We start from the raw sequence: 62,843 nt of genomic DNA, 5'->3' as shown, positions 1-62,843 counted from the left end.
GGGGCTAAGGAAATCATACGATCCATGAATGAACAAGAAAGCTTGAATTAGCCAGATCATCCCTAAAAATCAGGAAAAGCAAATGTCTTTCAAATCTAGATAGAATTTGATAGACTTTAATTAGTGAGAATAATGAATTATTTGAAAGAGCTTAAGGTTAACACAATTGTTGTGAGCTGTCACCCCATGTATGTTCATAAAAGACCACCTTTTCAAAAACTCCACGATGGATGAATATAAAGTACATTAGTTTAATTTAGCAAACCAGCATTGATTTCCAAGGGGACATGGGTGGTTGTAATATCCAGTTATGCCAATAGATGTCGCTGGATGCATCCTCCCTTAAAGTAAACCGCAGCTCAAGTGTACAGAAGAAAATGACGTACACAGTGAACGATGAATAGAAGACGTGAGGAAGTTATAGCCAACCTCTCATCTTGAAATGGGGACATAATCCAGCTCTCTGCACATTCTACTACAAGTGGATAGAGATCTAAGTAGTATGACCACTCGAAAAATAAAATGAATTTAAAAATGTGTATCAGTGCCTCAGGGCGGCATGGGCCAGTGTATCCTTGAGCCGGTCCCAACCCCAGATAAATGCAGAGGGTTGCATCAGGAAGGGCACCCGGCATAAAACTTTTGCCAATCTCATACCGGTTTGGTCGGGGCCCAGGTTAACAACGACCACCATTGGTACCGATGACCTACAGGGTACCAGTGGAAATTGGGCTACTGTGGGTCAAAGAAGGAGGGGGGGCAGGTGTGTTCAGAAGCAGAGAGAGAAGAGGAAAGGCAAGAGTCTGGAACTGAGAGAGTGGGACTATGACAGGAAAAGGTAGAGAGTTGGTCAACATGATGCAGAGAAGGAAGGTTGATATACTGTGTGTCAGCACAGCATAGGTGACAGCATAGGGTGGTGGCTGGAGGATGACTCTGGTCACAAGGAAGATCAAGAGTGCAAAGGCAGAGCAGAGGACAAAGTGGTGGAAGCTGAAAAGGGATGGGTGTTGTATGGTTTTCAGGTAGGAGTTGATAAAGGCTCTGGGTGGTCAGGGAGAGCTTCCAGATGACTGGACAACTACAGCTAATGTTATCAGAGAGACAGGTAGGAGATAATGTGTGTATCATCTGGAAGGAAAGTAGATAAGGAGATTTGGTGGTGGAATGAGGAAGTTCAGGAGTATATACAGAGAAAGCAGTTAGCAAAGAAGAGGTTGGATTCTGAGGGGACTGAAGAGAACAGACAGGAGACTTGTATGAGGAAATCTGGAGTGGCAGCGCAGTCTGTTAGACTGGTGCAGGACATGTATGCTAGCTTGGAGACATTTGTGCGGTGTGCTGTAGGGGTAACAGAGAAGTTCAAGGGGGAAGTCGGACTCCATCAGGGATCAGCTCTGAGCCCCATCTGGCTTGCAGTGGTGATGAACAAGCTGAAAGATGAGGTTAGACTGGAGTCCCCATGGACCATGATGTTTGCAGATTACATTGTGTTCTGTAGTGAGAGCAGGGAACAAGTTGAGGAAAATCTCGAGAGGTGGAGGTATCACTGGAAAGGAGAGGAATGAAGCTAGTCTAATGCTAGCTAGACTAATGAAGGAAGACAGAGTATATGTGTGTGAATGAGAGGAACCCAGGTGGAATGGTGAGGCTACGGGAGTGGAGATAAAGAAGTTGGATGATTTCAGGTACTTGGGGTCAACAGTCCAGAGCAGCGTAGAGTGTGGAAAAAAGTCAGGGTCCTGGCAGGAGATGGGTTCACAAAGGTTGGAATGGGTGGTGAAAAGGGATACTATGTAATAGAAGACTATCAGCCAGAATGAAAGGAAAGGTGTACAAGACAGTGGTGAGACAAACGATCCTATATGGCCAGTACAGACGAGGATACTGATTATAGTCGGATAATGGTAGACGGATTCTGGAATTGGAGCTGCCAGGCAGGAGGTCAAGAGGAAGACCAAAGAGAAGATTTATGGACGTAGTGAGAGAGTATATGAAGGTAGTTGGAGAAGGTTGATCCGCTATGGTGACCACTGAAGGGAAAACCCGAAAGAAGAGGAAGAGTTACCCAAAAATAGACACATTATTAATATATAGTTTTTGATTCTCTACACAGATCGATCACTTTTCAAGAAATTTGAATAAATGAAATATATGAAACAATTGTACATGGAGCTTAATTCTACCCATCTCCAATATTTATTTTAACTGGCCGAGGAAAACAAACTTGTCATTAATAATCCACTTCGGATGGTCCTGTATTTAACGTGTATCTTTTATGTGAAACCAGCATTCTTTTGATAGATTTAAAAATATTAAGAATTACTATGAAAACTACACTATATGTATTTATAGTCGGACCAAATTCTTATCCACAAATTATGTTGTGGAGATCCTTAACACTTTCTCTAGCCCTTTAAGGGATGACGTACATCTTAGTTTGGATTGTTGTAAGTTATATTTTACCAATGAAGAAGCAACTTTAAGCCACGTGAGGTACATATAGTCCAATAGGAGCTAAGGACTACATTCCGCCATATCCGGCCCGGCTCCTCCCTTGGTAAAGGCTACCGATCAACCAACCTCAAAAGGGCGGTAGTTTCGTTTCTGTATTTTAAAATTAAGGGAGACGTTTACTGAAATTAGAGCTACCTTTACTGTCCGTGTTCTTTGTGTTTTGTCTTCGTAACTTTACCCTGCTCCATAACTTAGTTGCTAGACTGCTTTGCGAATTTAATCCAGTAAGAGGCGCTAGTTAGCCGCTTGAAAAAAAAACAAACGCGCGCCCCGCATGTTTTACTGGATATTTTTTACCCACGGTTTAAGCTAGCTCACCTCACCCAGGCGACATTAACTGTCCCTCGTCGACACGCAGACATGCCGGAGTACCTGGAAGACCCGTCTCAGCTCACCAAGGATAAGCTTAAGAGCGAGCTAGTGGCCCACAACGTGGAGCTGCCAAGCGGCAACCCCACCAAGGATGTTTACGTGCAGCTTTACCTGAAGAACCTGACCGTGCAGAACAAGAAGCTGGCCACAACGCTGGACGCCTTTTCCAGCGACGAGGAGCTGCCGCCTCCCGTGATCTCAAACAGAAGCCGCTCCTCCGGCAGGGTAAGCGTCCATTAACCCGTCCCCCCGGTGTAGGCCTGTAAGTTAGCGGGCAAGGTTAACCTGCTTTTATAGTGGTTTCATGCGTGTCTAGTTGGACCTTTGCGAGTCTGTGATTTACTGTTGTGCATTAACGGTCAAACCATGAAATTTAGCCCACAAAACCCCAGCAGCTGTCCTAACCCCCCAAAACAGGGTTGGGCCTGGTAAATTTGTTTTACGCTTATCTTGTTTTTTCCCCAACAGTAAAGTTCTTTGATCTTGGTCTCCCTCTCCCTTTTTTAATATAAAGTTGGGGACCCCACCCCCACAAAAACGTCTGTACCACAGCTGTGCAATCCTAACATCAGCTCTCAACGCCACATTTTCTCTCCGGTACATTGCTTTCATATATTACCATTTGTTATGATTTGTCAGGAAATGCCTTTTTGTCTGCCTTATTGAAAATTCAAGTTCCACTTTTGGTTATCATTCTGTGGGCAAACTAAGTGAAGCTCACTCGCACTCTCTCAGCTTTCACTTCCCTCATAAAGTTTCCCGCTCTCCTTGAGCTCTGTCATGTGTCTTTAACAAGCTTCTCCAGTTTGCTATGCTTTGCTATCCAAACAGACCGTAGCGTGTTGCTCCTCAATGCTGTCCCAGTCGGGTTTCACACCATTTCACACCTTCTGCCAGTTTATCAGCGACCCCTTGGTAGGATAATTTAATCACTGTCTTCATGAGCATTTCATTCCTGCTTTGATGAAAAAAGAAATGCCCACTCACCCCGAGGGCACAGATAAGGACTTCTTAAGTTGTTTGTAATTCATGAACCCCAAGATTAAAGGTCAATGTAGACCTGTGGAAGACCTGAAGCAACGTGGCTCCACATTTCTAAGCATTCTCAGTATGCACAGACCAAGCCTCCAGTCGACATTCTTTGCGCAGCAAGTGGGAGCTGATCAGATTTTTTTTTCTTGTAAACATGACCTCTCAAGGCATCTGACCTGACTGGCATAAGCATGGCTTAAAATGCAAAGTCTTTTGCTCACAGGATATTGTACATTTACTTCTCATTCACTTTGATTCATTTTGCAAGGAAAGTGTAATAACAGAGGGGGAACACGAAGAAGTAAATTGATGAATTAGAGATCCAGAAATACTGCTCCTGGAACAAGTGCCAATCAAAGATTGGTCAGGGGAAATATTGGAGCTGAATGTTTCTCAATTAATAAATAAATCCTTCAGAATTAACTTACACCAGTTCTTGGATCAGCCAAAGTTCGGTCCTGTATCAAGGTGTTTGATAAAAGCCTGAATAAACGTGTCAAATTAATTACTGTCACATACGATTTGTAAAGGGGCGACTTGGTGCAGGGGGTTAGAGTGGTTATCCTTTTTAACCAAACATTCCTGGTTCAAGTCCTGGTTCCTCTTAGACTGTAGAAGGGTTGTTGAGCAAGACACTGAACCCCTGGCGCTGTTCCTTAGCTGTCTTCTGCTCATGGTTCATCCATGACGAGTCAAATGAAGTGGTGAAAATTCACTGATGTTGTGCTCTATCTATAATCAAATCTTTATCACTATTAGTGATTTTATTGTCACTGAATGTGACAATAAAGGTATTTTTTTTATTTAGAGCTTAGCAATCAATCAAATATTTATCAAAAGCAACATTAACTGATGTGAGTCATTAAAACGATAATCTTGTTTGTGACAATTGGAAATCTTGAATTAATTGCAAAAAGAGTTACTCTCCTAAGTGTTGGGGGGGCCTGATATCTGTTGTATACAGCCAGTGTTGACAAAGACCACACTGCAAGCTTTTAAAGTGCAGAAGTCAAATCAACAAATTATAATCAAGGCAAATTGGTTTAAGATCAAAAAAGAACAAAAAAAAAACAGTCTTGTGATATTAGGTATTCCCAGAGCCTGTTGTTGAATGTTGTTCAAGGAAAATACTTAGTCACCAAAGCTGATGTTCTGCTGCATATTACATTTTTTATAGCATATGCACTTTTAGCTGAATTTTGCATAATATATTATGATAAATAAGATATTTCTGATTCTCATAACTCCCCAAAACACAAAATAAGACCCCATTATTGGTCACCACCAATAATCCAACAATTCCTCTTACAGATTACAAGTAATTCTATTCTATTGTTTCTATTGTTTTTCTATTACTCTTATTAGCTTCATGTGGGGTAGGTGCATTCTTTCCCCTCTGGTGATTTGTTATGTTCTGTTGACTTGAACCCTAACAAGTGTTAAGCAGGATGAGTCTGACTGTGTGTGGGGGTGGGGGGGTGGGGGAATTAATGAAAGGCTGTGAGCAAAGTAAAGTTAATGAAAGATAAATGACATGTAAAACATGGCTGCTTGTATGCAGAAGGGGTGTGTGTTTGTTTTGCTCGTCCATTCAGTGCTGTCACACATTGTCTAACTGCATATTTTGTCCATGTGAGAGGGATAACAAATAGGGTTCCCTGTTGCTGAGCCGTCCATTCAGTTGGGAATTTAGTATAAGCTCTGTGGAGTCAGGTAAAGGTCAGCTGACTGTTTGGCCCTGCTGGTCTGCAGGTCTTGTGTGTTAGGAGGGGATGGCAATGAGGGAGCCTTGTAGTATGTTTGATTAAAAATAAATTCTAATAGTCTAATGGGTCTAACTAGCTGTATTATTTGTGTTTATACATTCATTGAGACAACTTTGAGTGTTTGAGTCCACTAAAATTTGAAAAGGTATTCACATTTGCTGCTGTTTTACATGTAATTTTAGAGATAATCGAGTGAAGCAAACACTAGTTGCTTCTGTAAGGGATCATCTGAATTTGCATCCACAAGCTGCTTAAAACCTGCAGAGAATCCTATTCCCTTATTCGTACATGACATCCCCCTTGAAGCCTGAGATGCAAAGTTGATGGATCTTCATATATGATATGAATATATCATATATGAAGAACTTCAATCTTCGATCTTTGTAGTTACAGTTAACAGTTAAGACAATTCATATTTCATTTTATTCTTATTCTTCCTCCTTTTTACTATTATCTATTACTGTTGTGTTTTTTACTTGAAACTCTGGCACAACAATTTCCTTCGGGATAAATAAAGTTGTTCTCATCTCTCATTTCTCTCTCTCATATTCCTGTGACATTGAACAGTCCCCATTTTTACCACCATCCCTTTTTGGTGCTGGCAGGTCAGCATAAAATCTGCAATATTCTATTGCAATAGAATGATCCTCTTATCCTCCTGACATTTGAAGTCCCATTTAGAAAACTAAATGGGACTTCATTTGAAGGAGAAACATCTACACTTCTTCTTTCCCAACCGCTTTCTCTCTATATACTCCTGCACTTCCTCATTCCACCACCAAGTCTCCTCATCCACTTTTCTTTTCTCTACACACCTGGTCATTTGGAAGGACACCTGGACATTTCTACCTGGTCTCCTGGACACACAGTAAATCCACTTTCCTTCTCTGCATCATGTCGACCAACTCTCTACCTTTTCCTGTCATCGTCCCAATATCCAAAGTCCCTACTCTCAGTCCCAGACTCTTGCCTTTCCTCTTCTCTCTCTGCTTCCAAACAGGTCTTCCTCCTCTCCGTCTTTGACCCACAGTAGCCCAGTGTTCATTTGTTTCCTGTAGGTTATTGGTACCACACGCAGTTGTTGTTAACCCGGGCCTCAACCGATCCGGTATGATCTGGTTACTATGATAGATTCGCATGTTTGATGAGTGTGCATAGCATATTTAGTAAATTCCAGTGCAGAGGAAAGGTGCAACATGGATGTCATTAGCCATTTACAAGGTGCTATGAGTTGGTGTGTATCATGTGTAATGTCATATTCCAATGTCTGGCTGACAGGGGCTGTAAAAGGGAGACGTGGCCTCTGAGCACAAAAATGCATTCCGTCAAACTCTTGAAACTCAGAAAGTTTGAAGACTGTTGTTATGGATAAAGGGTTCGGTCAAAGTCAAGCAGGGGCTTTGCATACATACTCTAAAGAGGCCGAAGGTGGAGTGTCCCAGGAGGAATACAGAATTTAGTTTTCATGAAATTCTAACAAATGAGTTACAAAATGTCAGCTTTTGTTTAACAATATTTTTGTTATTGTTATCACATATAACGTTTAGAGGATATTAAATGTGTTTCCTTGTCCAAGTCCTTTTTTTTTCCTTTGGTAGGCCTGGTTCGAAAATATGTCAGTATGTGCCAAAAAACTTAATGAAGTTACTTCCATGACTATCCTACATTTATTGTACAACCAATAAGTAAGTATATTGTATATTTTGTAAAGTGAAAAACATTGCATCCTCATTCTTTAATAAAAGACAGTAGAGTAATTTGATGGTGCATGATGATCAGGCTATAAGTCACAAAGTAAATAATTGAAAAATGAAAACAGTGTTCTTTGGAAAGAAAACAAACTGGTGTGTGTGTGCATATGTATGCAATATCAGACAACCATATCATAATCAAATCTGCATTGTAGAAAACCTTTAATTTATCCCGCTGTGACCTTTGGAAGGTCAAGCTTTTCCGCAAGCACACCTTGCATTCAACGTGAGTGTGCAGAATCCTCTAGCAGTATATTCTGCATTTATACTTCACTCAGGTGTTAAACGCGAAATCAGGGACTAGTTTAATGTGAATGTTTTTGGTAGGACTAAAATTTGTCAGTAAGGCCCAGTTCCACGTCATATTAGTTAGCCAATCAAATGGAAAAAGTGAAGAGAAAGTAGTTACATCATGCACCCAGAGGTTCTGACTTTTCTTGCTTGAAACCACCTCTGTTTGTAGTGAGGAGGAGCTCAGGAAAGTGTAGTCACAGTGAAACCAACTGTGAGCTCAGAGTTTAGTTACTCCTTTCCAGGCTGGGGTGTGGTCTTACCCCCTCCCTTCTCTTGGGCCGCTGGAATTATGAAACAGCCTGGATCACATCCAGATCGACCCTGATAAGGGCCCAGTGAGAGCCAAACTCACAGTGGGCTGGCCTTTTTTTGTCTGAACTCTTTTTACACATTCTAGAGCAGGGCAGCGCCTCTCTACTGAGTTTGACTTTATCTGGTCTTGCATTCCTCACATTTTCTGTCTGTATGCCGCAGCCTGAATACAATTCTTTTCCCCCAGATGTTCATTAAAATCACAATGGGTGTTTGTTGTCTCATCAGGCAAGAAATAGCAACAACTTCAGTTTCTGATAAGGCTGGGTGATCTTGTTGGTAGGCTGGATTTCATTTTTACTGTTTCCAGTTTTGCAGGTTATCTTTCCCACCAACTGGCACTGTTTGAATACAATGTTTTGTTTTTTTTTAAATACTTTTTTTTCTTTTTCTTTGGAGAATTACAGTAGAAACAAGGTATAGATATGGCGGGGGACATGTGCAACAAGTTGCTTAGTTAAAATACCAGCAACCTTGGTCGTATGTGTTCAGTTTTTGTTTATTTTTTTTTTCTTTCCTCATCTCTAAACAGTTATAAAAAGCATGATGTAGCAAATGCATATTGTATTTAGAGTTTGCCATTTACAATTTCCAGCAACCTTCTTGAAATTATTTTTTTAAGTCTTTGAAAATGTCTGTTATAAATACCTCTTTAATGCACAGTATTTTTCATTTTGCTTTAAAAGTGCTCTGTCAAGTTCCTTTTCCCCCTATTTTCTGATGTTGTTTGCGGGACATTTAATGGCTCTATATCAGGGGTGTCAAACTCAATTGCACAGGGGCCTAAGATTCAAAACACTCTTTAGGCTGCGGGCCGAACAGGATAAAGATTTATTGATAACACAAAAACTAAATGTTTTATAATATATATAGAAATATTATTATGGAATAAACTTAAACTTAAATAACTTGTATTTAATATTTTAATCTATAAAAGTATATTTTGTTAAATTATACAAGTGAGACGTATAAACAACTAAACATCAAAATAACATTCAATTTCCTTTGCTTTTATGTCAATGTATATGAAAAATAAACTTTTAAATACCACAAAAGATTTTGCTCTCAAAAATATCTCATATCAAAATAATACAAGTTAGAAATATGAACACTTTGACATACCTTTTCAAAAATGTCTTTTCCAGTCGTTGTCCCGTGCATCAATTTACTTTCCATTATTTCCTCTGAAATGCGCAAATTGGAGTCCACTGCATGGATGAACATGGCCATTATGCAGTATCAGTCATGCCAGTACTTTCATCCACAGCAAGAGAGTAGGCAATAAAGTCTTTGCTTCTTTCACTCACTGTGTTCTTAAATCATTTGCCGTCTCGCAAATTTGATCAGCAACCGAATTTCTACTAAGGCTTATATTCCCAAGCGTCTCCTTTTTGTCACGACATAAGACGTTGAACACTTTGATCGTGCAGGCTTCGGAAATTCTCTCTCGGTAAATGGCCGGGCTGATTTGGCGATCTCCTCTGCTATGATAAAACTTGTTTTCACAGCAGCTTCACTTTGTGATCTTGCACAGGTAAAAAACATTTGCTGAAATGTCAGATTTTTCTTTAACTCTCCTGCTTTCTGTATCTTCTGCTCTGCATCCAGGTCTTTCAGTTTATCCTTATGTTTTGTCTCATAGTGCCGTCCAAGATTAAATTTTTTGATTACAGCCACATTAGCTCCATAAATGAGACACACGGGTTTACCAGCAAGGTCAGTAAACATATACTCAGCCTCCCATCGGTTTTTAAAGGCTCTGTCTTCGGAATCAACTTTTCTCTTCAGCATCGTGAGGGGCTATCTTCGCAATAACTTACAGCGACAGAAGCTAGACTTGATTGACGCGGGAAAAGCGCAGCAAGGCCGCTGAAGCGTTGCAGTATGAGATTTGTAGTATTGTGCTATCACAGTTCATATCGATGGGCCATTATTAACAATAGTGTAAAATGATCTCGCGGGCCAACAATAATTACACTGCGGGCCAAATTTGGCCCGCGGGCCTGAATTTGACACATGTCCTCTATTCCATTGCTTCTTTAATAGTGGGATGATGCTTGGGGGGGCTGCGTGTGAACATACTTATGGTGTAGTTTTAGCTCTATGGTGTAGGTTTTTGTTCCACCGAGCATGTGCACACACATTACAGAGCAGGAAATATGAAGTGCAATGAACAAACCCTCAAGAGAAACCATGGAAAATATTTAACAGGGATGATAAGATGGGCACCTAGATATGGAGATAATGAGACAAATGAAAGTCACCTGAAAGCTAAGAAGAGGAAATATGATGAAGCATATAGCGCTTGGCTTCACTGTGACTACGGTGGAAGACGAGAACAGACCAGTGTGTTTACTGTGTTTAAAAATGTTGGCAAAGAACCACTGCTCTATACTTTAATTTTAGTCAATGCTACCTTGTTTCTTTCTCTGGCTTTAAATCCAACTTGGCCACTAGACAGCATGTTTGCTTTGAAAAGTCAGCTGTCAACCATACCTGGTGGTTATTGTAGTCTCACCTTGTAAATTGCAGTTTCCTGTGTTCTTAACAAGATTCCTATCTCACCGGGTTAATGCTCCAGTCTCATAACAGGTATGTTTAACAACCACAAGCAGATTTTAAGCAAGCCAAGGTAGAAAACCATACAAATTAATTAGTCAACATCAGGTGAAAGTCACAAAGACTGTGCAGTCAGTTAGTTCAAGAGATGATTTTCAATTTAGACCAAACTTTTCCACTTAACCAGTGGTTGTTAATAGCCTGAGAATATTTTTGACAGCTGATTAAATGCTCTATGGCTTATATGCGCTAATACGCGAGTCTACTTGTGGTGCATGTTCAAATACGAAGGAGAAACATGACATCATTTTGTAAATATTTGCATCTACCTGCCAATTATTCATGGGTTGTTGATACCTATTCTGTTCTTAGGAGTAGTTTATTTACCAGTCCAAATTTGTCCCGACCTGGATAGTGGGAGCACAACACAAAGTGTTCACACAAATACTTTAATCATAAGAAGTCAAAGAGAAGTAAGCCTCGTTATTACATTCAACATAATGCTAGCAGTCTCAGTACTGTTGAGACTAGATGGTGAAGCAGTTTATGCCTTAAATTTGTCATATATTATGACATATTGAACTCTGTGGTCTGGACGATCATGGAATTTGAAGTGGTGTCAGGTGTTGACCAAAATTTTATTGTATCATCTCTGGGAGATTGCTGTCTGCCACTATTAAAGGATAAGGTTGGCTATTTCCCCATTACTAGCAACAGAAGAGACCTCAATTTAAGTCTTTTGGTATAAAAAGTAAATGTAACAGTTTTTTTTATTATTCCGTAGTCAAAAGTCCTACAAACATTCCAAAACATTAAGTCATGAACAGATATATTTAGCGAAAGAAAGTTGTTTGCTGTACAGAGTGCCGTTTGATTAGAGGGGAAAACATGTTTTTAGATAGTGTCTGGTTTATGTTAAAATTCCCTGTCCCTTAGGGAGCTGACTTATTGGATTACCACAATTAGATACAAGAAAGCAGTTGTCCTTCTCTACTCTGAAAACTGTACACAAACTCTACTAGCTACTGCTGTCCACTTAATCTCATCAACCTGCTAGTTATCGATATCCATTTCAATTCAGTTGCCTAAGAGTTGTTAGACAACTGTTAGACAGCAGTGGTGGGTCACAGTTCACCCAATGCTAGTAACAGCAACTACATAGTTTGAATAGCATCCATGACATTCCACCTAGTGCAAATATCAATGTGAGGCCACATTCTGAAGGAAATGAAGCACATATTTTTCTGTCTTATTAAAACTTTAAGCCAACTAAAGCTTTGTATCAAAAATGTGAGCAGCAGATTAAGTGATGTTGCACATGACAGTTTTCCTGCTTAAATCGAATGATTTTTCAAAAGCTGTGTTGTGTTTCATTAAATAATTTCAAAACTATTCGTTTGACAGTACTGGTCTTGAAAACCATTGCCGTTATACTTACACTAATGTTCTTAAGTCTTATTACTTTAAGGCAGTCCTTCTCAAATAGTGGAGCGATGCTGGGGGGGGGTGGGTGGGGGGGGGGGGCATGTGACCCTGTGGAACAAGTTTTTTTTTGCCGTACTAGAATGAAGTGTAAGAGCTCTCATTGTCAGATTGTGCGCAAGGAGTATTAGCTCTATGGTGTAGGGTTTTTTGCACCGATACGAAGTGCAGTAAATAAACCCCAAAGAGACAACATGAACATTTTTGTAACAGGGATGAAAAGAAAGGCGGAGAGAGACGAAGATAATGAGACAAAAGAAAGTCACCCGAAAGCTAAATCGAGGAAATATGACAAAGCGTATGTAGCGCTTTGCTTCACTGTGACTACAGTGGGAGACAAGGGAACGTAACACTTGAAATCTTTTCTGTTACAGACTAAAAACAATGTTAATTAAGTTATTCTTTGTTGTAAGTTGAACTATACTTCTTTCTTTTTTGTTTTCTTGAATGTCAATGAGGATATAATTTTATGCAGAGGTGTACTTATAACAGTTTTATAGACAAATGATATTATTTATATTTGCAGCAGAGAGTAGGGGGGCGCGAATTGTTTATTTTAGGGGGGGCGTAACAGAAAATAGAGAAGCACTGCTTTATGGTGTCCTGCGAAACACTCATTTGTTCCTGTGTATCTCCACATGGATTTATCTGAATGAAACCTAATTTCCTCATAGTAAAAGCCGTTCAGCAAAGACAGACATTCACACACACTGAATCAAAGAGGCAGGTCTCCTCATAGCCTGGAGGTTGTTGTTGAGCTCTGCATATAATTGACTCTTCAGGATTTCTTGTGTTTCTGTTACACTGCCACAAAATAAAAATGTTCAACAAGTGTGCAGTGATTTCTCCACTTGAGGCATCATATCTGACTTCACATCCTCTTGCCAAACCAAAAGTGTCTGCCAGCTGTTGGATGATAGACATTCGTGCACTGTAGTCGCTTTGGATAAAACCGTCTGCCAAATGACTGTAATGTAAAAAAGTTTTCCTTAGAGTGGACAAGTCTGCTCTAATTGAATAAAAGCTGTCATGCGGCTGCAGAGCAAGCAAACACGTCTGCCAGGGAGAGCGCCATTTGTATAAAATCAACTTCACATTAACGTTAAACTTATAAACTATTCTGTTTTCTTATCGGAAAAAAACAGTGTCCATCATACCACATGGCTTTAGACAAGTAGGCTTGTGCCACACAGAATCACCTGTCAATCATTGCTTTCTTGAGAAGTAAAATAATGGAGTTGTTGCATAGCAGCCATGACACTGAATACATGGATCCGCTAGTACCAAGCAAGTCAAATCCAGACCCAACAAAGTTGTTGCAGTTATGGAAGAATATGTATAAATGGGATTTACGTTAACGAGTTGCAACCCACCGGGTGGAGAAATTAGCCAATGTTGGCATGCAGCCTGCAGGTCTTCTTTGCCATTTCAGGACAAAACATGCATGTCATGCTGGTAAGCCACCTGAGTTTTTTTAACTGGAAACTCTCTGAATTCAGTGCATCTCAAGACACAATGGGAAAAGCCAAACCTCTGGAGGCTGCTGATGCTGTGTCTTTGCTTGTAGCTAAAGCAGAGAAAACTGTCAACGATATGTGAAGACCTGCTCCTTCCTGTTAGACTTTTGATGGATGCGACCATGATGGCTAAAAACACAGGAGAGAAATTCCAGGACTGTGACTTTGCCAAATGACACAGTTTGTGGCAGAGTAGATAAAATGGGAAAAGACATTATCAAGTAAGTTGTGGAAAAACTCTCCTGCTGGGTGCCCCTCACATTTGTGATGGGCAGCACGAGAGGATTCAAAATGCACATTGAAGATGAAACCCAGGGTGAATTGCACTCACTGTGTCAAACACAGGGAGGCATCGACATCAAATAAAACGAGTTCCGTGTTACATTATGTCTTGATTGACAGAAGTTAAGTAATCAACTTCAAAAAGTCAAGGCAAGTTAATAGCGAGGGTATACTTGGCTGAAAATGTATTTCACATAGGGTACATCATTGACAGCAGGATAAGTATCATAGAACTAGATTGGTTCTAGACAATGTATTCTTCTTCATTATAGCTCTTCCAATTAAGCAGTCACTGCTGGAGTGCTTTTTTCCATCGTGACACCAGTTCCTGACACTCATTTTCATGTGCAATTCACTAATGAATTAAAAGGATAACATTGTTAGTGGTTCTCTGACCTCCTTGTCTTGGTAGCTTTGCCACACTTGTTTATCCTATTCTATTACCCGCTATTTATTCTACTGAGTTCCATCAATACAGTTTCAGTAGAGGGAGGTTACCACGCATTATTTTTTTCTTTTCCTGTCAAAATTCTTTGTAATTTTGTGAAAATGTATCCTAAGGACAAGATGATCGTTACATAAAAAGGCTCGGCCTGGCCACATCGCCCCAGAAAAATGTGACTGTAAATGGATATATTTTGGACAGGATATATTTTGGTCAGCTGAACATTGTAAAGAAGGTCACTGGAACCATTGTAAAAGCATTTTGCACAGCGGGTTTACTTTTTATATGTGCAGATTTTAGCAGTATCCAACATTAAAAATAAAGATCCATGAATTTCACAAAAGATGTACCTTAATATTTAAAAAAACATAAAAGTTCCTCTTTCAAACAGGTTTAACAGGTGTCTGTAGCTGTCCGGAGATTCCATGAACACACCGTAGATCTTGGTCTCTAAGCTTTCTAAAGTTCAGCTACCTCTTAATCCTCAGGATCTTTTTTCTTTTCTTTCTTTTTTTTGTGGATTCCTTTTTCTAGATTTTGCTTTGGTTCCCAAATCGTCTATTACCAATCTCTCGTCACTTTTCAGTCACCATTTTAACATTTCCTGCGACAACACTGAGAGGGGTTGCTCTTGAGTGATTGCCACATCTGACTCTGAATCTAATCATATGTACTAACTACTTAATAAGGCACATCAACCTCTATTAACTATCACAAACCTTATTTCTATGCTCTGTCACCAGAAAGCCACCAGGAAAACAGACAAGGTTCGGCCTGATGAGGTGGATGTGACAACGCTGACAGACGAGGGCCTTAGAGACCAGCTGGTCCAGCTGGGAATAGATGCTGGACCCATTGTGGGTGAGTTTCCCAGCCAGCATAATGATATCAATAAGTAGAATAAACACCTGCTCTCAGTGCACATATACACTGTACACATTAAGGGTGTTAATGTAAATGAATGGATGAAATATTGTCTAAAAGAAGAATTCCCCAAATTCTTCTTCTTCTCCTTTCGGCTTTTCCCTTCAGGGGTCGCTGAAGCGAATCAACACTCCATCTAGCCCTATTCTCTGTATCCTCCTCTCTCACACCAACTACCTTCATATCCTCTCTCACTACGTCCATAAATCTTCTCTTTTGTCTTCCTCGAGACCTCCTGTCTGGCAGCTCCAATTCCAGCATCCGTCTACCAATATATTCACTATCCCTCCTCTGTACATGACCAAACCATCACAGTCCGGCTTCTCTGACCTTCTCTCCAAAACATCTAACATGAGCTGTTCCTCTGATAGACTCATTCCTGATCTTATCCATCCTGGTCACCCCCAAAGAGAATCTCAACATCTTCATCTCTGCAACCTCTAGCTCTGCCTCCTGTCTTTTCGTCATTGTAACTGTTTCTAGGCCATACAGTATCACTGGTTTCACCACTGTCTTGTACACTTTTCCTTTCATTCTGACTGATAGTCTTTTCATCTATGAAATGAATAACATACAAGAAATAAGCTGACAAATGACAAAGTTCATATGTTTTCAATTACTAAAAATATAAGCTTTGATATCTGATTTTTCAACTCCCAAGTAGATGTGATTTGTAATGACAAATTTGCATATTGTAGTCCTAGTTTTGCCTCTCTCTGTTGTATTGAGTTGTTAACCACAATGGATTTGAAATTTAACAGTCACTTTTTGAATTAATTAACAATTCAAACCCCGTTTTTAGTAATTGGAAAATTACTTTCCCATCACTCCAAAAGAATTGAAAACTGTATTACAAAAATTGGTATGTTGTCCAAATATTGGGATTCTTGTCTGGACGTAGGGGTAAGATCTTTAACTATGTTACAAATTTCCAACTTGCCACTATCAGGTGAACAACTAGTGAGTTGGCAAATAGTATAAATTTACATGAAATCACAAAGAAGGAAAAAAATTGCTAGCGTGTTGCAGTCTAATTGGTTTCGTATTCGCATTGGTATTCGTATTCTTATTTGGCTGTTGGCCAGTCACCAGTAACAAAGTCCGTATGTGTCATTCCCACCAGCATCGACCCGTAAATTATATGAGAAGAAGCTGCAGAAGCTGTTGGATGATGACCTCACAAAGCCACCAACACCACCTCTTGTTGTCACAGAGATTCAAGGGAACCACAATGGAAACTCTGAGTCTGACCTCTACAGTGACAAGGAGGATGGTAAGAGCATATCTTTCATACTCATTATCCACACAGGACTGACCTACAGCCACAACTTAACACATCAGCATGTCTAGATTTACTATAGATATTCATCAACTCTAACACAGTGGACATTTAATGTCTTCTTACCAGGACTGAATTCCATTAGTGATCAGCACCTTCACTCAATCCTGAGGATTTCCTCATCTCAGAGCCTGACCCCGAACATTGATTAACTTGTACAAAAGATGAGACACCACCAGGTACCAGGCTCAGCCTCAGACAAGTGATCATCACAGAACATGAACGTATTTTTAGTTTTTAATTCAGTTACATTTTCACACCTTTTTTCTACAAGGGATGTGATTTTTCTTTGAAGAAAGTATTGTTTTGTCTGTGTGCCTCCGATTTTTGTATTTCAATTTATTGTATTTTATTTATTAATATTTATTTTTCAGTTAATGGATTTATTTTTCAGTTAATTGACTAATTGCAGATAGGAGCCATCAGAAAGAATACAACTGATTTGATTTATTTATTTTCTCATTTTACTATTTGAAAGCAGTAATTGATATGATTATAGGCCAGCATGATATTGCATTTTCAGTATATAACACATGCAATTTCGTTTATGCATTTAGGTTTTGGTTCAATAGGCTATGTTCAGTTAGTTCAATATGTTTTAATAAACCTGAATTATTCCGGCCCTCGGCTTGTTACAAATTTGTTTTTTTTTGGCCCTCCGTGTATTTGATTTTGACATCCCTGCTATAGAGGAATAAAGTTGACAAAACCATACAGTGATATTATGGGACAGAGTAGTGGAAACTACACTGTGAGCAGAAGTCAGCATTTGTGAACAGCAGTATGGCTTCATGCCTAGAAAGAGTACTACAGATGCAGTATTTGCATTGAGAATCCTAATCGAGAAATACAGAGAAGGCCAGAGGGAGCTGCATTGAGCTTTTGTGAAGTGGAGATGAAAGCTGGATGATTTTAAGTACTTAGGGTCAACAGTCCAGAGCAACGGAGAGTGTGGAATAGAGGGAATGAAATGGGTTCAAGCAGGTTGGAATGGGTGGAGTTTAAGTGTCAGGAGTACTATGCAATAGAAGATGGTCAGCCAGAATTTAAGGAAAGGTGTACAAGACAATGGTGAGACCAGCTATATGATCTAGAAACAGCGACAATGACAAAAAAGTGTGTGTGTGTGTGTGTGTGTGTGTGTGTGTGTGTGTGTGTGTGTGTGTGTGTGTGTGTGTGTGTGTGTGTGTGTGTGTGTGTGTGTGTGTGTGTGTGTGTGTGTGTGTGTGTGTGTGTGTGACATTACTTTTTTCACTTAAACAATGCGGCTAATTTATGGATTTTTAACGTTTATCCTTGTCACATCAGACCAATGGAATGACCGGGAAATTCTGACTCCGTTCAGCTTTGACACCGTAGAAGACGACTGACGGTTTTAGTGCGCAGGAGGAAGCCCAAGATATTGATCGGCTAGCCAGTGCGGCTTATATTGAGCTGCGCTCAATAGTCCGGAAATTACCATATATATATGTATATATATATATATATATATATATATATATTCTAAGGAGGAAGCTACTTCAGCCACATCTACTACAAGAACAAGATTCATGGCGAGATTTTTTTCTGAATTGCAGAAGCCTTTCTAAAGGAAAATGTTCCATACTAGACATGTTGGGAAATGAGCACAGGCAATGCATGTTTCCCATTTAGAAAAGTACATGTGAGTGTGTACACATCCACACCTTTATTAGATGTTTAACACAGTGCAGTATGTGACGCCTTGAGAATTTTCATCAGCACAGGCAAGGCAGGGAAACTCCCAAGTATCATAAATTTTACACACAACTTGGCAAATCCGATGAGAATCTGCATATTAGCTACAAATAAGTTAATAATTTTCCACAATTCTTTCTACATCCTGTGGTACTAGTCATTTACAGTGGGGCAAAAAGTATTTAGTCAGCCACCAGTTGTGCAAATTCTCCCACTTAAAAAGATGAGAGAAGCCTATAATTTTCATCATAGGTACACTTCAACTACGAGAGACAGAATGAGGAAAAAAAAATCCAGAAAATCCCATTGTCTGATTTTTAAAGAATTTATTTGCAAATTATGATGGAAAATAAGTATTTGGTCAATAACAAAAGTTAATCTCAATACTTTGTTATATACCTTTTGTTCGCAATGACCAAGGTAACTTGTTTTCTGTAAGCCTCCACAAGGTTTTCACACACTCATGCTGGTGTTGGCCCATTTCTCCATGTAGATCTCCTCTAGGGCAGTGATGCTTTGGTTCTGTCACTGGGCAACTCAGACTTTCAATTCCCTCCAAAGATTTTCTATGAAGTTGAGATCTGGTGACCGGCTAGGCTACTCTAGGACCTTGAAATACTTCTTACGAAGCCACTGCTTCATTGCCCGGGTGGTGTGTTTGGGATCAGCGTCATGCTGAAAGACCCAGCCATGTTACATCTTCAATGCTCTTGCTGATGGAAGGAGGTTTTCACTCAAAATCCAATTATACATGGCCCAATTCATTCTTTCCTTTACATGGATCAATCGTCCTGGTCCCTTTGGAGAAGAACAGCCCTAAAGCGTGATGTTTCCACCCCCATGCTTCAAAGTAGGTGTGGTGTTATCTGGATGCAACTCAGCATTCTTTCTCCTCCAAACACACCAAGTTGAGTTTTAACCAAAGAGTTCATCTTGGTTTCATCTGACCATAGGACATTCACCCAATCCTCTTCTGGATCATCCAAATGCTCTCAAGGAAACTTCAGAAGGGCATGGATATGTACTGGCTTCAGCAGGAGTACATGTTTGGCACTGCAGGACTTGAGTCCCTGGCGGCGTAGTGTGTTACTGATGGTAGCCTTTGTTACTTTAGTCCCAGCTATCTGCAGGTCATTCACTAGGTCCCCTCATGTGGTTCTGGGATTTTTGCTCACTGTTCTTGTGATCATTTTGACCCAACAGGGTGAGATCTTGTGTGGAGCACCAGATCGAGGGAGTATATCTGTGGTCTTCCCCTCCCACCGTTGATTTCTTCACACCAAGCTTCTTACCTATTTCAGATTCTGTCTTCCAGGCCTGGTGCAGTTGTACAATTTTGTTTCTGATGTCCTTTGACAGCTCTTTGGTCTTGGCCATAGTGGTGTTTGGAGTGTGACTGTTTGAGGTTGTGGGCAGGTGTCTTTTATACTGATAACCAGTTCAAACAAGTGACATTAATACAGGTAACATTGGGAGGACAGAAGAAGAAGAAGTTAAAGAAGCTCTGTGAGAGAGAAATCTTGCTTGTTTGTAGGTTAACAAATACATATTTTACAGAGGAATTTACCAGTTAATTTTAAATCCTACAATGTGATTTCCTGGATTCTTTCCCCCCATTCTGTATTAATCTGTGTACCTATGATGAAAATCACAGGCCTCTGTCAGCTTTTTATGAGGGAGAACTTGCACAATTGGTGGCTGACTAAATACTTGTTTGCCCCACTGTAATTGACTAGTACCACAGGACATAGAAAAGTATTTTGAATTTTAGGAATAATCAGGTGTAATGAATATAAACTTTATTAATCCCTCATGGGGAAATTTGTTCTCTGAAATTAACCCATCATGGATGAACCATGAGGAGTAGGCCACTGTCCACCAGCACTAGGGAAGCAGTTTAAGGTTTAGTGTCTTTCTCAACAACACTTCAACACACTAGGAGGAGCCAGGAATCAAACCAGAAATGTTTGGTTCCAAAGAAGAAGCTCTACATCCTGCACTACGCCGCCCCTAATCACTGCAAAGCAAAAGTTGTTTTAAATTATCCTGATCTAGAATATAGAAAGCCACCTTATATTGTACCACCTACATTGATTTGTAATCCTTACCATAAACACCTCAAATTCTAATGACCACAATGATCCAGATCAAGTTGGTTAAAGAGCAATACTTCAACTCACATCAAGGTCTTAAAGCATCACTGTATTCTTGTGGCCTCTCACCAGAAGTGACAACAGAACCAGAACCAGAACCAGTGCCGGTGCCAGAGCCAGAGCCAGAATTAGAACCAATTCCAGTGCTGGAGAAGCCAGCAAGGAGCAGAGGGAAGACCCCTGTCACTACCCGCACCCGCAGCAGCCAGCACAAGACTGTAAGAAACTCCTGAAGTTTTTTTTTTTTTGTCCACATTCACTGTCAAGTCAGGTTTATTCAGTGTATGTTGGCACTATACAGTACATGAGCTGGGCAAATGCTACTTTTTCCTCTATTGGAGGGCATTTAGTAAGATAAATGACATACCCATTTGGAAGTGCTTATTCCAAAGTTTGTCTTATTTATTAACTGTAACACAGATGAGTGATGGAGCTTTATTTTTCCTGGTATATTTTTCGACTTAATTATAAGTTGCAGTGCTTTCTCTGTGCTTTAATTTAATTTTGTAGCTTTAATTTAGCCATTGAAGGTTTTGTTGCAATACTCTGAGATTTGTCTCTCAGTCAATGGTCGTCAGGTTCTTTCCAAAACTTTAGACATCTAAAGTGACAAGTCATCGCAATCAACTGCTCAATGAGTTGACCTAGTTTGGTTCAGAGAAACTCAAATGTGCTTGTTTAGTGGTCCATTTAGTGTCTGTGTGTGTGTTTGCATGCGTGCGCGCGCATGTCATCTTGCTTAACTTTACAGGTTCCTTTTGAACATTCAGCCTTTCAGCCGTTGAACACCAGCCTTTTGATTGGGGCGGAAAAAAAAGGGTGTAAGTGCTCAGTTTAGCTTGATCATGAGCAGCACAGAAGAGAAACAGAGAGAAAATAATAAGGTACTAATTCTTATTTTTCTCACTCATCCTCCCTTTAGGGGTCGTCACAGCGAATCATCTTCCTTAATCTAACCTCTATGTCCTCTTCTGTCACACCAGCTAATCTCATGTCCTCTTTCACTCTATCCATAAATGTCTTCAGTCTTCCTCTTGACCTCCTGCATACTCTTACAACTCTCCAAAGGTACCATATCATGCTCCATTTTGGTTTTTTTTTTGTTTTGGTTTTTTTGAGGTCCCTGACACTCTAATAACAATGATTACTTGAAATCTCATTTACAGTTTTCTAATTCAACATTGGCCCTATACCCTTGTTTGACTTTAAAGCCAAATAGGCTGCTGCATTGCACATCTGCATGAGAAGTTAACGGTCAGCCATACCTCCCTTTAGTTTTCATAATTCAATGCTCCATGTACCACAGGGCTTTCTGCTCTGTGAAGATAATTCACATTTCACAGGTATAAATCCCCAGTCATAGCGACCATTTGGCTGAGTGTCATATGACTGGTATGATTATAAACCACAAGCACACATTGACTCCAAGCTGATAGAGACGAATGAATTGGTCAAATATCAAGTGAAAGTGATGTGGAATGTGCAGTCAGTTACCTCTAGATACTGCAAAGATTATTTTTGAATGGGACCGCATATCCACAGCAGATGGCTAAAAACATAGATTAAAAGGGGGTGTATGTCAAAATGAGTTCCCAGTATAAATAGAAGATGAGCTACAACTATTTTGAACTGGCTGTCTGTGGAGTATATCTAAGGTCAAGATCATGTGAACAACCTTTAAAACAAACTAGCTTAACAGAAGGGTATGTGTAAGAGTTAAGTGATTAGGTTGTCACCCTCTACTTATGTTAGCGGCAATAGCAGAAGGCCAGATTTTACTATGTAGACCATGCAAAAGTGATTTTAGCATTGTATGGAACTAGTTCCTTTTCTGTTAGACTAAAATCCTGCCCTTCAGGCTCCAACAACATTCCCCACCAGCAACCTAACCAGAGGATAAGTCTGTTCATTATGATCGAAACCCTTCATAATGTTGAAGGGGCTGGAGAATCATTTGTCAGCTGATCAGCCAGACACTGAATCCCTGTGTTTTCACTGCACAAGTCCACTGTATTGCAGTTTCTCTTATTAGTCACACACAGACTCTTAAATTTGTTAAACACAGCACACCTCAACGAAATATTCATGCAAATATAGCAATTTGTCTTAAAGGGCCAATTTATTATTTTGACACCAAAAAATAGCTTGGATATTGGGCTTTTCATTTACTCATCACAATAATGCTGTGAATAGTCTGATGAGAAGCTGCACAGGAATACCTGGTAATTTCAGAACATTACAATTCTAAGACCCGGTGGCTGTTTCATAAATGTATGATTAAACCAAATGTCAGCAGTGAAACAACCTTGTTATCATAGCTGGTTGTATAGATCTTTTGAACTCACAACATATTTTACAAAAATAGTTAATATGTGAAGTTTTCATGTCAAGATATTTTACAAAAATATTTAATGTGTGAAGTTTTCAAGTCAGCCAGCATTTATACTTAACAGATCTATTTGAAAATGGATCATATGACCTGATGTCAGTCACAAGAGTTTTCTTCTGCGAGGGCTGATCATTTGAGATGGAATCCCTCAAACAGCCAGGGGATGCTATTTTGTATCTACACAAGACATAACACACTAGTCGTTGAGAGTCAAATATTAGCAGATATCTGATTGGATTGTTATTTTGATACATTGATGATGAGCATTCAAGCCAAGGAGAGGGCTGGGACCTAGATGAAAACGGATTTTGTGGAAAGCTGTAATACAGAACAGTTGGAGTAAGTAAACCTATCATAGAAAGTCTTGATTCTACTAAGCAATGTTCTGTTGTGAGGCAGAGAAAGGAATTGACACAATATAGCATGTCAATAAAATATGGACTATGTGTGCATTTGTCCCATCTATCCAGTCAAATTAGCTTAACTTATATTGATTTGCATTTGGCAAAACCTTGCTGGAAAAATAAAAATTCAATCTTTTCTAGACTGAAGCTGAGCAGTGTGTGTTTGTGAGATTGCGCTGGCATGATGAGAATCTGCGCATCTGGCTTTGCTTAAATGATTTCCTTTGGCGCTGGATGTGATTTTTCTTTTTTATCAAGGGTCAGTCACACCCAGATCAGCCTGTAGGTTCAGCCTGGGTGCCCCTCACTCACTGATGGAGTCAAAGCACATGCTTTGGATTAGCCGCTACCCTGCCCCTGTCAACACTTTTTGAAACTTCCTAATGTTTTTGTCCTGGTTTGGTTTCCCATATTTTTTTTCCACCCTGATTTTAATCAATTATACGTCAATGTAGTTATTGTGATAATTTAAGCAAAATGATGTAGTATGATAAATCCCACTCCATTTTCTATAGCATTAAGTTAAGTTCCTTAGTTCTGTCCCAGTGCTAAGAGTAATTCACCACTCTGTGAATTTGACTGAGCAGTGCCCCCTACTGCTCAGTGTAATTCATCACTGTGTGAATTTGACCGAGCAGTGCCTCCTACTGCTCAGGCAGTCTGTGAACACCTGTTGGGCAGACCTATGAGAGGCACGTGGAAAATTGTGCATGACCAAAAAAAAATCTACCCTTTTGGGTGCACTTGCAGTAATCTATACAGGTGGTTCTCTTCATTTGCCATTTCAGAAACTCTTCCCTCCGTGTATTTTCTCAATGTAAAATTTTATTGTATTATTTCGGTCAGAAGTTCTGCTGAATTAATTTGGGGTGCTACCTTCAGCATGGGAATTAATTAGGCTGCCAAACCCTGCTGCTAAAAGTCTTAAATGAAGTTTTCTCTTTTCATCGAAAATGCCATGTCAGTCTGACATTTTGAAATGTTTTCACTACCAATTTTGGCAGTTTGCTTCAAGTTCCATTTAAGATTACCAGGTAATTAATTTGTGAGGGGGCTTAAATGTAACATTTTGAGGTAAGTCCTGACATTAAAATCAAACCGGTATACATGGTGATGAACAGTGACAACATCATTGTTAGGAGCAGTCAGTCAAAGTTTGGAGTGTGGAGCCCTTAAGCACGGCATTAATAAACTACTGGTAATTCATATCAGATTATTCAAGTCTGCTCTGGCTTTAAACTTGTAAGCTCTGCCGCCACCTCTTGTTTGCTCAAGGAGCAAAAAACAAAAAAGGGAACAGATAATTACTGTTAAACAGATAATTACTGTTTCCTGGATTGTTATATACTATTCAATATGTTGTTTCTTAGAAACTATATGGATAACTGTGTTGTGTATTCAAACTTAATGAACAAGTCGGGATGAATGTGACTATATTTTGCATGTTCATTGTCTCTTAATATGTCATACCATGTGTGTAGAAAAACCCATTAACGGATGCGGGGGAAGAGGATGAAGATCCCATCCTCATAGTTAGGCGCAGATCCAAGAGGTTGTCCTGCAGGCTGGTAAATACTCAGCAACGTGACTGAAAATGCTTTGTAAAATGAAAATATACTATGTAGGGTGATAGAAAGCAAATGACACTTACCAAAATTTCTTTGATAAAATCTGCTGTAAGGATCCCCGATTCATTGAATTAATTACCATCATTAACCCCCAATAATTTATGTATGATGGAGTAAAGAAAGTATCTCACCCTTCATTTGATTGAGGGAACTATATTTGATTTTTGCATTCGGCAAGGTATTCTTTCTTTATGTAACTCCGTAACTCACTTGTTGGAAATCTCTAGTCATGGGCTGGCTCTAAGCTACCTATTATGAGATCAAGAACCTGCACATGAATTGTTGGAGTTTCCACCATAACGTCACACACTTACGTTTCATGTGCCCTTGTGTCTGTTTCTGAGTCCCGCAGGATTGTGAAGGTTCATTATTATTTACCACCCATAAACCATCTGGCTTCCCCCTGGTCCACCTTGACTAATCGAACTGATGGTAGCACCTTGAAACAACTTTGGTTCCACCAGAAGTGCTACAGCATGTTCAAGCACAAATCATGCATTGAATAATGAGAATAATAGCGGGCATGAAGACCGATATCGAGCCAGAGGACTAGCATAACTTTCATGGTGGCTTTTCCACACAGAAGTATTACTCAATATAAGCACCTTCACACACCTGGCAGATCACTACTTAGGGAATGCGATTGTTTTTTGTTTTTTACAAAAATAAATCCTTTTTGAGCCACGGCCATGATTCTGCCTGTAGAATACAGTTTGATGGATTATTTGGACTTTAAGGAAGAGTTTATTTTTGAATGAACCAATACTTTTAATATGTTGATGCACAGTTGGTACCAGAGTGGGAGCTGGATGATTTACCAAATATATGTTTGAAAACTGTAGCTCCATGAAGAAGAAGCAAGTCTCTACACATCTAGAAAGGGAGCTCCAGAACAGCCAGCAGCTCTTCTGGACATAGCTCTCCTGGAGGTCAGCTTTGTGTCGACTATGCACATAGCATTTGCACATCGACAACAATGTTGTAATTGGACCCTTTACTCAGCATCCCACTCACACCGTCACACAACTCAGTCTTCCAACAACTTCGGGGGAGGCATTATGGGAAGTAGCAAATAATCATATCTCGGTTTCCAGTCGAGGACAACCTTGGAAATGTCCCGGAAGGGCTTAAATTGTCTTGAAGTTATGCATGTCTGTGTCTGTCGTAACATGGTCCTCAATGGGTAACATTAAGACACAGCGTTTCTCTGCTTATAGCTGACGCAGCGCCCATGTGACATTACCAGTCAATCAAATTTGCATGTCCCCTGCGACACAGTCCTGCCACCCAGTGTTTTCATTTGACTTTTTACCAAATTTAGCAACTTCTCCGTTGCCAGTAAGGTATTCATAAGTTCTTTGTTGTAGTATTTAATAATTTGTGAACACAGTTGCCGAAAACTATTCAATGACAATTAATTTATTTGCAGCAGAAGTAACACTACACCTTTGTGCAATTAAAAGCATATCCTAAATAACCAAGTATGCCCAGGATGAATAAGCACTAGCCTTCAACTGTGTTGATAGCGCAAGCAGCAGACTTTGTTGTGACACTGATATTAACCCCATTTTACCGATCATGTGTCACCTGTAACAAACTGTTTCTGATCCCCAATAAGACAAATAACAGCAGGAAACTCATCATGTTCTTCTTGACCCAGCCACCCACTTACTAACAGTTGGCAGCCAGCACTGTCAGCACCCATCACAATGATGTCCAAAAACTGCAGCACGCTTGCTTAAGTTTTTTTCAGCCATGAGAGATGAAAAAAAATTGAATACAGTTTTGTAAATAGCATGTCAAACTGACCTTTATGAATGTCATGTTTTATTTTCCCCTATCAGACAGTTAAGAGAGCAATGCAGGGTTTTAACAGAAACTCTTAAAACTCAACATCAGCTACACTATGTTGTGGGGCCGACACAATAAAGCAGGACATTAAAAATTCTCATATGATTATGTACTGGATCTGTTGATACACAATGAACACTCATCTAACACCATAATTCATCATAATAATCACAACTGATTATCAACTGTTGATTTTTGTCTAACAGGGTACCTCCTGCGAATGTATTTAATATACCTTTTTTTTTTCTCTCTGACAAAATATTTATTTGAAACGTTTTCAGTGAAGAATTCAATTTCTAGTTTCTATCATCAAACAATCCTGTTAGAAATGTGCTCCGGGAGTGGCTGTGAAAATGTTAACTAGATGGATGCAGCTGAACGCGACTGGAAGATCTCAGTCTGAATTGTAAATGATTTTGTATTATCTTGTATGTGGTGCCTCAGGACCCTAATTTAATCTGCAGGCCAGAGATAGAAAAAAGTGTTACACCGTCAAGACCAGCTGTGAAGGTGTGTTACATTAGTGTTGGACCAGTCTCCTTTTTTATCTCTTGCATTATCCCCCTAACCTACTAACCCTCTGTTCTCAAGTCAAAGACCTATGCTGAAGAGATCAGTCCACAGCTGACCATCAAGCCAGGCAGACCTTCATTCCCCCTGGTTACCCTCACCAGAAGTGACCTGGTGACTTTTAGTCTTCTCTGATACATATCATCACCCATTTGCTCAAGCCTCACCTCGCTGTATTAGACCAATCTGTAAATGAAGTTGGCAATGTCTCTATAGGGGTACAGCTTTACTTCTATGGTATTTAACACATTATTTCTATGATATTTGCACTCAAACACTCGGTGCTTTGGTGTGTAATTTAGAACTTCATCAGTTGTGTGTGGCAGCTGTTGAACGTGCGTGCGTGCGTGTGTGCATGCGTGCATGCGTGTGTGTGTGGCAGCTGAAACCTGTTTGTCTGTTTCAATAATCTCTCACTTTGTGGGACTTTGCCTACATCCCCAAACCAGCTGCTTCCTGTTGACGCACAGGTGCCATTGCCTATGTCAGAGTAAACGGTGGTCTCACATGTAGATCAATGTGCCGGGGCAGAGCCTCTCGTCTGTCACAATCACAAGCAACTGCAGTGGTGAAGCGCTTTGTACTGGCCACATGGTGGGATGGGCGACATCTCCTGGTGATCACAAAATGAGCAATGAATTTCTGTGTACAGGTCGAGAAAATTGCTGCAGCCGAACAAACCGGCAAAATAGAGGAGCATGATGTGCTAAAGGAGCCCTTTTCCAATGACATCGACAGTCCCTCAGGAATCACGTAAGATTTTGTTTTTCGACATGTTTAATCAGTGAACTTGTCTAGCCTAAAACCTGCAAGTATGTGTTTGGTTTTTTGTTAATGTATGTTAATGTGAAGTGTGTTTTATCTCTCTCTCTCTCTCTCTCTGTATATCTGTGTGTGTGTTTGTACATATATACATGTGTATATATATAATATACACACACATATTTGTACCCAGACAGACAGACAGAGAATTTGATTTAAAAAATTTTTTTGAAGATTCTACATCTAATAACCTTCTAATAAAACTTAAATGAATACAGAAATGTTAATTTTCCAATACTTAAGTGATCTAATTAAAGCCCTGATAGTCCTAAGTTCTGATAAGTTATTTTAACTATGTTGTGTATCTGACCTGATTTTCCATTTAGAACAATAATGGGGGGACTTTTGAAAGTAGTGGAATTCATTTTTTCCTCAATCATCCCCCAAGAGAATGTGCACAAAAAAATTAGTTAACACACAAATGTCTTCCTCTTGTAGTGCTACTTGCAGGCGACCCATCCGAGGCGCCGCTGGCCGGCCTTTGAAGTCCAGTGACCTCTGGAACAACGAAACCTACTATTTCTCTCCCAAGACTACTACAAAGACCACAGTCAACTCTTCCTCCTACACAGAGAGGCACCTGGTCCACAGGGTCATCAGCCCGCCAGTTTCAGCTTCCAAGTCCTCATCCAGCTCCGCCCATCTGCTGGCAGCACCGCACCCTGCAGCCCAAACCACCCTAGGACGTCGTGGCATGTCCATGTGGTTAAAGCTCTTTCTGCTGGCCATCGTGGCCACCTTCCTGTTCTTTGTGTACCAAGCCATGGAGACCAACAACTACACCCCTTTCATCTTCCCTGATACACAAGAGGCCAATAGTGATACAGCATAGAGCATAGGAAGAGGGCAGTCTGGTTTTTCAACCTTGTGTGAATCTGCAAAGTAGCCTTTGTTTTTGTCCTTTGCGACGAAATCATGACATTGCCTACTCTGTCCTTTTTTTTCTATATTTCTAAAGTGATGTTAGTTTTAATACACTTCCAAGGATCTCCACAACAGTTTGTAAAAGGAAAGCACAGCTCCGTCTGTTGTTCTGGTCCATCACTGAACCTTAACCTCACAATCTGAGGCTACAACAATGCCAGCCACCACTCACTGTCAGAAATAGAAGTATACCCAGTTGCCATGTGGGCTCATTTCTTATTGCCTTTATTTTTTTTCTTTTTTTTCTTTTTGTACTTGCAGTGTATTTGTATCTGAGCAAATGTGTGAAGGAGGTCACACTTTGCCTTTGTCTGTCTTTGTATGTCATGTCTGAGAAAGTGTGAAAGTTTTTTTCTTTTTTACTCAACCCTCTGTGTCAATGAGACAGGAAGGCAAGTTATAACCAAATGCTTTTGAAATACGTATTAAACTCTACATCAGTATTTTCTTAATTGCTCTCTTCTAATGAAAGCAGAATATTCTGTGTAATAATGAATGAACTGTCACAAATATTGAATATCAACTCAATAAACTATTAAATTGTTAATGTGACTTAAAGAATATTTTATTTACCTTTTTTTTAGCCAGGATGTCTTATTGAGGTCAAATGTGTTTTGTCAAAACACAAAGGCTTTTGGAGATTATTCTATGACCATGGTGCATGGTAGGGAAATGCTGTTTGGGCAAAGTCCAGGGAACATTCAAGAGCAACCACTTGCAAGTACACAGATGGTAGCTAAGAGAGCTGACAAGGAGAAGGGTATTCAGGAATCCTGGGAATATACTCAGCAGAGCTTTACAGATGAACACATTCCAGTGTTGTATACTGATGCTAAATGATGTCCATCTACATCATGTTCAATTGGAGATGTTGCATTTGAAATGAAGTAGAGAAGTATCATACACTGAAAGGAGGCTTCTCCAATGTTTTTCTAAAAAGTCAATCTTCATTTTAAGTATCTTAATTAGATTAGAAATATGTACTGTACATTCAATAGAGTGTTTTACTATTCCATATCAGCTTCAGGTGACCATTTTTGCTTGGAAACCAAAATATGTGAAAGGACAAGTCTGGACTAGGTCTGATTCAGCACAATATTTAGATTCCCCCTTAAATACTTAATAGCAAAATATATAAAATAAACACAAGAGATTCACTTTAAACACTCAAGTTAATCATATTGCTGTCAATTAGTCATGAGCAAACTGTAATGTGCGTTTGTGTATTTTAACATACAAATATACATATTTGGCCATACAACACAAATTGATAATACAATTAAGTTTTGTAATAGAGTCAGGTTGCAACCTCTCCCTTGGCTCTACTCCGAGCTCCTCCCAGATGACCAAATTTTTAACCCTATGTCTAAGGGAGAGTCCAGCCACCCTGCAGAGGCAACTCATTTTTGCCGCTTGTATCCACAATCACGTTCTTTTCGTCACTACCAACGGCTCATGACCATTGGTGAGGGTGGGAACTAAGATCAACAATGGGTAAATTGAGAGCCTCGCCTTTTAGCTCAGCTTCTTCACCACGACAGACCGGTACAGAGTCCACATTGCTGCAGACCAATCCGCCTGTCGATCTCCCGTTCCATCATCCCCTCACTCTTAAACAAGACCCTGAGATACTCCGAACAGCTCCAGTGAGAGCTGGAGATCATGGCCTGATGAAGCCAACAGAACCATTTCATCTGCTAAAAGCAGACTCGATCCTGTGGCTACCAAACCAGATCCCTTTGACGCCTTGGCTGCGCCTAGCAATTCTGTCCATAAAAGTAATGAACAGAATCGGTGATACAGGGCAGCCCTGGCGGAGTCCAACTCTCACTGGAAATGGGTCCAACTCACAACCGGCAATGCTCCAAGCTCCGATACCAATCCTACAGGGACGGAACAGCTCGTATGACAGGGTTCGGTGCCCCATACTCCTGGAGCATCTCACACAGGATTTACCGCGGGACACAGTCGAATGCCTTCTCCAGGTCCACAAAACACATGTAGACTGGTTGGGCAAACTCCCATGCCCCGTCAAGGACCCTGCCAAGGGTATAGAGCTGGTCCACTGTTCCACAACCTGTTCCTCTGCTTCCTCATTGGAAGGCATTTCTACGGGGTTGAGGAGATCACGGAAGTATTCCTGCCACCAATCCACAGCATCTCAAGTTGAGATCAGCAGCACCCTACTTTATCAGCACTGCCTCCCGACTCCTGAGCTGCCGGATGGTGGACCAGAATGTCCTTGACGGCCTTTGGAAGTTGTTCTACATGGTATCCCCGAACTCCTCCCACGCCCGGGTTTTTTCCTCTGCAACCACTGAAGTCCCGTGCTACTTGGGCTGCCGGTACCTGTTAACTGCCAGAAAGGCCTGATAGGACTCCTTCAGTCTGATGGCATCCCTCACCAGCGGGACTGAGGGTTGCCACCTTGATAGGCGCAACCGCCTTACGACTCCAGCTCTGGTCTGCTGCCTCAACAATGGAAGCGTGGAACAAGGCCCATTCGGACTCAGTGTCTCCAGCCTCCCACGGGACGTGGTTATAGTTCTGCTGGAGGTGGGAGTTGAATCTCATTCTAACAGGGGACTCTGGTAGATGTTCCCAGCAGACCCTCACGTTACATTTGGGTCTGCCAGGTCTGACCGGCATCCTACCCGACCATCGGAGCCAGCTCACAGCCAGATGGTGATCAGTTTACAGCTCTGCCCCTCTCTTCATGCATGTGTCCAGGACATGTGGCCACAAGTCCGACAATACGACCACAAGGTCGATCAAGAACTGGTGTGTTGGTGTCAAGTTCACATATGGACACCTTTATGCCTGAACATAGTGTTCGTTATCGACAATCCCTGATGAGTTTAGATCAGGGGGGCCGTTCCTCCCAATCATGCCCTTCCAAGTCACACTGTCGTTGCCCACGTGAGCATTGAAGTCTCCCAGTATAATGAGGCACTCCCCGGTAGGAGTGCTCTCTAGCAGCCCCTCTAGGGTCCCCAAGAAGGGTGGGTAAACAAGACTGCTGTTGGGTGCATAGCCTCAAACAACAGTCAGAACCTGTTCCCCCACCTGAAGGCTGAAGGAGACTACCCTCTTATCCACTGGGTTGAACCCCAATGTGCAACATGCGACCTCTAGCTCTGCCTCCTGTCTTTTGGTCATTGTAACTGTTTCTATGCCATACAGCATCACTGGTCTCACAACTGTCTTGTACAGCTTTCCTTTCATTCTGGCTGATAGTCTTCTATCACATAGTACCCCTAAAACTCTTCTCCACCCATCCCAACCTGCTTGAACCCGTCTCTTCACCTCTTTTCCACACTCTCCGTTGCTCTGGTCTGTTGACCCCAAGTACCTGAAGTCCTCCAACTTCTCGATCTCCACTCCCTGTAGCCTCACCGTTCCACTGGAGTTCCTCTCATTCACACACATATACTCTGTCTTGCTGTGACTAACTTTCATTCCTCTCATTTCCAGCGCATACCCCCGCCTCTCTAGATTTTCCTCAACCTGTTCCCTGCTCTCACTACTGATCACAATGTCATCTGCAAACATCATGGTCCATGGCAATTCCTGCCTAACCTCATCTGTCAGCCTGTCCATCACTTCTACAAACAAGAAGGGGCTCAGAGCTGATCTCTGATGGAGTCCCACCTCCACCATGAACTCCTCTGTTACCCCTACAGCACACCGCACCACTGTCTCATGGCTAGCATACATGTCCTGCACCAGTCGAACATTCTTCTCTGACACTCCAGATTTCCTCATACAATACCAGAGCTCCTCTCTTGGCACCCTGTCATATGTTTTTTCTAGGTCTACAAAAACACAATGCAGCTCCCTATGGCCTTCTCTGTACTTCTCTATTAGCATTCTCAAAGCAAATACTGCGATAAACATTGCAGTAAGGGTATGATCAAGGAATTATGTTGAAAAAATTGTGACATGGATATGGTAATTTAATAAGAAGAAACTTATAATATTGGGGGGCAGGGGGCCCGCGTCAAAACAAGGAATTTGGATGTAGTATAGTCATACTTTAGTTATAATTTCACTTGTCATTTTTGGCTGCTGATGTGAAGAAAAACACCTGGTTGATGGTAAAATGTCCATTTAATAAGCAATAGCTATTGTTGGGCACAGCCACATCGGACACGGGTGTAATACAACAAACTGTTCCGGCCCAATACCAGGTAAAAAAAACAAACAGAATAACTGGCACCCAAACCACACCCACAAAATTTCCAGCAACCCCAAAATCACACAGAAACCAAGCACCAATTTAAACCCCAACATTTGTGACTGGCTACAATATTGGCCGCCTTGAAGACAAAATCACTGAAAAATAACAGCTTGCTTTGAAGAGGGAGGTAGTTGGAATAACATTCAGGAGTTTCAGACACCAAAAGTATATGTATTCCAGCTGACTTTTATGACTTTTTTGTTAACATTCTGTATATGCATACCCTCCTTTATACTCATTAAATTAAGTTTGCATTGGAAAATAGTTGTTGAATTTAATTATATTACTTTAAAGGAAATGGTATTTGTAATCTAAGTGATTACAGCTGCAGAAAAGCATAATTCATGCTCGGGGTAAATGACCCTGCACAGCTAAGATGTTGCAGGCATTATGGGACACTATCACCAAAACAGAGCTTGAAGGTCAAGTGGAATTAATTTGAACCCTCTCAGGTTTATTAATTTTTGTCAAACTCATACATTATCTTTATTTTTCTTACAGACGGGTAGGTTTTAAAAACACTGAGAGGTGGAAAACACTTTTTTCCATGCTGAAGGGTTTCCGGTGGAAATGTCAATCCAGCACCGCCTTAATGTAATCGTATATCATTGATTGGACGTATTAGTGTTGATTGACAGCCACATGCAACGTTTATTCATTGGGTAGAGAAGCCGTAAGACCGCCCACTCAACTGATGACGTAAACAAAGGACAAATCTATGTGCCGCGAGGTCATTCAGCCTCTCCGAATCCCCGGTCGGTCACTAGCGGCGGCGCCATTTTAAGACAGACGGAGTGAGTGACATTATTTGGTTAAAATGGCAAATTCAAAATTGTGATTTGGAAAAGGTGCAAGAAGTTCGTGCTTAGCGTTTTACTAATTTGACAGTTCATCCCGAGTGAAGTAGAAACGTATATTACTGTAGCAAGCAAGGCACTGTAGCATAGCATAACATAGCATAGCACAGCATATCAAGCACGCTAGCATAGCAATGTAGCATCAAATCGTGAAGGTAGAGAAGTGTTAGATGACTTTGGCATCAGACGGATATTAAACAGACTGTCATGGTAAACCATTTGCGTGGCCTTTGGCATTCCTCTGACTGTACTTCGCTTACTTTGATCATTCGCTTACATTAGAATTTAATCTTCACAATATGAGCCTGAGCTAATTTAGCTTAGCTGATTTGTGTCCGTTCAGGTGGTTGTCTGTGTGTATGAGGGGGGCGGAGAGATGATCCTGTCGCCTACTAGCAGTCAATACCACACAGCTAACTTGTTGCTTCATTGCAGCACAGCTCTGCTAGCGGGCAGGACACCACCATGTACCCAGCTACTCTAACGCAGCTGGCAAGGGTCAATCCCTTCAGTGCCCCTCTGTTCAGTCTCCAGAAGGTGGAAGAACCCCAACAGAACCTCAATGGACAGAAGACCCGCAGGCTGGCAGCAGCCGCCACCGCAGACGGTAAATCTTTGCTGGCTAGCTTAGTTAGCTTGCTAGCCGTCCTAGCTTGACATAGAGGTTTTCCGCGCAGCGTATTTAGACTTGATACATTTTAATTGAAAAATTGAAAAAAAATATCCATGCTCTGTTTTGTACGTTTGCTTATCATTTATTGCATATCTGTTAGGGATAGCTAATGATAGAGGCAGTTGGCTGACGGGCCTGTGCCACCGTTAAGTCTCTGTGGAGGACACGGAAGGACAAAGTGGTAGATTGCACGTAAACTACAGCAGTCGAAGTTAATAAGCACGTTAATTATTTCGGGACTTTAGATTTTCGATGGCCTTGTCAGTTTTAATGATGAAGTTTTATGATTATGAATAATTTAAGAATCGTGACCGTTGACTTTGAGTTGCCGAGGGGTGGTCAAGAACAAGCTGTCCGAGCCTCGGGATTCATGCCAGGCTGTTAAACACTATCCTACTTCGCACTGAAGAAGACAGGATTGCATCTTGGCAGCTTAAACTATTCCTTGAGATCTACAAGTATATGTCTTGTGTTAGCTACAGATATCTTGGGTCTTTGGACCTCTTGATTGATTGATCTTAAATCTCAAAGCCTTCGGCCCAAAAGAGGACAATTTGCTTCCCCCCACTTTGCATTTGAAACATGCAATCACTTTCTGTTTTGAGGAATACACTTTAATTGAAGTTGAAGCCTTAATGGCCCAAGCTTGATAAGACTAGAATGATGATTGTGTTTTATAAATGTGAACACAATTTTAAAACACTACCATCACATGGTTACCTGATGTTCTATATTAAGTGGGACATTTTTCTTCTAAGCATCTGGAGGCCCTTTAACCATGCTTTATTATTCTTGATCCTGACTTTTTCTGTTCCTAAAGTCTCACCTTATGTTTCTTTAGAGGGAGACAGTTGTGAATTTGGGTCTCAGAAGTATTTCGTCCTATGTGGCTTTGGTGGGATTCTAAGCTGTGGCACTACACACACAGCTGTCGTTCCTCTCGACTTGGTCAAATGCAGAATGCAGGTCTGTGTCCTTGGTCCAGTGTCAGTATCCCAAAGTTGTACCGACCGTCATCTGTAACCGTGTTTGGTTTTTTGGTTTGAAAAATGTACCGATTTGCATGGACGACATAGTGAAAACCTTTTCTTGAACTTTGTCAACACACTGATTCCTTTGATGGAGTGATTATGATGTGATTGCATGGGTTTGTGCCCTTTTGGTTGTGTGTTTTTTTTTTTTTTTTTTTTTTTTTTTAAACTTGTCCCGTAGATCTTCCCCCAGCCCCATTAACTCCAAGGTCCTCCCAGGCCCAGTCACTCAGTGTTAGTGCAAGTGTAGGTAGAGGTCATGGAGGCTGGACTGTTGTGGGAAAATATCTCCTGAATGCTGGTCATGATTGACACTATCAGGTACATTTGTATGTTTGGGCTGCCTGAATACACAAGTGACCTTTGTAATAGGTCATATCACAAGCTGTGTTCATTTGTGCATTGACTAATTCACAACCAGGTAAGACGGTTGAAAGTCAAAATTGTACTTTATGAAATTATTTTGGCTGTAAAAGATTTGTATACTACCTTTCAAGGGGTTGGCTAAAACCAAATGTGTATTTCAATTGACTCTGATCTAATTTCTGTGACCACAATGATGGCTTGCATCTGAAAGTAATTAAACAAAAGTTTGAAATAATCAAATGGATCAACAGTAGTTCAAAACTTCTTGACTTCCAGTGGCTGCTTGAGGCACTGAACATGTATAAACTTGTTTTAAATTTGAGTGGAGATTTACCTGAATTTAACCCCTTCACAACTAAGTTAATTTTTCAAAGCATCACTGTGGTCCCTCTATACTGAAATCATGTTTTCAGATCATTTTTATCAACCTTCTCATGTTTCATCCAAATAAACAGCATGTTTGTGGCAGTGCCTTTGCATAATGGAAGACTCTGGAGACTGGGTCCTTAACTGTTAAAAACCTGCATAGGCAGATCTTCCATTATACGGATGTGCTGGGGTGTTGATTCAATTTTTTTCTTGTGTTGCATGTGACCTTGCATGTTGCATGTTTGTTGTGTCCCCCTCCATTCTACCACAGACGATGTCAGCTGTGAATTTGGCTCCTCAAAGTACTATGCCCTGTGTGGCTTTGGGGGTATCCTGAGTTGCGGCATCACACACACGGCCGTGGTACCCCTTGACCTTGTCAAGTGCCGTCTGCAGGTTTGTATGAAGCTTTCCACTAGTATAAACGACAAGCTCTTCGTCCACTGTCCCAATGCCATGTCAAGAGGACATAATATTTAAGTATTGGGGTTGAGAGGCCAGTCATTAAGCTTTGAGCCCTGGTTCAGGTATTGCCTTTCACATTGTCTTTCAAACAAAGTAACTTAAGTTTGTTTAAAAGCTATTAGCGTACCTGGTAATTTGCTCTCACTGTATAAATAACATTTATAAGTTTTACACAACTACACTCAACTAATTTGAGTAATTTTTAGATCTTGAGTAGCTTTTATTCTCAGCTTATATATAGCATTTTAACAGAAAAGCTAAAAGCCTCATGATTACTGGTACCATACACTTATGTGGCTCAAAGCAGCAGGCAACGTTACACAATTATAAAAAAGAATCAGATTTAGAGTAATATTTACAAAGCCTTAAATATTCATTTTGTTCAGTTGTAGAAACCCTTTATTGGAAGCTTGTGAACACAGGCTGAGTAGGGCAAATGCCAGATTTACTGAAACTTTCCTGACAGCCGCATTTCTCTTCACTAGGTGGACCCCGATAAGTACAAGAGCATTGGCAACGGCTTCTCTGTGACTGTGAGGGAAGATGGTGTCAGAGGTCTGGCAAAAGGCTGGGCTCCCACCTTTATTGGCTACTCCATGCAAGGCCTTTGCAAGTTTGGTTTCTACGAAGTGTTCAAGATCTTCTACAGTGACTTACTGGGCGAGGTGAGTCCATAAAATGTTCTTAATCAGTCTGCTTGTGTGTAGTATTTTTTTGCTGAAAGACTGACACTTAAGCAATGCAGGAAGACTGTTGTGTGTAATCTATGTGACTTCTTGTCTCTTGTTATCCCAACAGGAAAACACCTATTTATGGAGGACGTCTCTGTACCTTGCTGCCTCAGCCAGTGCAGAGTTCTTTGCTGATATTGCTCTGGCTCCCATGGAGGCTGTCAAAGTCCGTATCCAGACCCAGCCAGGCTACGCCAACACCCTCCGAGAGTGTGTCCCCAAGATGTTTGGCGAGGAAGGGCTCTGGGCGTAAGTCTGAAATATTATTTAAAATGCTCCTGGATTGTCAGAATATAATGAAGTTTGGTTGCTCACAACACACTCCTTAGATCCACCTCTAGAGGGTGCTGTGCTCCAAGCAGAGCCCCTCAGCAGCTTTCTGGCTGCACAGTTGGAGGTGCTTGAGTCATTGGTGTGTTATAGTAGTCTACCTGTTCACCGGCTCACCTGTACCACCGGCTGCCATGTCCTGACAGACAGGGAGCTCCCGGTGTTGCTAGCTAGGAGGACGGACAGCTTATCAAAAATCGATATGCCAATTTCGTAATTATGAATTGAATGTGATCAATGTTCCACAAGCAAGACTGTGTTAGCTGAATAAAACACTGAATTTGGTTTCAATCCACCTTTCAAACATTTTGAGATTTTACATTAAAGCTAGACTAGAAGCACTGGTAAATGGACAAAGCTGATTTTTTTTAAACAAGGAATAACTCAATTTCCATTCAAAGTCTCTTTAAATATAACTAATACAAAATGGGACTGAAAGGGAAATGTATAGTTGCATTCAGTCACACTACAGTCTGTTATGCCTGGATTTTTTTGCATAGAAACCGTATTAATCTATGTTTACCTCTTTAACACTTTGATTTGACAAGTGTCCAGTTTCACTAGCATGACAGCAAAAACAGACCTATTCTGCCATAAATCATTTTAGATATGATCTTCATGATTCTGAAAAGGCACGGTTTTACCAACTAGTTTGTCAAAGAACAAAAAAATTAAAATTTAAAGCATTGCCTTTTTTTCCTCCCTAATTGTTCCTCTGCTGTTGTGCAATTGTAGAAGATTTTGATTTGTCTGAACATCTGCTGCGCTGGTGTGGTGTTTATGACTAGTTTTAAACTAAAGTCTCTTCCCTCCTCTAATAGACGGGCGATGGCACAGGGAATTGGAGCATTCTCTTCCTAGCCTGCATAAGTGTTGTTGAGTAACACACTGAACCCCTACCCCTGGTGCTTCTCAGTATCTCCTTTCTGCTCTTAGTTCATCCATGATGGGTTAAAAGCAGGGATCATATTTCTCTGATGTGCTCTATGTATAACTAATTTGGACAATATGGGTCTTTTTTCCTCCTTTTAGTTTCTATAAAGGTGTGGTTCCTCTGTGGATGAGGCAGATCCCCTATACCATGATGAAATTTGCCTGCTTTGAGCGCACTGTGGAGCTGCTCTACAAGTATGTTGTTCCCAAGCCCCGCAGCGAGTGCAGCAAATCTGAGCAGCTAGTTGTAACCTTTGTGGCTGGTTACATTGGTAAGTCAGTGAACCATTTGAACCATTAACTTTTCTGACTATCAGTAACTATAAGTAACAATATGTTGACATGTATCCTGTATCTGGTGTAAAATTCCAAAGAAAATTTAAGATGTGCAACCCTGAACCATCCTAAACTCTGAGTTTGATTTTATACTTTCCTCTTTTCCATGTGTTAAGATGCCATAATGTTCATGGTAGAATTGGTGTAATGAGTGTTTACTATTTTCCTCTGTGTGCAGCTGGTGTGTTCTGTGCCGTGGTGTCCCACCCTGCTGACTCTGTGGTGTCTGTGCTAAACAAGGAGAAGGGAAGCACTGCTGTGCAGGTCCTCAAGAGGCTCGGACCCAAAGGTGTGTACCATAAGCAATCGTTTGTATTGAAAAGTTCATTTTACACGCTCCTTAGATCCACCTCTAGAGGGTGCTGTGCTCTAAGCAGAGCCCCTCAGCAGCTTTCTGGCTGTGCAGTTGGAGGTGCTTGAGTCATTGGCGTGTGACAGCAGTCTACCTGTTCACCGGCTTTCCTGTACCACCAGCTACCTTGTCCTGAGAGACAGGAAGCTCCTGGTGCTGCTAGCCAGGTGGACGGACAGCTTATCAAACATCAATGTTTGCAAATTTTAGATTTGTGTACTCAGATGGTCAACTATTACTACTGTACAGCTTCACGAAAGACGTAATGTTTTAATATGGATTTTTTTGGAGCTTTTTAGTGGGGTCTTAACACATTATCATCATTAGTTCCTCATTTTTTACTGAAATGGTACTTCCATTTTGTGATTTGGGAAAAGCTAGAACACTGTTCAAAACACTTGGGTTACATGTAATCCACTCAGGTAAGCATGTTTCTAGATTCAAAGTGTTATATCTACAATGTGGAAATGTATTTCCCATGTAATTCTTACTTAAATGTCCACAGTGCTTTTGGATTGTATTGGCAGTAAATAGGTAGTTTGATCATTATATATATGAACGGTGTTAAAGTAAAACATTTAGTGCACCTTGGTTTGCAACTCATTTAGTACAGTTGCAAGGATGAGTACAGTTTAAATGGCAGTAGTTACATATGGAGTGCTGCATTAAAGTGCAGAAAAAGAATACGTTTCAGCATGGTACTTCAACAATTCCAAAACAAGACCATTCCAAAATAGAAAAATACTTTTCACAAATTCCAGGATAGCAAAGAAGATGCCCAATTCTTTTTGCGTATCTCTTCAGGTGTGTGGAAGGGCCTGGTTGCCCGTATCATCATGATTGGCACTCTGACCGCCCTGCAGTGGTTCATCTACGACTCAGTCAAGGTGTACTTCCGCCTGCCCCGCCCTCCTCCACCCGAGATGCCAGAATCCCTGAAGAAGAAGCTCGGCCTCACGGAGTAAATGCTGTACATTTCGCCGAGCTGCAGTCTAAACCCCCTTCCCTGACTTCCACATCGCAGCAGTTTTCTATATTTATGTCCTGGGCTCCTGCTGCACTGCAGAGAACAGAGCTGCTGCTACTCATGTATATTTAAAATACAGAAACAACAAACTATGGAGAGAAGACTGCATTGTCACTCCTGGCTGCCAAGAGTTGGCCAGAAAAATATTCCACTGTAGAAACACCTGTCTGGTTTTATTCCTGTCATTAGAATGTGAAATTCTAATTAAAGAAAATTCCCTAAGAAATCGGTCTCTCTTTTTGAAAGCTGGATGGTGAATTTTCCTGTCAAGTCATCAGTGTTGAATTTGAAGGCATCTGATTTGAATGTAAATGACTCTTTTGCTCAGCACAGTAAGCCCTCTTCTCCTTCCAGCTTTTTCCTTAAGGAAGGGGTGTCAAGCATAAGGCCCGCGGGCCGGAACCGGCCCGCAAGGGTATTCGACCAGACCCACAGGATAATTTGAAAGTGGAAAAAATGCATAAAAGACAAGGATTTATTTATTTTTAATCTAGTGCAATTCGAGAATTTTTCGCTGGGAGGCGCACTGTTCTGGTCAGAGTAGACGACAATCCACATCACTGAGACGGACCAATCAGCAGACGTTATCAATGCACCACCTGTTGCTTGTTATGACGTTGTTTCTACCCTGTTCTCTACCTCCCCGCTACTCCCTCATTAGCCAAAATGTCGTTATCAAAATAGAGAAAAGTAGTTAAAGAGTGTAGAATTTTCAAAGAAAAATTGACTATGTCCTATTTATTTACGGAGACGCACGGGAAACCTTTGTGCTTAGCGTGTTTGCAACAAGTTTCGGTATTTAAGGAATATCATATACGGCGCCGCTACGAGACTCATCAGAGTGAAAAAATATGACCGCTTGTAAAGACAACTGAGAACAGATAAGATCAACGAATTGCTGGCAGGTCTGAGGAAACAGCGTCCACTTTCACCCATAGCCGAGAAATCAGTGAAGCAGCGGTAAAAGCCAGCTAGCTAATTGCTAGCGAATATGTGCAATTTAAAGTTAAGTCACCAGCTTCACTACAAACGAGTATGGTGGAATTCTACTGTTCACGCAACTCCATACATTTTCAGTATGTATTGTATGCATGTTTCATGGATGAAGTTTACACATTTACAGGACAGGTGAATACTCCAATCCTTACACATTTAATAGCACCCTTTTTAGTTTGGAAGGTGTAGGCAGGGATTCAATTTAGATTTCATATGCACATGTGTAAATGGTTTAAAAATCCCTTTCTTTATAAGTCTCATTTAATCTTAAAGTACATTACTATATTTTTCAATACCAATTACTTGTTAAAGTTTTGTGCCTTTGTACGATCAGTGGGATCACATGATCACATGATTGCAATTCATACATGTGAATGATAGAAGTAAATTTCACTTTTTTCTAAGGAAATATGAGGTGTTTCATGAAATGTTTTGTAAAGGGATTGGTCATTAAATTCCAAGATTTTCTAATGTCCTTGTACTTCTTTACACCAAAAAAGAGGAAAGACATGATATTTTGGTTATTTATTGTTGAATATGCTATTATTTTAATGGTCCGGCCCACTTGACATCTACCCAGGCCGTATGTGGCCCGCGATGTGAAATGAGTTTGACACCCCTGCCTTAAGGGGTCGACAGAGCGAATCAACCTATCTCTATCCTCTCACAATGACTACCTTCATATCCTCTCTCGCTATGTCCACATATCTATTTGGTCTTTGTTAAGACCTCCTGCCTTGCAGCTCCATTTCCAGCATGTCTACCAATATATTCACATTCTCCTTTGTTGATGACCAAACCATCTCAGTCAGGCTCTTCTGACCTTCTCTCCAAAACATCTGACGTGCTATTCCTCTGAGACTCATTCCTGATCGTACCCATCCTGATCACTCCTAAAGAGAACCTCTTCATCTTTGCGATCCCTAGCTCTTCCTCCTGTCTTTTGGTCATTGTAATTGTTTCTAGGCCATACAGCATTGCTGGTCTCACCACTGTCTTGTACACCTTTCCCGTCATTCTGGCTGATAGTCCTCTATCACATAGTACCCCTGACATGTTTCTCCACCCATTCCAACCTGCTTGAACCCATCTCTTCATCTCTTTTCCGCACTCTCTGCTGCTCTGGACTATTAACTCCAAGTACCTGAAGTCCTCCCAACTTCTTGATCTCCATTCCTTGTAGCCTCACCATTGCGCCCAAGTTCCTCGCATTCACAAACATATACTCTGTCTTGCTGCGACTAACTTTCATTCCTCTCCTTTCCAGAGCATACCCCCACCCCGCTATATTTTCCTCTACCTGTTTTTCTGCTCTCACCACAGATCCCAAAATCATCTACAAACATCATGGTCCACAGAGATTCCTGTCTAACCTCATCTGTCAGCCTGTCCCATCACCACCGCAAACAAGAAGGGGTTCAGAGCTGATCCTTGATGGAATCCCAACTCCACCTTGAACTTCTGTTTCACCTACAGTATCACTGCACCACTGTCTCACAGCTAGCATACATGTCCTACACCAGTTTAACATACTTCCCTGCCACCCCAGATTTACGAAATTTTATGTCAGAGCAAACTTGGACCTTACAATAGACCTTGTCATGAGTTATATGGGTATAAATGGCCTCAGGTGTTTCGAGAACTTTCATGGATAAAAACTCATATATATATATATATACACACACACACACACACACACACACACACACACACACACACACACATATATATATATATATATATATATGTGTGTATATATATATATATATGTATACAGGTATATATGTGACAAATCTTAATCTGATGTAGATATTCGTTCGTCTCCTGCTTGGTTCTAAACTTCCGCTAGATGGCAACCTCGTTTCACTGTTTTTTACACTACACGCTGTCCTTCATTGGTTTTCCATCAAAACTGGAGAATCTTAGTTGTGTTTTAATAGCTGTGAATTAGAAATTTATCTGAAGCCCCCCCAAGGATCAATATTTGGTCCATGGCTGTTCCACTATTAGGAGTTCTGCCTCCATCCTAAGCCTGGTCAATGATCACATCCAAGGCATTTCATATTCAGATAAATTATATTGGGTGTTTATACAGCGAATGCAGTCTAGATAATATTTCTTTCTCTGCTGCTGACGTTTTAAGGCACCGGAGTTTATATCTAGGTTATAAAAGTTATACAAAACCAACATTGAATGATTTTGGATGAACACACCACATCTCCACGAACTGAAAAGTAATCATGCATCTAACATCTAACAGGTCCAATGATTCATCCAGATTCTTTTAATTTGTGATACACTGATGTCCATTAAATATGCATGTTAATTCATATCTTACATAAATGGTGAGCAATTCGATCTGTATTCTTTTTTTTAGATTACCCACTGCACTGGTGGGATACTAAGAGGACTGAAGAGAACAGACAGGAGTACAGGGAGATACAACGCAAGGCAAAAATAGAGGTAGCACAGGGAAAACAAAGGGCGTATGATGACCTGTATGCTCATTTGGACAGTAAGGAGGGAGAGAATGATCTATAAGGTTGGCGAAAGAGAGAGATAAAGATGGAAAGGATGCACAACCGGTTCAAGTAATTGAGGACAGAGAGTACGGTGACGCAGTGGTTATTGCCTTGGACTTGCAGCATGCAGGACCCTGGTTTGATTCTGATGAGACCTTTCTGTGCAGAGTTTTAATGTTCGCCCCCTGTCTGCATGGATTTCCTCCCATATTCCAAAAACATATAGCAGGTAAATTGGAAAAAATGAGTGAGTGAATGATTGTTTGTCTTCATACAGTGGAGAGAACACTGCTAATTTTTCAGCTTTTCCCACTTGCAATGCAAGACGTCTGTAATCTTCATCATAGGTACACTTCAACTGTGATTGATGGAATCTCAAACAAAAATCTAGAAAAACGTAATTAATTAATTAAACGTAATTAAAAGTAATTAATTTAACAGTACTTTTTATTTCATGACGTAAGTATTTGATACATCACAAAAACAGAACTTGATATTTGGTATAGAAACCTTTGTTGGTAATTACTGTGTGTTTCGGGTTGTTGTCATGCTGGCAGACCCAGCCACGACCCATCTTTGAGGCTCTTACTGAGGGAAGGAGGTTGTTGGCCAAGATCTTGCGATACATGGCCCCATCCATCCTCCTCTCAATACAGTACAGTCGTTTGCTTCCTTTTGCAGAAAAGCATCCCCGAGGAATGATGTTTCCACCTCCATGCGTCACGGTTGGGGTGGTGTTCTTGGGGTGTACTCATCCTTCTTCCTCAAAACACGGCGAATGGCGTTAGACCAAAAAGCTCTATTTCTACCGTCTTCCATTCCTCCTCTTGATCATCCAGATAGTCATTGGCAAACTTCAGGCCTGGACATTACATTACATTGCATTTGGCAGACGCTTTTATCCAAAGCGACTTACAATAGAGGACATAGGGGCTGCAAATACACCTGCAAATACACAATGCACAGGAAATATACAGAACAGTAAGCTTGGGTTAGTGAGGGTTTTTTTTTTTTTTTTTTTTGGACAGAGACACACAAACGTACACACACACACACACACACACTGCATAGCCTAACTTGCTTCCAACCTGATCTGGGGCATCAGCGCAGTAAAAAGGCCTGAAAGAGAAACGTTTTTACCTGGACATGTGCTGGCATGTGCTGCAGGTTTTTAATCCATGACGATGTAGTGTTACTAATTGTTTTCTTTGAGAATGTGGTTCCAGCTCTCTTCAGGTCATTGACCAGGTCCAGCCGTGCAGTTCTGGGCTGATCCCTCATGATCATTGATGTCCTGCGAGGTGAGATACTGCATGGAGCCCCAGACCCAGGGAGGTTGGAAGTCATCTTGAACTTCTTCCATTTTCTAATAATTGTGGCAATAGTTGTTGCGTTCTCACCGAGCTGCTTGCCTATTGTCCTGTAAACCATCCCATGTGAAGGTCTACAATTTTATCCCTGATGTCCTTACACAGTTCTCTGGTCTTAGCTATTGTGAAGAGGTTGAAATTTGTTCGATTGAATGTGTGAACAGGTGTCTTTTATACAGGTAACAAGTTCAAACTTGTGCAGTTAATACAGGTAATGAGTGGAGAACAGGGCCTCTCAAAGAAGAACTAATAGGTCTGTGAGAGCTGCAATTCTTACTGGTAAGTAGGTGATCAAATACTTATGTCATGCAATAAAATGCAAATGCATTATTTAAAAATCATACCATGTGTTATTCTGGATTTTTGTTTTAGACTCCGTCACTAACAATTGAAGAGTACCTATTATATAAATAACTGGCCTCTACATGCTTATGCTTTGCAAATGAGAAAAGCTGCAAAATCAGCAGTATATCAAATATTTGTTCTCCACATTGTATGTTGCTCTGCGATTGACTGGCGACCAGTCAAAGGTGTACCCCGCCTCACCCGATGACAGCTGGGATAGGCTCCAGCATCCCCTGCGACCCTGAGTGCAGGATAAGCGGCAGACAACGGGTTAGAGTTCTCAGCCTCTCAGTATGCAATTCATTTTCTTTATTACATTATTACATTGCCCTATGAGTCATCAGTTTTTACAGCATCAATTCAGAAGTACCGGTACTCGACCTTTATTACGTCACTACATTTTATTACATCACTGACATATTAATTGTCTTACTAAATAATTATCTTTCCACTCAGTCACATGACTACTGAGCATAATTTCCACATCTATATGTGAAGACAATCTTAGTTTCAATATGTCATTGCATTAGTAGTTCCTCTTCTTCTTCTTTCAGCTTTTCCCTTCAGGGGTCTCCACAGCGAGTCAACTCTCTTCTCTGTATCCTCCTCTAACACCAACTACCTTCATATCCTCTCTCACTACGTCCATAAATCCTCTCTTTGGTCTTCCTCGAGACCTCTTGCCTGGCAGCTCCAATTCCAGCATCTGTCTACCAATATATTCTCTATCCCTCCTTTGTACATGACCGAACCATCTCAATCTGGCTTCTCTGACCTTCTCTCCAAAACATCTTACATGTGCTGTTCTTCTGATAGACTCATTCCTGATCATATCCATCCTGGTCATTGTAACAGTTTCTAGGCCATACAGCATTACTGGTTTCACCACTGTCTTGTACACCTTTCCCTTTATTCCGGCCGATAGTCTTCTATTGCAAGTACCCCTGACTTTTCTCCACCAATTCCAGCCTGCCTGGACCCATCTCTTCACCTCTTTTCCACACTCTCCGTTGCTCTGGACTGTTGACCCCAAGTACCTGAAATCCTCCAGCTTTTTGATCTCCACTCCTTGTAGCCTCCCAGTTCCCCCTGAGTTCCTCTCATTCATACACATATGTTCTGTCTTGCTGCGACTAACTTTCATTCCTCTCCTTTCCAGAGCATACCTCCACCTCTCTAGGTTTTCCTTTTCCTTTCTGCTCTCACTACAGATCATGGTCCGTGGAGATTCCTGTCTAACCTCATCTGTCAGCCTGTCCATCACCATTGAGAACAAGAAGGGGCTCTGAGCTTATCCCTGATTGAGTCCCACCGCCACCATGAATGTCTCTGTTACCCCTTCAGCACACCGTACCACTGTCTCACAGCTAGCATACATGTCCTGCAACAGTTTAACATACTTCTCTGCCGCACCAGACTTCCTCATACAATACCAGAGCTTCTCTCTTGGCACCCTGTCATATGCTTTTTCTAGGTCTACAAAAACACACTGCAGTTCCCTCTGGCCTTCTCTGTACATTTCTATTAGCATTCTCAACGCAAAAACAGCATCTGTAGTACTCTTTCGAGGCATGAAGCCATACTGCTGTTCACAAATGCTGACTTCTGCTCTCAGTTTAGTTTCCACTACTCTTTCCCATAACTTAATTGTATGGCTCATCAACTTTATCCCTCTATAGTTGCCGCAACTCTGCACATCCCCTTTATTCTTAAAAATAGGCACCATCACACTTTGTCTCCATTCTTCAGGCATCTTCTCACTCTCTAAGATCCTATTGAATAATCGAGTCAGAAAATCTACCGCTGCCTCTCCTAGACACTTGCACACCTCCACGGGTATCATCAGGACCAACTGCTTTTCCACTCTTCATCCTCTTTAATGCCTTCCTCACTTCACTTTTACTAATTTGTGCTACTTTGTGGTCTACAATAGTAACCTCTTCTACTCCTGTCCTCTCTTTCATTTTCCCCATTCATCAGCTCTTCAAAGGACTCTTTCCATCTTCCCATCACTCTTCTCGCATCTGTCAATACATTTCCCTCTATGTCCTTAATCACCCAGACCTGTTGTACATCCTTTCCATCTTTATTTCACTGTTTCGCCAACCTGTATAGATCATTCTAACCCTCCTTACTATCCAACCGAGCATACAAGTCATCGTATGCCCTTTGTTTTGCCTTTGCTACCTCTATCTTTACCCTACGTTGTATCTCCCTGTACTCCTGTCTGTTCTCTTCAGTCCTCTTAGTGTCCCACGTCTTCTTTGCTAACCACTTTCTCTGTATATACTCCTGCACTTCCCCATTCCATCACCAAGTCTCCTTATCTACTTTCCTTCCAGATGACACACCAAGTACTCTCCTACGTGTCTCGCTGATAACACTAGCTGTTGTTGTCCAATCATCTGGAAGCTCACCCTGACCACCCAGACCATTTCTCAACTCCTTCCTGAAATCCATACAACACTCCTCCCTTTTCAGCTTCCACCACTTTGTCCTCTGCTCTGTCATTGTCTTCTTGATCTTCCTTGTCACTAAGGTCATCCTACAAACCACCATCCTATGCTGTCTGGCTACAGTCTCCCCTACAACTACTACTTGCAGTCACTGATCTCTTTCAGGTTACCTTGTCTATACAAGATGTAGTCTACCTGCATGCTCCTACCTCTGCTCTTATAAGTTACCCTATGTTCCTGTTTTTTCTGGAAAAAGGTGGTCACTATAGCCATTTCCATCCTTTTTGCAAAATCAACCACCATCTGTCCCTCTGCATTCCTATCCTGGATACCGAATCTGCCCATCACTTCTTTATCCCCTCTATTGCCTTCAACAACATGTCCATTGAAGTCTGCACCATTCACCACTCTCATTTCTGGGAATATTCTGCATCACTTCATCTGACTCATTCCAGAACTTCTCATTCTCTTCAAATTCATATCCCACCTGTGGAGCATAGCCACTAACAACATTGAGCATCACACCTTCAATTTCCAGTTTCACTCATAAGGCTATCTGACATTCTTTCCACCTCTAGAACGTTCCTAACAAACTCCTCCTTCAAGATAACTCCTCCATTTCTCTTCTTTTCAGTACCATAATTGTACAACTTAAAGCCTGCTCCTAAGCTTCTAGCCTTACTGCCTTTCCACCTGGTCTCCTGGACACACAGTATATTCACCTTCCTTCTCTGTATCATGTCGACCAACTCTCTACCTTTTCCTGTCATAGTCCCAATACTCAAAGTCCCTACTCTCAGTCCCAGGCTCTTTCCTTTCCTCCTCTCTCTCTGCGTCCAAACATGCACTTCTCCTCTACTTCTTGTTCTTGTTCTTCGACCCACAGTAGCTTAATTTCCACTGGTACCCTGTAGGTCATCAGTACCAATGGCGGTTGTTGGTAACCCGGTCCTCGACCGATCCGGTACGATATGGTTATGGTTGACTCGCATGTTTGGTTTTGGCAGAAGTTTTACGCTGGATGTCCTCCCTGATGCCACCCTCTGCATTTATCCGGGCTTGGGACTGGCTCAGGGAAACACTGCTCCGTGCCCCCCAGGATTGGGGAGAAACGGGCCAGTGCCGCCCTTAGGCTGCATTTCATGGCATTAGTACTAGTATTAGTATCAGTAGTTTTTATGAAATTACTACATTGCCACTCAGACTTTACAACAGAAGTATGTATTACAACTTCTAAAACATACAATACACATATGACGGTTCAGGTGTAATATCTTATTTCATAACTTATTTGTCTTTATGATGATAAAATCCAAATACAGTCTTAAGTATTCAGTCTTTACTTCCTTTTCTGCGCTACTACACAAGTATGCAGCAGTTATTTACGGCATTGTTTTATGACAAAACATATCATGCTTTTTTTTGTGTTTTTTAATTTATCAATTGCCTACACAGAAGCTACGATTTCAGGTATCAACCGACTCATCATGGACAAGTGTGGGTTCTTTGTCCCACTCCAGGGCCCTTCAGCACAGTCTCTCTGAAACAGGAGGTGTTAAACAACCTACTTAAGTTACATAGACGTGATAATGATAATTTCGGAAAACAACAAAAAAAAAAACCTGACAGATGTGACATGACACATGTGAACAATCGCACGCAAGCACGCACACACACAGACAGACAGACACACAGCACCCTTATTTAAGATTAGTTCCAGTCACTGTTTTTAATTTTCATGCATCCACTGTACCTGAAAGGTGTGATAGACTACCACCATTTAGTCATGGTGACAGTGACCTCTCTGACTTTTAAGGGGGCTGGGAAGTAGAATTCTAGGCGTTAATTGCATTCTAATCATATCTACCTCAGAATAACTCTATGACAAATTATTTATACTTTTTTTTGTACTTTTAAGTCTTACAGTAATGCTATTTCAATGCTCTGTATGTGTGAACGTATGACTCAAGTTGACTTTGACTTTATGTATCACACAATTGTGACACACTGCATCTAATGGGTCAGAAGCAGAGCTGCAGAAATCACTTTTCCTCGACTATGAATATGGGCTGTCATCCCATGGTTTGTTTGTCGATTGGTAAAATAGGCAGTTTGTATACTGACAAGGGGTTGTGTCTAACAGCGGCTGCTGCCTGGGAAAGGGTCATGGAAAATGGAGTCCATTCACGCGTTCTCGGACTGTGAGGTATCACTGCTGTGTCATCAAATAAAACATCATAATAAAAGATAACAATTTGCTCGTATACTCGTTTTTAGCAATACTGTGCAAATTTAGGGATTTAGGGAGTATTTATGACACCTGGGTGATTCATTCCATATACACAGCCTGCAGCCTTATCCAGCTACACCTTTTAGCTATGTTTGCTGCACGGCTCGAGCTCTATCTAAGCTCTATTTTAGGCTTCCACATCCTCCACGCCCGGCTGCTGATGAAAACAGCTGTGGGCTCCATCAAGGACAGCTCAGCCGTCATTATCAGGACCCAATGTTTCCATCACCCCATGCCAAGTCTGGCTAGGAATGCCGTGGTAAAGCATGCGGACAGTGACCCCTGTGCACAGTCGGCTTTGCAAACGCAATTTTTTTGTTTCTGTTCGAACTGCAAAGGTGAGTTTTTCATTTGCAACTTCAGCAAAAATCATCCATATGATCCAGCGTAATCACTTTCTCAGTGAGGCTTCAACTTTAGCATAAATATTCACCTGGATTTGGGGTATTGTCAACCTTGGTGGCAGATTTATTGCTCCGATCAGGACACTGAAGAACCCTTTGACGCCATTCTTTGGTTAGCAGGTGGATTAAAATCAACAACATTCTAGCTGCCTCTCAACTTCTGCAGTCATGCTTAAAAAATCTCATTAATCTTGAATGAGACTTGAAATTTTTGAGAACTTTTCCTAACTGGGTTGAGCACAATGTTCACATTCCCAATCCGACAGACCGTTTGTCCGAAGAGTTTTACTGACTCTAACGGCCTTAATATGACTTCGGTTGGATCCTCATTTTGGGACGGTTTCAGGTGGTTTTTGTTTTTTTTTTTTTTTTTTTGCTTTGTATACAACCATGTACTTATCGGTTACTATACAGGAATAAACACATATTCACCAAGTCAGTCTATTTTCACATAATGACATTTTTTCAACTCAAAATAACCTTGCCCCTGCCCTCCCTCCCAGGTCCGGACTGTGAAACATATATCCTGTGAAATAAATTTAACTATATTGTTGATATATGTCTTCACTACCTTTTTAAAATATTCCAGATAATGAATACTTTTATGAGAATCCTTCACTTTATTAATTGCTCATGACAAAATACCACTATTCTGTCAGTTGAGCCAAAGCGACGAAATGTTGTTTCTGATGTGCGTTTTTTTTAAATATATGAAGTATATGAAATATATATAACGTAATATGAAGTATGATGTATAGATGTGCCGTTTTAAAGAGGTAAATGATCTTCACTTATAGAGTGCTTTCAAAGCTCTTTTTACTGGATAGCATTCCCCCATTCACACACATTGCTAACGTGCTAACAAGACAATCAGGATCAACTGTGGGGTTTATTTTTTCGCCCCAGGACACTTTGGGATAAAGACAAGTTGAGGATGGGCCATGAATCAAACCAGCAACCTCCCAATTGGAGAGACGCCTCGTCTACCAATTTAGCCAAAGGTGCCCGCTAACACTAAATCCATTCTTGTGTTTTTCTTCTGTATTCTCCAGTTCCCCCCAACAATCCAAAAATATGTAGCAGCTTCATTTAGGACTTTAAATTTCCCAAATGGGTGAATGAGAGAGTGATGCTGCCCTGTGATCACCCCAATCCAGGGTGATCCTCGCCTCTCGCCCGATGTCATCTGGGATAGGCTACACCCAATTCCCCATCCCGAGACGCTGAGCGCAAGATTAGTGATATTAATAATGAATGAATGTTTCTTTTTCTACAGTCTGAACTCAGCTCCGGGTCACTCGCGCTCTTTCCATCTTGGCTCTGGTCCTAGTGAACTCATAGTGCGCTGCAGTAAAGTTACTTAACACATGGATTGACCCATTGTTAATGAATAAATATTTTCTCAAAATGAACACATTATGAAGTCTATTTCAATCTTATTGTGACATGCAGAAACAGATTTACTCTGATCCACTAGTCTTGTCCCTGAGCTGCCATTCAGGGAAAGGTTATATACCTCCCCTAAAATTGCATGTTAATAATAACACATGTATCCGTCACATAACAATTCATTTGATGTGTCACTGTCAGGAGCTTTGACCAAACTCTGGTGATGTTATAATTAGACATTCATGATGTTTCTCCACTTGATCTCTGCAATGGCCTCCATATGGCAGATCATTCAGTTCTTATCAAACCTATTGAATTTTGTCTATGCACTGAGATGTGTGATTCTTTTTTTTTCCACCAAAACTGACTGACCCATGTACTTGGATCATATTCAATAACAATAACACACAGAGTTCCCCAAGGATCTATTTCCTCCATGGCTGTTCCATTATCAAGATATCTGCCAATATCCCAAGCCCAATCTATGACCACATCCAATGCATTTCAGATCCAGAACAAATATATTAGATTTTTTTATGTAGTGAATGCAGCCTGGATAAAATGTATCACTCTGCTGATAATGCTACAAGGCACCAGAGTTTATATCCAATTGATAAAACAGTTATTAAACAGTATGTGTCAGATGGGGTTTAATGTGAGGATCAAGGGACAGATTTTGAAAGAGAAGAGGAAATTAAAAAAAATTGGATATAAATTAATTTTTATGCATCTATCCACTTACGGATCCCAAATTAATCCACATTCTTGTAAAATACATTGTTTCTTGGGAAAACATTTGGTTACTTCAAAATCTGTTTGCCCATTTTTTAATACTCCTACCATCTAATCTTATGTATTTTTCTGATCAGTATTCAAAGAACATTTGGATCTCTAATGTGTTCTTGCTCAAAGCATATTTGATCTACACCTTTCTCGTGAGGCGTGCTGTATAAATAAACTCAAAGCTCAGTCCAGCGGTCAGGGAGGACAAGGGCAGGCGTTGGTGCATGTGCAAGTGTACCCATGCATCTCTTCATTGTCCTCCCTGCCTTGTGCCAAGTTTTGGAGGTCAGCTTTGTGTTACCAGTCACATGAATGAAGGGGTGGGGCTTAACTCCCTGGGAGGAATGTGAAGTGGGAGGTTTCCATCTACAGCGAGCCTGGAGAATCTCCGGAGGCTCCCAAACACAATGTGGGTCAGTGCGTGAACAAGTACAGTATAACTGTTACCACAAAAAGCCTCACAACTGCGCAAAATAGGTGGATTTTATTTTTATCGAACAGTGGATGCGGAATAGTGGAATAGCAAAAAAGAAAAGTTATAAAACAGACCCAGATCCTTACCTTTTTGTAACTTTGTGTACATGTACTAAAGATGTCATAGTTTGAAAGAGAGCAAAATTATTGATCCATCATCTACCGGTTTCCATGCAGTCCGGGTCACAGGGATGCTGGAGCCAATCCCAGCTGTACTCCAGTAGTCTTCAACAAACATCACTGCAACATTTAAATTACATGCTATTGATTAGCAGTTTATTGATTGGTGAAAGAGAGTATAATGGAGTATATTAAACAGAAACCGCAGTAAAAACAGTACTGGCATATAACTGATAGGATACGGAACCTTAAATCCCTGATAATGCTCTTAAATGACAGCTAGAAACAGTCAGGAAATTGATAAAATCCCTGTGTTTTTTTTTTTTTTTTTTACAAAGTATTATTATTGACAAATAACACATTCATTACATATAACAATAATGAAAACCAACCTGCTGGGGATTGTAACAAGTGAAAATTAAGGATTACCGGGATCTCAATGCAAATACATATGCCGGTATGTCTTTGTTGTGAAAAATAGAATTTAGGGTCAAATGTATACTCCCCCTTTTGGGTTGTGCTTTAAGCTAGCAGCACCGAGTTCACCTCACTGAGCATCTCTGAACCCAATCCACCCTTATATCCCAAGCATCTGTATTTCACACCCCAGTGCTCCAGCTGCTTGTGTCACTTGTAACCACGGAATGGAATTTTTTTAAATTCTCGGTCTGCCAAACTCTTACTGACCACACAATGAGCATTTCTTCCACGGCACTGCCATCTCATTGGTTCCTGCCATCTGGACTCTGCATGGGCCCTGATTGGTCTGTGAGTTTTCCCTCTGCGAGATGGGTTGAACGCTCAGTCTTCTTCAACGCTCTATTTACAGTAATAACTAGGTCTTTTCTGCCTGTTTGACTTATCAACCGCACACACGCGCAGCAACTCCCTCTGTAATCCCGAACTGTGCAAAATTCATTATCTAAACACACACGCTCACACACACACACTCACACACACACACACCACACACACACACACACACACACACACACGTACACACACACACACACACACATACTTACTACCGCTGACCTTGCTGGAGCAAGTCAAGGGAAGTAATGTGGGGTGAATTATGATCCCTGTCTCACTGTTTGCTTAAAAAAAAACACACACACACAGACAACAAACAATGACAAAGGGAGGACAACCCAATTTCAACAGGTCCAAAGTTGTAAGTTGTAAGTAAGCGGTAACTTTAAGTAGCTTGGTCTGGGTTGTTTCCAAAGCCAAACACTTATTTATAAAGTGTTGTGCATCATGTATTTGCAAGTGTATTTGCAGTCCCTATGTCCTCTATTGTAAGTCGCTTTGGATAAAAGCGTCTGCCAAATGCAATGTAATGTAATGTAATGTAATAGATGGCAGGAACATTGAGCAAGAAATTAATTGAATTATTTATCATTACTCACCATATATTGTAAACAAGCCAGATATTTGTAAGGATTCATGAGGTGGAAGATTTTTAGTTCTTCGGGTTCAACAGTCCATAGAGATGTAGAGAGTGGAAAAGAAGTTAGGAGCAGATTGGAAGAGGTGGAGAAAAGTGTCTGAGGTGATTTGTGACAAAGGGAATATCAACAAGAATGAAAGGAAATGTGTAGAAGATGGTGCAGAGAGCAGCGGTGTGGCCAGAGAACGGGGCATTGAGGAGGACTGGAAGGAAAAGAAGAAGATTGATTTGTGATATAAGAAATTGAGAGAAAAAAATGAATTTCTCATCTAAACAGTAGCTTGTGTGAGAAACACCACACAATAAGGAGCAGTGCTCTCATGAAGACACATAAATAGAAGCATCACACACACAAAGCCATGCCAAAGCCAAAATGTGAAAATTTAAATGAAACCTTTAATGTTCAATTTAGTGGTGTAGTGACACACACACACACACACACACACACACACACACACACACACACACACACACACACACAATTTGTGCATTCCGTGAGATTTTGGCTTTTTAAGAATTTTCGAAATACCACAAATAACTATCCACAAATGTAATAATCAAAAATTTTGATGCGGGAAAATACTGTTCAAGAGTTGAACCCTTGGCTTAAAGTTCATTTTAAGGTTCTTTAACCCTCTCAGGCTCAAATTAAGTTGTAGTTGCAGGAAAAATCTGATATTTGGCTGTCGCAAATCTGCAACATCTGCCTGGAGAGGGTTAACTGTTCATTATATTTTATTATCTATTATTATATTCTTATATTCTTATATTTAAGAAGGTCAGTGATGTATTAGCTCTCAGTTTCAGTCACAGCCCTGGCTTATACCAAACTACTAATCCTATTAGAGACTTAATATTGGACAAATAACGGCATGATGGTGTTAAGAATGGTCCTGGTTCTATTCCCAAGCTCCTCCTCGCCTGCCAAGATTCTATAGAGCAAATAGAAATGCTATAGAAACCCTGATCTGCTCCCTTGGTGATGCTTAAGTGGCTGCTTCCTGCTAATGTGATGGGTTGAATGTGAAAGCATTTCCCGCAAGGGATTAATAAGGTGTTTTAAAAAGCCAATACAGTAATAGTATTACATGGTATTTCATTACGTGGTAATAGTAACACAGTAATAAGTACATTTAACACGGTGGTAACCTAGTATTTAAACTTGCAAACGTATTTAAACAATGAATCATGTCATGGATAAGAGTTGGCAAGGGTAAAGAGAAGGGAAAGAGAACACCTGCAGACTGTTTTGTCTATTTTTTTTTTTTATACGAGTAACCTTGCCCCGCATCACCGGTGCAGGAATGTATTTGCAGAATGTTTTGAGAATATAGTTCAATTGCCGAGGATGTTTGAACGATGTGAGATAAGCAAAGAGATGAGAGAGAGGTTAGCTCCTGAAGGGAGAGGTGGTGGTAGGGGGTGATGTGTTTATGTGTGTGTGTGTTTGTGTGTGTGTGTGTGTGTGTGTATTATGTAACAGCAGGATGTCCCCGCCCCTTTTTACCCCTAATCCCCCCGTCACGCCGCTCACTGTTCACATGCAACTAACCGTACAAAGGCTCCTGATGCAGCTAAGAGGGACTTGCCTTCCTCTTGTCCCATTGGTCGGGAGAGAGGAACAACCGCAACGTTTTATTGGATGCCAGCCTGTATCACCACTGCCATCGTCATCCTCGTGTGTGCATCATCAGTGGGGGATCTAGGGAACATCGTGTTCATGTACCTGAGTGCTCCAGTGATGCACTGTAAAGGCATGCAAAATTCAATATTGCAACACACACACAAACACCACACCACATATGTATATATACATATATATACACACAAACAAATATACACACACACATATACATATATAGATACACATATGTGTGTGTATATTTATGTTGTGTGTGAGAGAATTAGGAATGCATTTCAGTCACGTCATCAACAATGAATGAATGCATGAAGTGTGAGACCTGCAGCCATCTTTGTCTGGATAGCCCTTGTTTTGTGGTCCTTTTGGATTCCTGAGCCCTGAGCTTTGGCTTGACGATACAGTATATCGAAAATAGCGAATATTGTATAAATGTTCAATATTTTTTTTGGTTTATTATCTGTAATTCACAAGTCAGATGAAAATTTCTCCTCCGTAAACCGATGGATCGGTTTCTACTGCTGCACCAGAGATAATAATGAATATGATAATGAATGTGCTTGGATATCACCATTTTACTTTCGAATATTCTTTAACAGTAATATGGTTCCAATTCCTGATTTTCATCTCAATACAATTTTTGTGTTTGTTTTGTCTATTTGAATGAATCCACTAATATGTTGTCACGTGACCATGTAATTACAACACCAAAGTGCTTAAGGGGATGTCAGACCCATGCAAGCTCTCAAAGCATTTATTTAAATGTTTATACTTTTCAAACTTTGCAACTGCAAGTACTTTGTTGATAACTGGGTCCAAAACCATTTTTATCTTTCCCCTAATAGACCTAAACTTGCTGAACTATTTGGACCTGATTCATTCAGTGTAATAACATAGGAATAGTGAGAAAGTGAAGAGTGACTCATTCATTCTGTCAGGATTGATCTCGCCAATAAAGATACGGCTGACCGATGCCTGTAGTGTTCTTGCTCCATTTATCCATTGTTTTTATTACTCTGGGTGTGTCAGCTATGTACTGGATATGCGCAGTAGTTATACAAATATCCAGTCAGTGATAATAAATGTTCAATTCACAGGTGAAAGTCCACCTGTGTCCAGGTCCAACCAGACAGGGTGTGAAGTCATGCTGTGTTTATGGAGAAATCTTATTTTTCAGATTGAAAAATTAGTAGGTCGTCTACCGTCTATCTCTTTTAGGATGACATCTGCCCACATGAATTTATAAGAAAAATGCTGTTGCATGGCAGTTGTTACCATGTTGTTATGTGAGCTACTGGATAACTGTTACCAGTAAGTTATTGTAAATTTGGCCTTAACCAAACCTACATTTTAGGCGATCTGACTTGGTACAAATCCTCATATTTTATAGTGATTCGAGTGACATTTTCACAAGCATTGGTTAACAAGGAATCTGGTGCAAATTATATTCCTTTTGATTAATATTGTCTTTCTCATATTTTTGAATTCATATCCGTATTTTGGCTTTGGGATTCATTATTGAGTTGATTCAATGTACATTTCTCGATCACTACCACTGCTAGAATAAAAAGAAATATGAATCATTAAGCATGAAAGTCAGTAAATAGCAAAGAACTTGAGATGAATTGACTGAAATTATGCAGGGTTATTGATCGACTTTTTATTATTGGAAGTTGCAAGAAAATGCCTCTTGATACTATTAGTGATATTGTAACTTAATTTATCGGTGGATTTATGTCACCTTAACGGGTTGAAAAGTGTGTTTGTGTGTGTGTGGGTGTGTGTGTGTGTGTGGAGGAGGATTACGACCCCACTGAACTAAATACTTTGGCGTCTAGACGTGATGCAGTGTTGCGTTCACGGACCGATCCGGCTACGAAACTCAGCAAAAAAAATATAAACATTTAAGCGGATAGCCTCAAAGGACCATCAACTGAAATCATTAAAAACTATGGGTTCACGTCCTCATCTGGTCAGGATAAATGGACACCGTCACGCATGTCGGCGACCTTCCTCACGCGTGAACAGGCGAACTCCTCCTCCTCCTCCTCCTCCTCCTCCTCCTCCTCCTCCTCTTCTTCTTCCTCCCCGCTGCGCCACAAACCTTCCCTCCATCTCTCCGCCAGCCGCCGTCGGAAGCACCACCTGCCTCGGTCACCGGACCAAATATCGGATATCAACCCCGAAACCCTCTGAAAAACGCAGGTAAATCCGGTTGTTTTTATTGCGCGCGGTTCGCGTACGGACGCGTGCCGATCGCCGCCTCAGCAATGGATGCTGCGGGAGCGCGCCTCATTTTTTTTTTTTTTCTGCCACATTGCACCGGCCGCTCAGTAACGGCTCAGAGCAGATTTGTGGATCAGGATTAACGAGGGGGAAAAATGGGACACTTCAGGAGACCGAGGCGCGATCTGAAAATGAAGCGACTCTGTTATTTCGCTTCGTGTCGCGTGGATTTCACCTCGTACTCCGCGCGCAAAACATATGTGGTGAGGAAGAAGTAGAGTTACTGTTCGCTTTCCCGTATCCAATTAATTTAAGGAACACCTAATGCCTCATTTTGTTATTTTTCTTATGTTTATTTTAACCGAATCGCCCGTGTAGGGACAGGAAACATTCTCAACCCACATCAGTGTTGGTATGACACGTTAATTACCATATTTGGAGCTTCGCTGTCGTTTTCAATTGAACTAACATTCGCCCCCTCCTCTTAGATTCAACTGGATTGTAAAGGCTCAGGCCTGTTCTATTACATAACCTTCATTCTGGTACAGCATCACGTTCAGATAAAGAAGAATATAATTTTTATTATAGTAGAAAAGAAAAGGCAAAATTCTTCTCGCAGGAGATGATGACAGATCAGGTGATAATGTAATAGCCAACTATTTTTATAGTTTAACTAATTTACTTTTGAGGCTAAAATGGGGCAAGAGGTGTTGCCTGCTGTCTTCAAATGTCCATTTGATCTTGGTGGGAGAACTTGAAGGTGTGCCAGCAACTGAAATATATTAGGGCCATTGTGAGCTGCCTGGCTCTGCGCTTCATCCGAAGATCTCAGATCAAAAAATAACTTAAGCGAGAAGGAAGAAGGGGATTATTAATCGCAGAGATACAGTTTGTAAACGTCGGGAAAGCCCTGATTTTATTTTACACCGTGGCCAATTTTTTAGTGAGCAGTACCCCCTTCTGCCCCCTGAGCTTTTAAATGTAACAGCAATTACAGAGGAAGACGGCGATTCACCTGTTCTCCGACAGAAATTGCAAATCGATGCATCTGAGAAACACACCTTTTATTGAGGGTCTGAGAGGACAAATTATATTTAAGTCATCAAAAATAAACTCATAGTGATTAAGGTAAATTATGGAACATAGTGCCTTTTAAGATTTGTTAGTGAAGTGAAGTGAAAGCACTGGTTTAGGAAGGAATCCTTGTTGTCCAATCATGTATATGTAGTATATTGTTATTTACTATTTATTATTACCATTACTATAATCACTACTCACTATTTATTATTTATTTCAAATTACAAAAAATCTTTGTGTAATTTGTGAAAATGTTTTCACATGTTTTGAAAATCCAGGCAGCAAAAGTTCTCACATTTGTGTTGTGGTGTGAAATATTAAAACAAAGTACTATAAAATCCACCAATGAAGCATTTTGTATTTTGTACTTCCAGCTGCTTGGATTTATGTTTTTTTGTAGTGACAGACATATTTAAAACTCAACACTGAAGAATGTTGAGAAATGGAAATGTTAAAAAGGTAGAGTTTCTGTCTGAGTGGAAACTGTATGTGTGTATTTTTGTGTGTGGATGAGTATGCATTTTTGTGTGTGTGATTCTGCACGTCCCTCTTCTGGGCCGACATGTCCCTCCCGTATTTTTAATTACACCCATTCAACGTTCTGATGTAGTTGATGTAGTTGTGCAAGGAAGGTATTTGAAATCCTGTGTTTTATACTAAAATCAACTTTTGAATTTGAGCTGAATTTAGAATATTTGACATGACGTCTTGACTGGTCTTGGTACAAGTATCATAATTCCCACATGCACCTAAAGGGTTACAGAGTGGAAGGGAGGAAGGAACCCAAAAGAACTCCTCAAGTGTTTATTCTGAAACTTGCAATGGGTCTACTTTGGAAAGACTGAGAGGATCTTTTATTTATTTTAGGCTGAACTGTATTATTTTAAAGCAGAGCTCATTTGAAAGCGACTGCTCTCCATGAAAGTTTTCTTTGGTTTGCATAAAATCACTATGAGATTCATGGCCTTAAATGTCAGCCTGTATACTTTGGATGAAACTTCCTGCATCCAAAAAGGATAATGCTTTAAAGTCTTATAAAGGCCAAACAATCTGCTGTCAAGCATTTCTATAAGTATATTAATCAAATGAATCACAGAGAAACTCCTTCATCTTTATCATACATTTCATTCAGTCATTCACTCTACTGCTCATCCTAACCGCTGTGCTATCCTAATTCTTATTAATACATGTACCGTAGTTTTCGGATTATACGTCGCTCTGGATTATAAAAGCATATATAAGTCGCGCTGGGGTATAAGTCCCATTGTATGGGGAAATTTATTTGATAAAATCCAACACCAAGAATAGACATTTCATCTCGAAAGGCAATTTAAAATAAAAATAGAATAGAGAACAAAAGGCTGAATAAGTATAGCCTATATGACTCATTAACAACGAACTGAGAACGTGCCTGGTAGGCTATGTTAACGTAATATATTACGGTAAGAGTCATTCAAATAACTGTAGCATATAGCACATGCTATAACCAAACAATCAGTGTCACTCTTAATCACTAAATTCAACAAAATCTTCTCCTTCGGTGTCACTTCTGAACAACTCCGCCAACTCTGAAGATAGACAATGCGCAGCTTCCTCTTCTACTGGTACGTCGCCAACGTCAGAGTCATCGTCAGTTGCAGTTCCAATTATTCCATCCTTTCTAAATCCCGACAAGATGGTGCCGTTGCCCTGATAGAGAGGCGACTGCGTCGCATGAAGCGGTAACACCAGGAAGGTCCTCCCGCATATTCATTTATATTCATCTCCTTGGCAACTACCTGGGTGTGAAGACGCAACTGTACACTTGACAAGCCTCTCCCGGCAGTATGTTGTTCAAGCACCCATGTGTGAACTCGTTCCTCTAGCTGGGCCCAGCAGTGACGTGCGGTGAGGTTCATGGCTGGCGAGGCACTGACGTCATCACAGTCAGATTTATAAACATATGAACCCTATAGATTAGCTAATACACCATTTTATTGGCAGCAGTGGACGTGTTTTGTTTAAAATATCATATCAGCATTCTTTACATATGCAAACTGTAGCATAGAAAAAAGCACATGTATAGAAAACCTTATCATCTCATACCTTTACTTATAAATGAAGTCTATGCGCTGAAGCATCGATAACCTGCTTGTAGAAGTCTTCCATTTCTTTCTTCAGTTTTAAAAGTCTCTGTCTCAATGGAAATCACTGCTAGTGAAGACAGTCGTCCTTGATGGGCCCTGTTCCGACTGTAAGTTTTGAGTCTTTTCGGTTCCGAGAATGAGCGCTCCACTGATGCTGTCTTAGCCGTAACGGTGACCACAGGCCCGGAGCAACTTTGTCGCCTCTGGAACTGTTTGAATGAGATCCTTCTGGGCCAAAAAGTTGATAAGCTGCCCAGGAGATTTATAATCATCCCTTACCGTCTGTGAGCTATACAGCCTGATGAGATCGGCAAAAAAATAGTTGGATGGCTGCACTTGACTTGCTAGCTGTTTAGTGTAGCTTGCTATTGCTAATTCTATTATTCTGTGGCAGAGTAGTAAGAAGGATCCCTG

At 40.7% G+C, this 62,843-nt stretch overlaps 3 protein-coding genes and 2 non-coding genes across 13 annotated transcripts in view; all 5 read left to right on the top strand.

Annotated features, from left to right (window-relative positions):
- Window positions 1–2,560: 2,560 nt before the first annotated feature.
- On the top strand, window positions 2,561–29,596 carry tmpoa (thymopoietin a). 5 transcript variants are annotated; one of them, XM_086146737.1, is made up of 10 exons: window positions 2,561–3,114; window positions 15,073–15,190; window positions 16,377–16,526; window positions 20,534–20,679; window positions 24,736–24,822; window positions 25,725–25,811; window positions 27,178–27,243; window positions 27,325–27,417; window positions 27,956–28,056; window positions 28,564–29,596. In XM_086146737.1, exons 1-10 carry the CDS (start codon window positions 2,878–2,880, stop codon window positions 28,955–28,957), a joined length of 1,479 nt encoding a protein of 492 aa, XP_086002863.1. In that variant the 5' UTR covers window positions 2,561–2,877; the 3' UTR covers window positions 28,958–29,596. The 5 variants fall into 5 exon arrangements, with proteins under 5 accessions (XP_086002863.1, XP_086002864.1, XP_086002865.1 ...); XM_086146738.1 differs by lacking the exon at window positions 27,325–27,417 and having other exon boundaries at window positions 2,562–3,114; XM_086146739.1 differs by lacking the exons at window positions 24,736–24,822; window positions 25,725–25,811 and having other exon boundaries at window positions 2,563–3,114.
- A 4,374-nt stretch (window positions 29,597–33,970) lies between these two features.
- On the top strand, window positions 33,971–40,985 carry slc25a3a (solute carrier family 25 member 3a). Of its 3 annotated transcripts, none has more exons than XM_086146744.1 (8): window positions 33,971–34,083; window positions 34,582–34,753; window positions 35,661–35,785; window positions 37,536–37,715; window positions 37,849–38,030; window positions 39,144–39,316; window positions 39,559–39,669; window positions 40,537–40,985. In XM_086146744.1, exons 2-8 carry the CDS (start codon window positions 34,612–34,614, stop codon window positions 40,695–40,697), a joined length of 1,074 nt encoding a protein of 357 aa, XP_086002870.1. In that variant the 5' UTR covers window positions 33,971–34,083; window positions 34,582–34,611; the 3' UTR covers window positions 40,698–40,985. The 3 variants fall into 3 exon arrangements, with proteins under 3 accessions (XP_086002870.1, XP_086002871.1, XP_086002872.1); XM_086146745.1 differs by lacking the exon at window positions 35,661–35,785 and adding an exon at window positions 36,857–36,981 and having other exon boundaries at window positions 34,001–34,083; XM_086146746.1 differs by having other exon boundaries at window positions 34,020–34,083; window positions 34,587–34,753.
- Window positions 38,097–38,298, top strand: LOC147234016 (small nucleolar RNA SNORA53). The gene has a single exon (XR_015106208.1). It is a non-coding gene; the product is annotated as a small nucleolar RNA SNORA53 (small nucleolar RNA).
- Window positions 39,711–39,912, top strand: LOC147234015 (small nucleolar RNA SNORA53). Its single transcript, XR_015106207.1, has one exon. It is a non-coding gene; the product is annotated as a small nucleolar RNA SNORA53 (small nucleolar RNA).
- Window positions 40,986–59,071: 18,086 nt separating the features above from the next.
- ldhba (lactate dehydrogenase Ba) overlaps window positions 59,072–62,843 on the top strand; it is a 16,247-nt gene continuing 12,475 nt past the window's right edge. For 2 of the 3 annotated variants that reach the window (XM_086146736.1, XM_086146734.1), the window contains exon 1: window positions 59,072–59,205. The gene's annotated coding sequence lies outside the window, so the exon portion shown is untranslated. The remainder of the gene's footprint in view (window positions 59,206–62,843) is intronic. The other variant, XM_086146735.1, reaches the window with a different exon arrangement.

Source organism: Fistularia commersonii, chromosome 5 (genome assembly GCF_037954325.1).
Source record: "Fistularia commersonii isolate RoL2024-O1a breed Wild chromosome 5, RoL_Fcom_v1.0, whole genome shotgun sequence".
In the NCBI taxonomy this organism is placed as follows: Eukaryota; Metazoa; Chordata; class Actinopteri; order Syngnathiformes; family Fistulariidae; genus Fistularia; species Fistularia commersonii.
This window is presented reverse-complemented; position numbering and strand designations above follow the sequence as displayed.

Bases quoted from the DNA above. Each gene is read 5' to 3' on its own strand.
- tmpoa (XM_086146737.1), top strand. From the start codon at position 2,878: ATGCCGGAGTACCTGGAAGACCCGTCTCAGCTCACCAAGGATAAGCTT. The intron at 3,115-15,072 runs GTAAGCGTCCAT...CTCTGTCACCAG, and splicing joins GAAGCCGCTCCTCCGGCAGG to AAAGCCACCAGGAAAACAGA. The intron at 27,244-27,324 runs GTGTGTTACATT...TCTGTTCTCAAG, and splicing joins CGTCAAGACCAGCTGTGAAG to TCAAAGACCTATGCTGAAGA.
- slc25a3a (XM_086146744.1), top strand. From the start codon at position 34,612: ATGTACCCAGCTACTCTAACGCAGCTGGCAAGGGTCAATCCCTTCAGT. The intron at 35,786-37,535 runs GTCTGTGTCCTT...TCTCTTCACTAG, and splicing joins TGGTCAAATGCAGAATGCAG to GTGGACCCCGATAAGTACAA. The intron at 39,317-39,558 runs GTAAGTCAGTGA...CTCTGTGTGCAG, and splicing joins CTTTGTGGCTGGTTACATTG to CTGGTGTGTTCTGTGCCGTG.